Source organism: Vigna unguiculata, chromosome 4 (assembly GCF_004118075.2).
Source record: "Vigna unguiculata cultivar IT97K-499-35 chromosome 4, ASM411807v1, whole genome shotgun sequence".
Taxonomy (NCBI): Eukaryota; Viridiplantae; Streptophyta; class Magnoliopsida; order Fabales; family Fabaceae; genus Vigna; species Vigna unguiculata.
Genome location: NC_040282.1, coordinates 2,463,070 through 2,535,158, shown reverse-complemented (window position 1 = coordinate 2,535,158; position 72,089 = coordinate 2,463,070). Strand labels below are relative to the sequence as shown.

At 30.0% G+C, this 72,089-nt stretch overlaps 7 protein-coding genes and 2 long non-coding RNA genes across 9 annotated transcripts; 3 read left to right on the top strand and 6 right to left on the bottom strand.

Moving 5' to 3' along the window:
* Positions 1–4,387: 4,387 nt before the first annotated feature.
* LOC114181915 (probable auxin efflux carrier component 1c) lies at positions 4,388–8,201 on the bottom strand. Its single transcript, XM_028068588.1, has 6 exons — positions 6,634–8,201; positions 6,185–6,431; positions 5,993–6,078; positions 5,428–5,585; positions 4,912–4,988; positions 4,388–4,801 (listed from the first exon to the last, which is right to left on the bottom strand). Exons 1-6 carry the CDS (start codon positions 7,826–7,828, stop codon positions 4,735–4,737), a joined length of 1,830 nt encoding a protein of 609 aa, XP_027924389.1. The 5' UTR covers positions 7,829–8,201; the 3' UTR covers positions 4,388–4,734.
* An 11,905-nt stretch (positions 8,202–20,106) lies between these two features.
* Positions 20,107–22,503, bottom strand: LOC114181992 (protein C2-DOMAIN ABA-RELATED 4). Its single transcript, XM_028068729.1, has 3 exons — positions 22,293–22,503; positions 21,859–21,954; positions 20,107–20,556 (listed from the first exon to the last, which is right to left on the bottom strand). The coding sequence occupies exons 1-3, from the start codon at positions 22,434–22,436 to the stop codon at positions 20,266–20,268; spliced, it is 531 nt and encodes a 176-aa protein (XP_027924530.1). The 5' UTR covers positions 22,437–22,503; the 3' UTR covers positions 20,107–20,265.
* A 1,563-nt stretch (positions 22,504–24,066) lies between these two features.
* Positions 24,067–29,866, bottom strand: LOC114181991 (prostaglandin E synthase 2-like). Its single transcript, XM_028068728.1, has 6 exons — positions 29,449–29,866; positions 28,555–28,689; positions 28,381–28,465; positions 27,337–27,431; positions 24,656–24,823; positions 24,067–24,561 (listed from the first exon to the last, which is right to left on the bottom strand). Exons 1-6 carry the CDS (start codon positions 29,738–29,740, stop codon positions 24,401–24,403), a joined length of 936 nt encoding a protein of 311 aa, XP_027924529.1. The 5' UTR covers positions 29,741–29,866; the 3' UTR covers positions 24,067–24,400.
* A 1,021-nt stretch (positions 29,867–30,887) lies between these two features.
* LOC114181206 (zinc finger protein VAR3, chloroplastic) lies at positions 30,888–36,021 on the top strand. The gene is made up of 8 exons (XM_028067591.1): positions 30,888–31,301; positions 32,094–32,211; positions 32,565–32,926; positions 33,652–33,768; positions 34,128–34,253; positions 35,242–35,334; positions 35,495–35,593; positions 35,680–36,021. Exons 1-8 carry the CDS (start codon positions 30,955–30,957, stop codon positions 35,786–35,788), a joined length of 1,371 nt encoding a protein of 456 aa, XP_027923392.1. The 5' UTR covers positions 30,888–30,954; the 3' UTR covers positions 35,789–36,021.
* A 10,186-nt stretch (positions 36,022–46,207) lies between these two features.
* On the top strand, positions 46,208–46,651 carry LOC114182719. The gene is made up of 2 exons (XR_003604175.1): positions 46,208–46,273; positions 46,397–46,651. It is a non-coding gene; the product is annotated as an uncharacterized LOC114182719 (long non-coding RNA).
* A 1,667-nt stretch (positions 46,652–48,318) lies between these two features.
* LOC114182023 (pentatricopeptide repeat-containing protein At1g12620-like) lies at positions 48,319–49,881 on the bottom strand. The gene has a single exon (XM_028068764.1). The coding sequence runs from the start codon at positions 49,879–49,881 to the stop codon at positions 48,319–48,321; it is 1,563 nt and encodes a 520-aa protein (XP_027924565.1).
* An 882-nt stretch (positions 49,882–50,763) lies between these two features.
* LOC114182617 (phosphoethanolamine N-methyltransferase-like) lies at positions 50,764–52,293 on the top strand. Its single transcript, XM_028069515.1, has 5 exons — positions 50,764–51,017; positions 51,136–51,297; positions 51,661–51,714; positions 51,818–51,892; positions 52,102–52,293. Exons 1-5 carry the CDS (start codon positions 50,829–50,831, stop codon positions 52,198–52,200), a joined length of 579 nt encoding a protein of 192 aa, XP_027925316.1. The 5' UTR covers positions 50,764–50,828; the 3' UTR covers positions 52,201–52,293.
* Positions 52,294–52,947: 654 nt separating this feature from the next.
* LOC114181277 lies at positions 52,948–54,366 on the bottom strand. The gene is made up of 2 exons (XR_003603785.1): positions 53,865–54,366; positions 52,948–53,391 (listed from the first exon to the last, which is right to left on the bottom strand). It is a non-coding gene; the product is annotated as an uncharacterized LOC114181277 (long non-coding RNA).
* A 3,939-nt stretch (positions 54,367–58,305) lies between these two features.
* On the bottom strand, positions 58,306–63,396 carry LOC114181364 (mitogen-activated protein kinase 9-like). Its single transcript, XM_028067789.1, has 11 exons — positions 63,076–63,396; positions 62,093–62,501; positions 61,895–62,022; positions 61,681–61,740; positions 61,147–61,296; positions 60,597–60,752; positions 60,326–60,463; positions 60,155–60,228; positions 59,437–59,538; positions 58,965–59,169; positions 58,306–58,667 (listed from the first exon to the last, which is right to left on the bottom strand). The coding sequence occupies exons 1-11, from the start codon at positions 63,091–63,093 to the stop codon at positions 58,596–58,598; spliced, it is 1,512 nt and encodes a 503-aa protein (XP_027923590.1). The 5' UTR covers positions 63,094–63,396; the 3' UTR covers positions 58,306–58,595.
* Positions 63,397–72,089: the final 8,693 nt, after the last annotated feature.

Sequence of the window (72,089 nt, the reverse complement as noted above, 5' to 3'; positions counted from 1 at the left end):
TATATACACTAGAAATTTGTTTTATTTTTAGTTGGTGTAACATTTTTAAATACACTCTTCATGTCGAAGTATAAACATCTTGAGTGTATGACTAAATATTAATAGATGATGTAATAATGACTTGATAACGAGTGATATGAATAGTCCAATAATAAATTTTATTAGAATAGACTTTGAATGACTATAATATTAAGAAGTGAACTTTAAATCTATAAGTGCTAAAAATATGACAAATTTACAAAATAGAAATCATCACAAACCTCATCTTATAAAATAATTTTGAAAGGTTGAATTTAATATAAGATTCATTTGTTAACAAAATATTAAAAAAAGAAAATTCTATCATAATGCACATATGAATTGATAATTTTTATTTTATAACTTGCGCATGAATATGTGTTTGAGAAATGTAAAGTCCATCCAAAATTTGTTAAATAATTAAAAACATTGAATGAGCTTATTTAATATTTTATTTTCATATCAAGTGTTCATTTATTTAAAATTATATATAAACACTTAAAGAAAAATAATAGATAACTTGAATTGAGTTACATAAATATACAATTAATATGCGGATCTATTTCCTCTTCTTATAGGTTTTTTATTTCTGAAATAAAATATTAAGCGATCAAAAACATTATCAATTCCATCTTCATTTTCTAAACTATTAACCAGTATCTTTAAACATTGAATATTGTAACTTTGTTAAATTGGTAAATTCTTTTAAGTTCTTAAGTCTTAAGTTTAAGCCATTTATTAAGATTTAAAATAAATAAATTATTTTTATGTTCTCTTCACATTGAATATTCTAACTTAATCAAATCAAACATTATTATCTTTTTAATATATTTGATTACCTCTGAATAGTAAATTAAAACTTTTGAAATGAAAAATATTTGAATATAAAGTTGTAGTTATTGATAATAATTAAGCATAATTTAAACTTGTGATATTTTTAACATAAATAACCTTATGATGAACGTTATCGATATCAACAATAACATTAAAATACTGTTTTATTAATTAAAAAACAAATTTAACTTGTAAATTGAGAGTTACTTTAATAGAGATGTGTCAAAATGGCTATCCATCCTGATTTGACATGATTTATTATGGTTATTTAATGAGTTAATTCAGTCAATTCAACCTGGTTCACTTATTAGTAAGCAAAAAAAAATATATTAAATCCGAACGAGTCCATCACATGTTCGTGGGTTAAGTAAGTTGGCTCAATGACTCACGTAATCAAAACAATACAATTTTTTTTCTTCCGTCCCAGAAAAAACTAAATTATAATTGTAATTAAAATTTAAATAAACTTCAACACAATTCAAAATAATGTTGAACTTCAAATACAAACCAAAATCATAAAAATATTAGGTTTGCATTTGTCAACCGAATATGTTGGCTAAAATAAAAGAACAACCCAACTCAACCCAAATACAAAAAGAAAGGTGTGATCTTTTATCTGCGGATAAGTTGGTCAGTAAATTCGATTCATCACAGATTCAACCCAAATAAATAAGGTTCTTGATAAATCAGACAAAAATTAACTCATTAAAATTTATAAAAAAAAATATTCAACTTAACTCAACTCAAATCCATCGATTCTATTTTAACAATATGATGGATAATACTTACGCAAAGTTTAAATTTCTAGTATTTTTAATTACAGTTTTTGTGTCATCATGAATGTTTTCTTTCATTAATTAACACACATATACTTTTTCTTTTTTACATTTTCAGTCACACTGTTTATTAACTACTATTGGAAATGTCATGCTTTTGTTCAATGATTAAAAGAATAGCTTTTAGAGTAAATGTGAAATGCGAAACATTCCTCCAAAATTATATTATTAATGTTTCTCTTTACATTATCATTTAGATGAGTGGTGGTGATACATTATTAAAAGAAAAAGGTAAACTTGCAAAAGTAGTTATCAAAGTAAAACTTTTTCAATGATTAGACAATATAATATGATATTTTTGAAAAATTTACAAAATTAAATCTTAAAATCAAGATTTAAAAAATGGCATTACTTTAGTGAAAAAACCGAACTCTGCACTCCATTGGCAAGGGTGTATATATATATATATATATATACCTTGTATAATTAAAGGACAAATTTTACATTCTAATAAGTGTTATCTGGATTACTAACATATATAACATTATAATGCAAGCTATATTTTTTAAATTATTAAGAAAAACTTAATTCTAATAGTATTGGCTAATTCTGTTTTTGTTTATCTTTTTCCTACCACAAAAAAAAAACCATAAAAATGTTTATGAAATTGTAAATAAATACATCTTTAATTAATTCTCTTGTCTAAACTCATTAGTACTTATTTATTTATGACATAAATTGATTTGTTTCTTCTTCCTGTTTTCTTGATTTTCTTTTGAAGTAAATAATCAAATTGTTTTATTTTATATTCATATCAATCCTTAAAATTTAGATAAAATTAAATCAATATCTAAAAAAATTTCTTTTTTTGTGCATTTTAGTACCTAAATATATACTACTATGTTTCGAATATCCATTACAAGAAAATTCTTAAATAATGACCAATTTTAATAACAAAGATATGTTTAGAGATCGATTTTTTAGACCAACTCATAATAGAAACTATTTTAATTATCAATAATTTTTAATTTATAAATTAGTATATAATTGATCACCATTATAGTGATTAATTATTTTTTGTCTTTAAAATTTGTTGTTATTCAAAGATTTTCTTGATCTAATATATACAAAAGAATCAAAATAAAAGTGATCAATTCTAATAACTTGAATAAAATGTTTTTTTTTTTCAAATGTTGTATACTAAGAACACCCAAGTGACTAAGAAAAATAACAAGTCTTTGAAAATCCCATTTTAATGAAAGCTTCACTCTATTAACATAACATTGCCTTGTAGATGTATAACACGAACTAGAATTAGTAGAAAATAGTTGAAATATATAACAAGTGAATTATATATGGTGGGTAGGGTTTGGTAGGGAACACCCTCAGCTAGGGTTCCATTGTGGTTGAGAGAGTTGAAAAAGATGTGATGCAAAGGCATGAAGCAGAAAAGATGAGTGAAAAGGAAAGGGGTGACAAAAAGGTAATGTGTGTAGAGCTAAAAGAATATAGATGAAGAAAGGAGCAAGAAGAAGAAGAAGAAGAGAAGAGTGTGTGTGTGTGTGTGTGAGAGAGAGAGAGAGAGAAAAAAAAGGAAGAGAAAGTTTGGATTGTGAATGTTGTCCCCCAATATTCCAAAGCTGTCCATATCACATCAAACCCCCTATCTTATAACTATCTAGGGGTCCCTTCTTGCACTACATAAATGTTTTTTTTTTTTTTTTTATAAAAACTAGACATAACATATCTTCCTTAACTTTCATCAAATTTATGTTAATCAAACATTTACTTTACTAGAGAATCAATTTACTTCTCAAAATACCCATTTTGCTAGTTGAGCCTTCAAAAGATGTAACTTTGAGAGAAAACTTTCATTTGGGTTCAATAAAGTTTCAATTTTTCTACAATGTATTCTTAATTAGTTTGAATTTTCTTAAAAAGAAAATTTTTAAGCTAACCCAATTCTATAAAATTAATGGTAAGTTTTCAATTTCTTCAAAGTATTCTTAACTAGTTTGGATTTTTTTAAGAAGAAAACTTTGAAGTTAATCCAATTCTATAGAATCAATGATAAGGTAAATCATTAATTGACGTGAAATCTTCAACAAATTTAATTCCAAAATACGTAAATTTCAAAATGTGTAAATTGAGAGAAAATTCTCTACTGGGTTTCAAGAAAGTTTTAATTTTTCTATAAAATAATCTTAATTAGTTTCAATTTTTTTAATAAGAGAACTTTAAATTTAATTTATAAAATTAACTTATAAAATAATATTTATATTATGTACCGTAAATATATCTAATCTCTATTCAATTATCGATGTGAAATTGTCAATAAGATTAGTTTATAGAATAAGGTTTACACCTTCCAAATATATATGATAAATCTATATTATCTTTGTAAAATTTTCAACAAGTTCCAAAAATGTTAACGGCCTAAATTGATTCCTAAAAGCATTTAGATGAATGAAAAACTAAGTATCTAGTGGGATAATCTAATAATTTACTTATTAAGTAGTGTTGATTGTTTTGGTTTAACTTTACTCTTATCAAAGTGTTTTTTCTTTCTTTTTTAAGAATGAAGAAAACGCTTTTGTTTTCACCGTGATTTTGAAGTTTAATTGGTGGTGAACAGTGAAAGATAAGAGCAATAGGAAGTTTAATACTATATTGGAAAAAATGATGATGGCACTACCATTTTCATGAACCAAGTTTTGCCATGCTTGCTACTTTTTCTTCATTCGATGAGAGACATGGAATCCGAGGTCATCATAATATAAAATTTAATTAACGAGACAATCATTTTGTGAATTAGCTACATCGTGATTTTACATTAATTTTCACTAAGGAAGGACAATTCATTCAAAAAGAAAACAAATACAAAATCAAGAGAAAGAAAGAAAGTAAAGAAAAAACTGATCCTGGGGTTCTTCCTATCCGATTCTCGTGATGCTTTTCTAATGCTTTTCTGTGACCCTTTTGTTTTCTGATGCTGAATAAGCCTCAAGAAACTGATCTTGCATTGCATGGATGATGTTGATGATGATGATGATGATGTTGATGATGGCACACGTGAATCTTCTGTATCATCCATCATTTCTTCCATTCACAACCCCATCAAAATGTAGTACACCAGAGTTATGGGCAACGCAATCAACATCCCAAAAATAACACTGCATTGGGTTAAAGAAGTTGCATTGGTTAGGATTAAAAGAGAAAGAAAATTGAATGGAGAAAAAGCAATGGTGGGGAGAGAAAGTTCTTCTGAGATTTGAACACTCACGCTGTGCTGAGAATATCAGGATGTACATTATATTCCTTAGCAAAGACAAATGGGACAATTCCTTGGGGAAGTGCTGCCTATATTTTTTTGACATTCAAGCAAAAAAACAAACATGTCAACTGCACTTTCAAATCTTTCTTGTACAATATCAAACATCATATGAATTCTCACTGTTACTACTAACATCTTCAGTTTTTACATTATTCCTCTCAAACTCATATCAGTTTGTTAATCACACTCATCTGGGGTTTCATCAAAAACAGCTCTTTTATGAAACATTGTTAGACTTTAGTCAAAGGAGTTTTTAACTTGCATGCACATTCTTATGTTTTAAATCAGAAACAACAGTGTAAAGACTATTTACTGAATGACATTTTTTTATTTGGACAGCAATAAAATAGCATATCTTTGGACCCTTTGGCAGAACATGATGTTGTTAATTCAAAATAAAGTAAATTTTGGAACTTATCAATGAATGTTTGAGCAGAAGAGAGAGAGAGAGAGAGAGTGAGATACCTGAACAATGGCAACGTGTAAGAGAACACCTTTGAGTCCAACAGCAATGGAAGCAGCTGCCATGACAGCTGGACCTGTAAGGAATCTCACAGCCATGGCAAAAGCTGCTATGGAATTTCCACATGCTATGATCCTCGGTTGCAAAGCCATGAAGAGACCTGTCATTGAAATCAAAAAGCAAAGCATGCCCATCAGTATCACCACCACTCTCACTCAGTCAATCAAACAAACACTTTGTGATCAATGAATGACCTTTCATCATCACCACCACCACCAACCCCACATCATCACAAACTTGGCAAAAAGTGATCTCAAAACACTCATAAAGGACCCAACACATTATCATAACATTATACTGTTTGCTTTCTTCGCTTTTTCTCTACTTATCACGCCTCCTTGCTTGCTTAATAGTAATCATTAACATCAAACAAAGTAAACAACACCAACATGGAATCACAAAAGATTTTCTCTTTTTCTCTCTCTCTCAGGCAAAGATGATGTCAGAAGAAAGAACAAGTTAACTTTGCAAGGTAACAACAACAGGGAGAGAAAGAATTGTCCTGACCAAGACTGAACATGGCCATGCCAAGCCCTGCATCTGACAATATGGAGATAGACTTTGCTATTATGGCAGGCATCTCTACATTCCACCTGCAAGGAACAACACCACAACACTCAACCACAATCAATCAAAATGGAAAAGGCAAAAGAAACAAGAATGAGTGGTATCAGCAACAAAATGTGAAAATTTCCCTACCTGAATGAAACAAGAGACCAAGTGAGGCCAATTAGACTAGAGTAGGTGTTGGGGTTTCTGATGAGTTTTCTCCACACCATAATCAATATAAGTCTTGTCATCACACTTGCAGGAGGCATGGTTTTTGGCTTCCCATCTCCAACTTTCTCACCCTCATGCTGATTCATCTCCCTCTCCATTCCTCTATTCCCAAAGCTGAACTCATCTTTCTCCAGGTAGTCCTCCTGAGTGTCTCTATGGTTCTCCACTGATCACAAAACATCACAAGAAAACTCCAACATAAGAAAAGAAACAAACAAACATACAGATAAAAGACTAATACTGTGTTTGGTTCCACATCACAGTTATAACCTATAATTTCTTACTTTTTTTACTGGATTTCAAATATCTAAGCATGTATCAAGATAAGACTTATAAACCCAACTTGGAATGGAACAAAAAAATCACACCTTTTCCTGGAGATACATTCAATTTGACTTCTTTCTGATCATGACCACTATACTCATGGCCACCAAACACATCAGAGACTGGTGAAGCGCTTGAACTCCAAACAAACATGTGAAGGTCCCTATTCCCATCCTCAGGCTTCAGCTGAGCCTGCCCATTAGGCTTCTTGGCATTAGCATTAGCATTAGCATTAGCGGCAGCAGCAGCAACACTTTTGGAGGCATTAGAGGGAGAGAACATGCCAGGGTTCGGTGCAGGGTAGTGTCCGGTTCCACCGGCATGGTAATGAAACTTTGGCTTGCCACCATCTTCATCGTAGTTAGAAGGCCTTGGAGTTGGCCCTCTTGAAGCTGAAAGGCCATAAACATCAGAGGCACCAAAGTTGGAGTTTCTGCCACCGGCAGCCATCATTGAGTAGAAATCAGTGTGGTTGAAGCTAGAGCCTCTTGGCGTAGGGTTCCTAGAAGACTGCAAGGAGTATATCTCTGCATTTGTGAGGTTAGAAGGGCGTGGAGTGGTGGAAGAGAGACCCTGAGACCTTCTAGAGAAGATGTCTGATCTTGAGGCATTGGATTTCCTCACAGTGACATGGAGTTTGCCATCTTCTTTGATCTCAGCTTCAGTCTCAAGAGGTTGCCTTCCATCCAACGACATGACATCAGAGTCGACATGGATGGAGACAATGGAGCCAGCAGTGTCAGGGAACTGCTCAGAGATGAGCATTCTGGCACCCCTGAACTCAAACATGAAGAGCATCAAGGTGTACCAAATGATGCACTGAAGGACCACAATCTGCACCATGAGGCTCCCCGAGAACTCACCATACATACCTTTGAGCAGAGGGATCCCCATGACCAAGGTGTTTGGGAGGGTGGAGAGGGAGAACAAGGTTATGGTCCATTCCAAGCAACCCCTTTTGGTGAAGTTGCTCCAGACTGCAAGAAGGACTAGTATTATGATCTTCTGAAGGGTGTCAGCAGCTAGGAACCTAAGGTTCATCTTGTAAGGGTTGTTGGATGCTATGAAGTGGAAGGAGAGAAGAGGCACTGCAAAGAGTGCCACAAAACGGTTGATGCCAGAACATTGGTCAGGGGAGAAAATCTTCCACCACTTGACTGAGCCATAGGCTAGAATCATAGCCACATAGAGTGGCACCATTGCAGTCATGACATGGTAGAAGTCTAGTAGAGTGATCATTTTGTGAGTTGTTAGAAGAAAGGTAGTAGCAGCAGAAGAGAGGAAAGAGAGTTGAGGAATATATAAGAAAGTTTTTGAAGAGCTAGAGTTGGAGTTGGTGTTGGTGGTGGTGATGATGATGATGAAAATTGAAAAGATATATAGGGATGTGGAAGAGCATGTGTTTTTGGGGCAGTGGGTGGAAAATATGCAGCAGAATACAGCAAATATTTTTTCAGCTTTGAGAGCTGCAAGCAAGGTTGCACTTGCAGTCCCCAAAGCACACACACTTGTTGCAGTATTGTTGTTGCCTTTTTATTTCTTATATTTCTTTTCTTTCTTTTCTTTTGTTGTTTTGCTTTTTGTTTTGGTTTGGTTTGGATTTGGTTTTGGAGAAGAGTTGAGGGTATTTGATGGGTTTGGAAAGTTGTGTGGGGGTGTGGCTCTCCCTACCTTCTATTCTATGGGTCCTAAAATTGTCACTAAAAGCTTAGGAAAAGCATTTTGGGTTGAGGTGGGGATGTCTCCAAGTACTTGTTTTCAGGACTGCTTTAAGCTTTGTAAAGGGACTCTTTCTCTCTGGATCCACCTTTTCTTTTATCAACCCTTTCAAAATACAAAACAAAATGCACAATTTTTTTTTTCCTTTTCTCTTCTTTAATCATATTTCTACTTCTCCTCCTGCAAACCATTCTCACCACAATATCACTGTTCAATAATTATGTCTACCTCAATATCTCTGTCTGTTCAAAGAATCAAATCTCCTCTTTATTTCCTTTTCTCTGTTTTTCTTCTACCTCTCACTCAATAAATAACTGTTTTCTTTCAAAACGGCATGATTTGTACAGGTTTAATTAGTCTGATGGTACCAACTTTCGTTTAAATGTGTTAGTTTGGTATTTGTTTTTAGAAATGTGTCAATTTAGTCCAAATTTTTGAAAAAAGTGTCTTAATCAGGTCCTTTCAGACAAAAATTACTAAAGTCATTAACTTAATTCATGATTTTAACCACTAAATTTTAATATAAATATCAATACTTAATTTTGTAAGTCATTTTAAATATCAATACTGTTAACGGTGTTAATAACTTTTTGTTGAAAAAGACCTAATTTTTTTCAAAAATTGAGACTCAATTGACATCCTTTTAAAAACAAGTATCAAACTAACACATCTGAACGAAAATAAGTATCATCCGACTAATTAAATATTTTTATATTATTTTTTATCGATAGATATTAATCGTTAGTATTTTGTTATCGACTCACAAATATTTAGTGAAGAAATGTGATATTAATTAAACATAAATTTAATCACATAATAATTTTACTTTAAAGCTTGAAGACAATAAATTATTATCTTGATCTTCATTTTTATGTTCAATTTTTTCATTTTAACAAAATAGAAACTTAAACTTGTTTTTCATTTTTCTTTTCATGTTATTATTACTCGGTTCAAGAGGAAAAAAAGAAAAACTGCAAAATGGATCAAAATTCAATCACATATGAGGCAGAATAAAGTTTATAGGAGTTCCCAAAAAAGCTGGTTAACGGATGAATTGAAAGTGATTATTGTTTCTTGTTTCTTTTTACAGAAAAAGAATACAATTTCACCATTCTTATAAGCCATAAAAGTTACTTTGAGCAGACAAGTCATGAAAAGTTAAATATAAAATAGTGGAATTTTTTTAATGGGGATTTGGGTCCAATTAATGAGAATAACGTTAAGCAAATTAGGAATCTTCATGAACCCTGTTTTTTTTTTTTTCCTTTTTTTACAGAATTTAATGTTTAGTGATTGATAATTATAGTATTTTGCAATCGATGTTTTGGTTGAAGAAAAGGATGAAAATGGTGAAAGCAAAATTGCTGTCCCCTTCACGCGCATGGTAAAAGAAGTACTCATTTTTATAGAATACGGAAACGAAAGTGTTCATATGAAATTAATGTATTTGCACTGTAACCAAAAAAAGTCAGCATGTACCACAAAAAAAAAAAATGTATTCGCACTCAAAATAGAAAGTACTTGTAATTTTCGAAATAAATATTATATAAAAAGGAATTTTTAATTACATGAATTGGTTATTTATTTGTCGATAGTCTAAATTTTCTTATAAAAATTCAAATTAGAAGTCTAACCATGCACTGTAATTCACGTACTCCCTTTGTAAGATTTTTTTGGACATTTATTTTTATTTTTTGTCAAATAAATGTTTTGGAATTTTGAAATTGATTGTTTATAAACCGATATTTCCAAAACTTTTATTGCTTTTTATAATCAATATTTAATAAGCATGTTGACATGTTGATTTCATTCAAATAATTACTCTTTTTTTTTAAGTTTAATTAAATTTAAAATTATGATAAATTTAAGTATTTTTTAACTGATCAGTCTGCTTAACTCATTGAGTATTGTAAATTTTTGTATTTTTCAATTATGATACTGATATTTGATTTTTTTTTAATATACATTATCTTATTTTTATCATGTGTGATTTGAGATTGTGTTATAAATATAAAATAATATTATGGTTATTTTAAAATTAAGAATGTTTATTATTTTTGTTAACAACTTTATGAATTATAATCATCTCATTTTCTAACTTATTTTTTGATTAAATTAATAAAAAATATTCATTTTTCATATTGATGACAATATTATTTTATAGACAATATGTAAAATGTTGAAAGTCACGTCATCTTATTAATGAAAAAAAAAACATGTATACTCAATTAAAAATATAAAACATTTGAGGAGAATAAAAACTTGATAAAGAATCATGTAAATTCCTAAATTTATTATTATAGGAGCTTATAACTTATTTAAACTTCTTTTAAATTACCTTTATTCACATGCTATTCACGATGTTATGTGACAATGTACTAAAAAGGAATTTGGATTTTTTGTTTCATTTTTTGGTGTTATTTTTCTAGTGTATTCTCATAATACATTAATTATCATTAATTTTGACATTTTAAAATATATTAAAAAATATTTAAAATGTTAATATAACGTATTTTTAATACTCAACAGAGAATAACACAAAAAACTAATAAAGAATATGGACTCACTAAAAAGCTTCAAACTAGAGTGTTCCTAATCTTAATTGGAATATGCAATTATTGTTTAAAATAACTAAAGTGAGTCTTAAAAATAAAAGATGACAATTTATTTAAGTCGATACGTACATAAATAAGTATTATTTTGTATCATAATTAAGTTAAAATTATATATTTTGAGAATCAAATCAGTGGTTAGAGAAGCATTTCAGAAGAAGAGTGAGATGGGAAAGTGGTGGATGAAGGAAAGAAAGAAAGATAAGGCCATTGATGAGTTGAGAAGAGTGAAGGGAACAGAAAACAGAGGACAAATAGAAGAGATGAAGAGAGTTTAAAACATCACGTGGACACATCTTGTCCTTTTCCTAAATATATCTAATTAGGTTTCCATTTCCAAGAGCTTCGGGTTCATTTTGTTAGGTGGATAGTATCAATAAACCACTCTTCAATCCTACCTTCTTTTTCAAATTAAATAATATCAAATTAACTTGTTTAATATAAGAATCAAACTTTTATACATTTGTTCCGATTACAATCGTTAGAGAATTTAAGTGTAGGTCTAAATTTTACATTGAGTAAAAATAAGAAAGTTGAATATCATATAAGCTTTAAGACTCATAAACTTTTTGTCTTAAGGTTTTTTTTGAGTTAGAGTGGTATCAATATTTTATATGTGGGTTGAGCTTATGTCTCATTAATGTTGTATTTTTCTAGTGATTGAAAGACCCAACAGTCATATCAGAGCATACTCTTTAGAGAAATATTATTGGGAATCTAAGTCTGGGTCTAAATCCACATTGATTTTGGGTGAGAGGTGGTATTAATACCTATGGATTCAACTCATGTTTTATTGATGTATCTCTTCAAAGATCTTCTCTCGAAAGATTGAACGGATAGAACAATAAATCCAACAAACATCAGATTTGATTAGGATGAATTCTACACCATGATTCTGATACCATGTTAAGAAATAAATTTTAAGTCTAATTTGATTTTCAAAAATCGACTTATAAGAGGTGTACAATTATTATATACTTTAAATCAACTTTATCTCTCTCTAGTTGATGAAAATTTTTTAATATAAAACATAAAATATAACTATTTTTTTAACTGTGTTTCATGTTCATGGATACAAAAGAAACAATCTACTTCAATTTTAATGTATGGAAAATAAAGTGGGTGAAGACCCACATCTTCTTAATTAAGAAAATGCAAATTTTTCCAAAAAATCCTTTTTTTATTATAGAGAAGGATTAATATGTATAAAAATATGCACATGTAGCATTATTGAAAAAAGTGGTGAATGAAAAAATATTTAAAATTTAAGTATGGTACAAAGTTAAAGAAAAGGTTCACACTTCTTCCATTGGGAGTTGTTTACTTGAACCAATAAAGCTGTCAACACTTAACCGAATTGTGGTAATAAATTTATAAGAAAGGGTACAAAACATTTCTTGTAATGCTGCATTGCGTGGCTTGTGTTTGTAATCAAATGGTAAAATATGAAGAATCTGAAAATTGCAGAACCTTGAAATCAGAAAATTTTTCATTGTTACCTCTGCTATCAACTCCTTCGTGACGCAATAGTTACCACGATCTTATCCTTTGGTTAATCCCTTCAATCTCTCAAACCAATGACATGAGTTACTTTCCATGAATTAACCAATGATATTGTCGAAAGCTTTTTACAATTTTCAACTTTTTTTATTTGTAGTTTTTCAGTGTTCTGATAAAAAAACTGTCTAAACCAGTCTCTCCTCGACAGAGTTTGGTAAATACTACAGAAGAAAAAACAAGTATTCCAATGTTCATGAATAGTCGAACATATATTATTATAATGAGTTTTGGACGAATCTAGAAAGTAAAATTTAAATTTGTTAAGTTTACAGAGGAGTTTTATTGGAGAGATATAACACCAATGAAATCCGAGTTCAATCACATAAAATATTGACATTATTTTTAATTTAAAACTTAAAAATAACGAATTTATAGTTTTTTATTCTTATATCATCCATATCCAACTGTGGGACTTAGAATCATACTTGTATTCCTAACAAAATTTAATTCAATTTTAAAACAATTAAAATTTTATTTTAGTTATTAACTTTTATAAAACATTTAACTAAATCTCTAAGTTTTATTTAATTTAATCTAATCCTCTAATCTTTAAAATTATCAAAGTTAAATCATTTATATTATATTGGCACATTTCCGTTAATATTTATATATTAAATTATTTAATTTAAAAAATTTAAATATTCAAATTAATTTTATTTTTAGATAAAATAATTTAATGTATAAATAATATGATAAAAAATACTTAATCAGATTATTTTTAAAAATTAAAAAATTAAATTAAACAATAAAAATTAAGGATTTAATTAAATTTTTTATTAAAGTTAAAGAACCAAAATAAAATTAGTCTTTACAAATCTTGTAAAAATATTTACATCTATTATAAATTTGCTAGTTTCTAATTGATATAAAATCTTTAACAAATTTGACCGAAAAAATTTAGACCTTTTAAAAAAAGATAAACTTACAAATTATAAATGTCTAGCCAGTGTGCTGAAAAAATTGGAGCTTGTAGTTTGAAGACAGTGACAAAGGTTTTATTTTTTGAAGATACTAATGTAATGAAAGAAGTGAGGCATTTGTGAAATGATAATGTTTTTTTAAGTACGGAAAGTGTTTGGGAGAGAATATTGGTCTCAAGCAGCATTTGCAGAGTTACCATCATTGTGTTTCATGCCCTTTCCCCAAACAATCATCACAGTAAATAATTAAATAAATAATAAATAATAACTTCAATTCACCTCAATTTTACACACAAAAAAAAAATTGAATCTATAAAATTTGAATAAAATTTTTTATCAAAGTGTCTTAGGTTACACATGATGGTTCTAGTCAAATGAAACTGTGATTAATGAATAGTCATGGAAGCAAGTTAAAAGTTTTATATTGATGAAGGTTATTGCCAGAATAGTAAGGAATTAAAAATAAAGGAAAAATGGAAAGTGAAGTTAAGAAGAATCATGTAAAATGATATAAATCATAAAAAATATATGTTTAATATGCTACAAGTTAGCATGCAATAAATCTTGAGGATGTGTTTTTCAACTTTCGAAACTTTTTTATTTTTTGGAATTTTAATATATTGTTGTACACTTTTTTTAAATTAATGTTGACTATTAACTATGATAATAAATATTTTTCTAGATATAAATATTATCCGAATTTATATACTGACAAAGAATATTTGGGTTGTCTATAAATAAGTATGATAAGTGTAAACATTTGTAAAACAACAAATATGGAAATTTATTCTAACTTTGTATGAATTAAATATCTTAATTCCGTGTGCAAAATTTTTGAAATGGAGAAAGTGTCAAATTAGGGTTATTTGAAGTATTGGATTACAAGTGTGTTTATTTGGCATAACTAATATTAGTTAAAATAATAATTATTTAGGTCCATTCTATAGACTAATGAGGAGTGTATAACTTGAAATTGTAGGAAAGTAGATTTGAAAGTGTGTGAGGCCGAAAATGGCAATAAACGATAACAGAAATTATCATAAATTCATAATAAAATGCATAATTGGTTGTAAAAGGAAAATATTACCAAAAAATCAGGTATATGTTACACTGTTTCTCACAATTGTTGAAACAAAAAGAGGTAGCATTAACTAAAAGAAACTAATTATATTACTATTAAAAAAATAATAATTAGCTTTCGTAATTTTCATTGTTTGGTGCATATTAGGGTCTAAGTCTCCTTAGACTTTTGACCCATTTATTATTATGCTGAACAATAACTCTTATATGATATACAAAATTAAAAGAGAACAGAATAATAAAAATATAAACTTTTTCTATTTTCGTCTTCTAAACACACATGAAATTGGGACTAACTTGTGTGGTAAATAAATTTATGTTTAGATGAAAAAACTTGTTTAATTAAAATAATAATAATAATTTAAAAAGCATTATACTTTCTTTAATTTTTTTTCCTTTTTATCCTAACGATCTTAATATATATTGCCTACTAGTAACGAAAGGAGATGAAAATTAAATAAGAGTATTCTACTAATAGTAAATAAAAATAACTTCATCTTATTTACAATTATTTTCAAGAAGTGTACCAAATAATAAATTAATTTTATAAAATTGATTTGTAACATGAGGTTTACACATACTTTATATAACTTAAATTCATATATTTTGAAGTATGTATGAGATCTCTACCCATCATGTCAAGAGATATATACATGTCGAGCTAAAGATTAAATATTAATAAATAATTCGATAGCGGTCTAATAGTGAGTGATACAATAAACTTGATAAAAAATAAATTTCATTAAGGTAAACTTTGGAATGGTTCTAATATCATATTAAGAAGTAGATTATAAACCTAATTTAACATCACAAAATCAACATATAAACTATGTAAGACCCTAAAAATAATGTTTTTAAAGTGATAGTGATTTAAAAATAATGAAAATCGTTTATAACAATTCTATTTATACTAAAACATTCTAATATTAAAATAAATTAAACTATTATCACTCTTAAAACGTCATTTTGTAAAATATGCAAGACCTTAGAAAATATGGCGGTGATAATGATTTAAAAATAATGAAAATCATTTATAACAATTATATTTTTACTAAAATATTTTAATATTAAAATAAATTAAACCATTATCATTTTTAAAACACCATTTTCTAGAATCTTATAGAATAAAACTTACATCCATTTATATATTATAAATGATTTTATCTTTGATCGAGAGTAGATATTCAACAAACTACATATAAACTGTCTAATTCTATTTAATTAAACTCTCTTTAGTATAACAAAATTTCAGTGTAATAAAAGATCACTTAATATATATGACACACTGTGTAAATAATAAAATTTTTATTCCTATATTTTTTCACTGAATTCAAACAATTTATTTTATCTTTTTGTTATTTTTTTCACTGTCCAATATCTCATCGTTTAATCCAAACAAATGATAAAATAAATGTTTGTATTTATTGGGACAATCTTTGTTTATAATAAGTCAAACGTACTTCTTAACTAGTGGAGTTAACTTATTTATTTATTTATTTCGAATAACAGAGTTGTTAATAGTAACAACATTAAAAATACTAATCTTAACTCTAAAAGAGGTTAGGGAAGTGTTTTTAATAATAATAGAATTCAGTGGTTCAGAGCATGTGGCTTTATTATGTATCTGCTCACACATTGGAATCTCAAAATTCTTGTTGTATTCCATGTTTCAAATTTATAATCATTTTTTATTTATTATCTCATTAAATTATATTATATAGGTATAAGTAAGTTTTATTTATTAATTTGGTTTTGCGAGGTTAAATTTAATGTACATTCATATCCTGAATTTTGAACCTTGTATCATTTGTTATGAGATTCTTTATAGTCTTAAGTTCAAAATGTTTAATTTTTAGTGTGAAAAAGGTGTTTCATTGATCCAAAATAACACAAAATTATAATATATAAACGAGTATACCTTTATAAATTAATTTTGTAAAATTAAGTTAAATTTAAATTTATTTAATTTTAAATGATATTAAAATTTAGGGTTAAATATGTTTTTGGTTTCTCAAGTTTCACTGAATTTTGGAATTAGTCTCATTTCAAAATTTAATACCAATTTAGTTCTTCATCTTTAAAAATGCACAAATTTAGTTATTCTTACCAAATTTTGTTAAGTTTATTTGACATTTTAAACGCATTTTATGATAATATTTGATTTAACATTAAGCGAAAATGTGTCAAACGATGTAAACAATTCAAACATTATCATGAAATGCGCTTGAAACGTCAAATAAACTTAATAAAATTTAGTTAAAATGACTAAATTCATATATTTTTAAAGATGAATGACTAAATTAGTCAAAAATTTTAAAAAAGAACTAATTCTAAATTTCACATAAACTTAAAGAATAAAAAACATATTTAATTCTAAAATTTATTAAGACTTATCTATCATATTCTACCATATTCTTCCACTATTTTTACATTCAATGTTCTTGAACGTCATAAATAATTTAAAAGTATTACAAATTATAATATAAATAAATACCTTGTCTTACTAAACTCAAAACTCATTTTTTCTCACAATTTTAACTTATTTTTTTCACATGAATCACAAGTTCCAAAAGGATATGCGAATGTCGTTAATCTAAACATTTTGTATTAGTCAATTACATTTTTTTTGAAATTGTAATTTGATTTAAACAATGATCTTTGGGAACAAATATTTTATTAATTAATTAGTGTGTATTTAATTTTGAAGGTCTTAGGAAACAGAAAAGGGTGTTGCAGTGTTGTTTGTTGGTTTGTTTGTTTTGAATATGAAAGAATTGTTACTGACTCACATGTCAATCAGTGTTTCTCTTTTCACTTTCATTCTCTGTTCTCTCTTCTTCTTCCATCATTCACTTCAACACATCATGTTTCTCTTATCATTTCTAAATAAATAAAAAATTATTTAATTTAAAAAATAAAAATGAATGAAACAGTATAAATATATTATAAATGTGAGAAATATTTTGAAGTGAATTAAAATGAATGTGTTGTGAAGAAGGAAACAAAGTTTTTGGTAAAAGAAGCAAAGATGAAATTGTGCACGTAATTGCTTCTTTCATATTACCAAAGCTTTAAAATCACATTAAGCATATCTATGTGGATTCACAAAGGATTTTCAAACACATTGTTCAATGTTGATTTTACTTTATATATTCTGTAAACCACTTTTCACAACTCATATTTTATTTAACCTTTTACATAAAAAAAAAAATGAATATGAAGAAATCAAATACAGAGAAAATGGAAATGGTATACAAACAAGAATTTACCATAAACAGTATTTTTGTTATTGGCCAAAAACTAATGGAAAAAGTATTTCAAGACTTGTTTTGAGAAAATAAGTGTAAATTATTAAATAAATTATGAAATTTTTAGAAAACAAAAAGATTTTAATAATTTTTAGAAAAGAACAACCTAATTAAAATTAGTAATTTTTGATTGCATAGAAATTTGCAATTTAATTTTAATTATAAAGTTCATTCACTACTAAAAGTTCTTGTATATTTTATGAATTTTTTTTTTTATAAATTTATTAAAAAAATTTGCAAGAAAAGAATTTTTTCTGATATTTTTTCTAAGAATTTTAATCATCCCAGATAATTCTTTCATGAATAATTATTTTCTATAAAATTATAAAATTTACAAGTATTTATACAAAATATTTTGCAAAAAAATTGTAACAATTTTCTGTAAATTTTTTTCATAACAAAATTTATAAATATTTTCTAAAAAAAAATGTCAAAACAAAATCAAGAGAAAATATGAATTTTTTTAATAGTGACTGAAAATAATTAAAAAATTCATTAAAATATACTAAATTATCTACGAAAATTTGTTGATAAGAATTAGAGAGGACCATAAATTTTTTTTTTTTTTAACCTCAGAAAGCTTACAAAAAGTGGTTTACAAAGATAGAAAAAAACATAAGAAAGAAAGGGGAGATAGAAATGCAGAAAAGAAAAGAAAAAGACAAAACAAGAAAGTTTAAAATTACCTCATATCTTGGGTTAATCCAAAACTTTTGCTTTATCATCATAAGCATGATTACTTGATTTATTGCACTTTTACTTTAATTTTAATCCATATATTAAACATTTTATCGTTGACTAAGAAAAATGTAGAACCTCATTTATGTATCTTTTTCTTTACTTTGCACCACAAAATCTAAAACAACATCTTTCTTGTAGGAGGTTTTCTAGTATCTATCTACTTAAAAGATTCTTCGATACTTCTTTTTAATGAATTAGGTTATTTTATCTTAATAGTTATCTTACCTTTGAAATAAATCCTATGTTTCACTTTATATTTAAAAGCTTTTAATATTTTTTTTCAGTGGTAAACATTATTTTCTTTCTCTATTTGTAACAACTTATATATTAACAAGGAGACACAAGTTAGAAAATGAATTTGAGGAGTAAAAAAAAGGAAAAAAAAATTGAAAAGTGAAGAAAAAACATGTCAAAGAATGTAAGTAATTTAAATAGTACAATAAATTAAAATTATTTTTCAATTGAAAAATTGTGAAATTATCTTTTGCTCGTCTTAAAATGAATTTAGATTTGATACGTGTGAATTTTTTATGGATGCTATCAACGTATTTAGTTAACTTTATTATTCTCGTTATGATCTAAGTGGCTATTTTAAAATATTATATATTATAATGATATTTTTGGTATATATATATATATATATATATATATATATATATATATATATATATATCTTCAGCCGCTAACTGTTTGAAAGTTTCTTGAATGTTTCTGGAAAGGATACAGACATGGAAACAGAAGATTTCTCACATGGTTTTTTTGTCCTATAAATTCTTACATAATAATTGAACCTCAACTCCTTTTTAAGTAGCAGAGATTGCTGAACTTGTAAGAATCTCAAATTAGAAGATGAGTTTAACTTTTCTGCATTGTTTAGGTTAAAGATTTTGCATGGTAAATGAATAAAAAAATCATGGTGAAAATATGGCTCTTACATAGTTATTTAAAATCCCAAAAACTTACTATGAATAATTATTTATAAATGGAACACTAGTGTAATGTAAGGTTCAACTCCAGAATTTAGATAAAAGTTTCACTCAATGAAAATGAAAGCATTTGTGTATCCTCTTTGAATATATAAATGGTTTTTCCTCATGATATTGCTTTATACAGTACATTATTTTTATCTTTCTTCCTATTTACAAATAAAATACAACATGAAACAAATAATTAAAACCTGCATCAAGATCAAGATGCATACAACTGTTCTTCAAAAATTCACCATGAAAGTAAAAAGTACCTCTAATTTCTACGTAGGGAGAATACTTTAAACCACTTACAAACAATTCCAAATGAAACAAATATATAATATATAATACAATTCAATCATAACTCTTACTAAGTAGACTTTAAACCTAACTCAAACTTACAAAACTGACTTGTAAGATGAAGTTTACACTCACTTATATATTGTAAACTAGCCTTATCTCTGATTGATATGAAATTTTCAACAATAACAAAGATTATGCAATCACTGTTGATATAAAGTGAGATTATGCAGACATTAATTTTGTTAGCATCTTATGAATGCAGATTTCATGTAGCAAATGAGACCAAATGAATGAACAGGTTACACATGAAAAGTAAAATGTTAAACTGTACTAAAGCATCAGAAAAACCGGATTATAAATACAAGTTCAGTTTGTTCCTCAACAATTCTTAGAAAAACCTGACCTCAAGTTAAGTATTACAAGGCAGAAAAAGGCAATCTTATATGCATGAAGTTCATAATAAGATCATACACCCTTAGCAGCAGGAAGATCAATCCACTGCAACTGAAGTTCCACTTCACCACACTCCACATTTTGCAATCTAAGGATCATATCTTGCACAACCTTGCCATTCACATAAGTGATGCAGCTCTCATCAGCCAGGAAGTTCTCCTTGCTTGGTTGTATTCTTTTGATTACAGTACCACTTGGAATGCCACTTAAGTTGCTCTTCAAGGCTTCCATAAAGGGAAAGATCTCAAATTCTGCATCTCCCATTCTGTCATCTTTGCTGAAGGTGTCATGATCAAACACAGTCTGCAACCAGAAAGGATCATCAACTAATGAGTAGTCTAATTGATTTGTCAGACCCTGATGATTACATTTTTACTCGCGTTTAGAAAATCTAATCTTAGCTTTCTTAGAGTGTATTTGAGACAAAAATCACTCTTTTAACTTGTGTTTGCCCTATTCACATTATCAGAGCTTTAACTCAAGTCAATGATACAAATAATGATTGTCTATGTGCTGAATTTTGATGATAAGTGACTTTTATACTTGAATTTGAATTCACACACGCTCTCTGAACGTTCTAACATTTGTTTTGTGCAACTAAAGGATAATACAAGTCACAAATCGTCTAATCTATTGACTACCTTTGAGAACACCAACAATACATTTGATTTGCTGATTTGAATTGTGCAATTTTATTCAGGAAGAAAGCGTGCAAGATGATCAAATACCATTATATATTTGAGAAAAAAGGACACATGTCTGAGTATGACAAACAAGATTTTAAGTGAAAAGCTTTTGTTTTAGTTAGTTAAGGTAGAATTGAGTTTGCTACCAAAAGCATGTTTGGCAATAAGAGTTCAGCCTATGTTTGGTTTGGTTTCCATTAAAAGCCCGTTAGTACACTTACATTTAAACTGAACTTCTTCTATAACTTTTAAAATGAATTTACTTCTAGGCTTACAAAATCAAATGTATTTTTAAAATGCTTTTACAAACTCAATTTACAAAAATTAAAGTTATTCAAAGTTAATTTTGGAAACCTTAATCCAAACATAGATTTCTTACTAAGTACATTGTCGAATTAAAGTTTGAAAACTCAGGTGTCAATGAACTTTATTTGCAAAACCCTTCCTTTACTTCCATTTCAAATTGAGTTTCAAGGAAAAACTCAGTTTACAATCGAATTGAACTCAATACCAAACAACAGAGTTTTTCAGTTTACGTTTTGAACATATCTGGAGGACTCCCAACTGAAACCAAACATAGCCTAAGTTTTCAGACAAACTTGCTCTGAAATTGAAGTTCCAAGCATCACTTCAAACACACTCTTAGCCAAAACCTAAAATGAAGTTTGCAAACACTTCGAAAAAAAATTCTTAGGACAATAATTACATCAGAATAGAGCAATTCATGAAGTTCCATATACAATTCATGAAAATAACTTGTTTTTCCCCAATGAAGAGGCAAGAAAAACATGATTAACATCTAATATTAACAACATATCCCATCAACACCAGACTAAACCAGAAAAATCAGCATCACCATCTTTCAACTGAACTGAATTTTACAAACTAGAAAAAAGAATGCACAAATTCAGCCACTCACCAGTTTAACAAGGTGATTCGGATCTATAATAGAAAGCGTAAGGTCTTCATTCCACTCAGGATTCACATCCTTTTTAATGACACGAGTCTTTAGTTTCTGCAAACCAGAAAAACGATGTCTTAATTTAAACAAGATCAACCACAACACAGAAATTGCAATTAAAATGCTTCAATTTCAAACAGTAGCATTAACAACTAATGATGGCAACAACACAACACATACACATACAGACACATACACCCCCATGTTATGATCATCATCCAAGTCAAACATCAATTAAAACATGGCCCACTTAAAACCTAGAAATAAAAAGTAGATGTCAAGAAAGATTAAAAAGAAGGGAGAGAAATCTCCAAAATTAACAACATGGGGTAGCGTAGATACCAAAAAAGATTGAATTTTTAAAATGAAAATAGGAAAAATGAAGAGAAAACCTGATTGAACATCTTGATGACAACATAAGGGTCACTGCTTCGGACATCACGAACGGCTAGGTTGACACCGCGCTTCACGCGAACCCTCAAAAGGCCAAGCAGATCTTCCATCAGAGTCTTTGGTATTGAATCCAATTCCTTCATTTCTTTTATTTTATTTACAATTTATAGTCATAAGAAGATAACAGTTTCTTCTGGAAAATAACAAAAAAGTCCAAATTGATGAATAAAGGAGTTGTTTATTTTAAAATTAATTAAGGGGTTATTTTGTTGGTAATTGAAAAAATGAAATTAGAAAAGGAACGTGGAAGTGGGACCCACCAAAAATGGAATGTTGGTTTTTGAAGGAGAGAGAGAGAAAGCTTAGAAAGAGGGGAAGGAGAAGTTGTGATCTTTGAATTGTCTTTGTTGTGTTTGTGTGTTTGTTTTTTTGTGTGGGGATGAGATGTGACATGTGCTTTGCTTTGGTTTTTCTTTGACTTTCCAACAGTTGAATATGATGGATATCACATTTCATTCGACATTTATTTTATTTTATTTTGGTAATTTCATTTCTAATTGTGACTAGATTTTTATATAGTAAAAGATTAGATGTGTATTATGTAAATTTTCAAATATGTTAAATATGTTTTTTTGAAAATAATAGTTTTATATTTTCTTCTTTCAAATTTAATTACACTTTTAATATATTATTAGTAATGACAGTAAATAAAAAATTGAAGTGTATGATATTTTAATGAATAAAAATAATTTTGACTAAATATAAAATTGAAAATATGTCAAAGGCAATAATAATTTACGCACTTGTCGCTAATGTTAAAAATCTAAAATGTACTTACATTTTAGGAATCTTAAAATTTATTTAAATTTTTGAGATGAAAATGATAGAAATTTTTTTTAGAAATGTATTTAACATTTTTCCAATTTTGCAAAAATGTAATATAATTTACCCTATAATGAATAAATGTTTGTAATACACAATACTTAACATTCTCATTAAATAGATAATAGATTTGAGCTGGCAAATTATGTTTGTTTATGAAAAAGTAAATTACACTGTTACTTTTTATTATCACGATTGCTTTCTAAATTCAGTAAATTTAAACTTAGAATAAATATGAAAATGATAAATTGAGAGAGAAATAATTTTAAACAGTTGTACAAATAAAATCGAAAGGAGGGGACTTTGAAGAAGAAAATTCGGAGGTAATTGGTAAATCAAAATAAATTTGAAATTAAAAATTAAAATATTTTAAAAACTGTGTGCTCTACATAAGATTAAGATAAAATATACCACTTGAAAACAATTTTCATAATTGCTATTTATGGAAGACTCATACCATGTGTTTGATGGTTTTATTTAAAATGTTATATACTCTATTTTAAGGAAGTAATTAAAATAGTCACTACAAATCGTAAAATTTGTAAAATACTGAAATTTTATGAGGTATTTCTTTAAAATAAGAAAAGATTGAAATGTCACCTTCAAAAGATTTTTAAATTATGTCAACTTCATTTAAGACAAACAAAACCATTTGAACAATCACTTTTTTTTTTTTTAACTAAAAAATATAACATATATAATATAATCTAAAATGTTGCAATCACGCTAATAAAACTCAGAAGCAGAGATCAAAGCTTTTGATAATTACTATTATATTTTTGTCAAATTTAAAATTTGCCTTCTCTAACAATACTTCACCTCTTTAAGATATAGGCATCTATTTAAATGGTTTCAGTTTTTCTCAACTCTTTACATGATTGGTCAGTGTGATCCTATCAAACTCCATATTCAACTCTTTCAAATTAATCAAAACCAAAGTTTAAATATCACTGGCATGACAGATGTTGCCTTATTCTTTCATACAACTGAAAGATTTCTTTAATCTTTACAATAACAGCAGCCTATAACAGAAGAATAATTTTTCTAAAGAATCAATTTCAGCAAAAAACCTTGCCTATATATAACACTAATACTACAAAGTAAGTAGCATTGTTCTAAAGAGCCAAATATGTTCTCTCTCATAAACCCAAATGTTTTTCCCTTCCAACCAATGGAGGCAAAAGCCGTAATAGAAGACAAAAAAATGTCAATAAAAGTACTCAATTTAGGGTTTAATCTTGGAAGGTTCTCCAACAGCACTCTCCATTCTTGCATACCACTCACCAATACGAGTGTGCTCCACCATATCCTTGCCAGACGTCAAATAGCGTATGGGTCTCAAAACCCCAAAGACCGCCAGGTCGGCTAAGTTAGGTTTAGACCCTCCTGAAAAGATAGAAAAATAATGATGTATCATTCAATGAATGGATGTTTAAGCATTGATATTATAATATCCTTAACACAATAGAAGAGTACATACCAAGGAATTCCCGGCCATTCAGAGCTTCTACCCATGTTTCTGCTGCCTCATAAAGAGCAGCACGTTCATCAGTAATGTTGTATTTCTTCTTCAGATTCTTAGACACAAAATACATAGCTGCAGCTCCAGCAAACTTCACCGAAATTTTTTCTATGTAGCTGAAATTGCCTAAAAGCAACAATATAAACAAAATATCACAACACATTAATTTTCAAGTTTAGTAGATCAGGGCTAACGAAAAAAAGTTTAAATAAAGTAAATTAAGCGTTTGTAAACATGATATGCATGGGCTGAAGGTAGATAAAGCACGGTACGCGAGGAGAGAGCTTTGAAGAAAAAATAAGTCCTTGTATGTGTTCTTTGCACTTACATTAGGGAAAAGAAAGAGATAAAAGAAAACCATCAAGAGTTAATTTTGCCCACCAAAAGAAAATGTACACTAGTATAGATTAATTAAAGACACAACAGACTAGGAAAATGTTGTGTTTTAAAAAAAATGATGATTCTGGATGTGTGAACTGTTGTACAGGTCAAAATGGGAGAAAGCTTATGTGTTAGTGTGTGGACATGCATGCATACACATTTCAGTATCACAGCATTACATTAGTGACAAAGTAAACCTTGAAAGTTTACTTTAGTGACAATGCATATACATTTTTGTACAAGTCAAGAGTGAAGCCCAGGTGATATCCTCTTAAGTATCTTCTGCAACAAATCAAAAAGATGGTGTCCCACTACAAAAGAGTGTCATCCCGTGTTAAATATTTACATTCCTCATTTCAGTTTGTTTCCTAACGAGTCTACTTCACAAATAAAATTTCAGCACTTTTGGCTTTGGGCAAATACAATTCTTACAATTGGTTATTTAATCAAAAGTGTCATCCTCAGCTAAATATTTAGATTCCTAATATCATTTTGTTACAAGACAAGTCCACTTTACACATAAACTTCCAGCTTTTGGTTTTGTTCATTATCTTTCTCTAGGAAAGCCAAGGTCATTGTTAGAAAATGGACTTCAAGTCTAATTCAATCTAATAAAATCGATTTGTAAAACAAGGTTTGCACTCACTTATATATTATAATCTGACTTTAAATGTGAGATTTCCAACACTATCTACATAGGATATTCAATGCACAAAAAGAGGTGTTACCCTCCTTCATTAAATTGGCACCTTTTTTTCAGAACATATCTTCCTTGAAGATTCTACGTACTTCACCCCTACAAGAAGACAGTGGTTGTTTTTCTCTTCCTCTACCTACCAACCTCAGCTGTTGCTCTTCCTTGGAAAACTTATCATAGTCGTCCATATAAAGTTTCAGCATCATAACCACACCCCGAGACCAATGTTTCGGCACTTGCTCCAGCCTTTTCACCTTCTCTGTATCAGCTTTCATCTCCAAACTTCCCAATTGCAATTTACAAAAGTATTCACTGCATACATCACCATCCTATTTATAATTGTCTAAGTTACATCACCTTTCCCCCCTGTTCAATATGTTTTCATCTTTTCCTTATCCTTTGTCTCTGTTCCTAAAGTTGTCTAGGAGGCTCCTTCAATTTTCGGATGAGTCAAGCAGTGATTAAGTAAATGTAAGCTCTGGAATTAAACCATACTGAAGAGGTGGCTCTTTACCTTTAGACAAAAATACTCTGGACTGCCATTGGTTCTTCACTATAAAAGTACGACCTAATTCTATGATCAACCTTGAAATCGCATCAACACTAAACTTGAGAGAATCCTAGTGCAGCTTTCTCCTTCACGAAGTTTATTGTTACCTGTGCCAGAAACCTGAACAACACCAATGACCTGAGGGCGACCTGAACTCCAGCAAATTTTCAGATGATCCATTAATACAGTTTTTTTTTTCTTTTTTTTCTTCCTCTTTCTTTTTTATTCTTCTTCATTCCATTTCTTCTTTTTTTGCACCTTCCTTTCAGACATTCATCACAGTTTGTTCCTTTTTACAGTTCTCCATTTCAGTTTTCTCTCCTTTTCTCTTTTTGCAAATGTTCATTTTCTATTTGGTGCTATTTTTTACATTCTCTAATATTTTCTTCTCTCCTTTCCTCTTTTATTACAAATGCTCCTTCTCAATTTGGTGCTTTTAAATTTACTGTTATCAGTTTTTTTTACTCTCTTTCTTAACTTTACAAAAGTTATTTTCCTTTTTGGTTATGTATTTTGTTAAAGTTCTCTGGGTTTAATTTCTCCATTTTACAAAACATATTTCTATTTATTGCTGTTTCTTACGGTGCAAATTGAAATTATTGTTTTCAGAAAGTCCTTCAACTAAGAGAAAAGGTTCTAGTTGAAGAATTTGAAATTATTGTTTTCAGAAAGTCCTTCAACTAAGAGAAAAGGTTCTAGTTGAAGAATCTGGAGAAGACAATTGTGAGGAGGAAAAATTAGAAGAAGGATTGTTAAATGTTAATTTGGAAATGTCAGAAATATATTGGGTTAGAAGAGGGGGACGAGGATAATGATTAGTTTTATAATGTGCCATTTTGTCTTTTGGTTTCATCAATACAGATTTTGTTCAAAATCCATGCTTATATGAGAAGGGCAATCCATACAACAGAAAACTTAGTGGAAAGAAGCATAAACCATAACACATGCTAAAATAAGTGTAAAAACTAATAAGAGAAAATATTTGTGAATCAAAGGTCAGGATCAACTTACCGTTGCTAGTAATATACTCAAAGGATTCAAGTGCTTCAGTGGTATTTCGATAAATATTTGGTGACAGAACATGCACCAAATGGTTATCAACCCACCTATTTCAGAAGAGAAAGTCAAATTAGCCTTTTAGATATACATGCTAAAGCTAAAGTGGACTCCATTACTTCACCCAAATTTATTGTTTGACTTTTCTCAAACATGAAAATATTACTGACAGCAACTCAAGTTGTCATATTGGATCTTGCAATCCAACCAAACTGTACAAAATATTTGGGTGTGCAAATTTGAGAACAAACAATGGATGCTATAGTGAGCATCTCACTAAAAATCAGTGCCCCCCAAACACAAGTTGGCTGGTATTTACTGCAATCAGGTGTAGAGCTAGAGTAAAAAGAATAAGAGTGGCCAAAAAAATATTTATTGCCAAACTGTTATTTATTGCCATAGTAACACTTATTGAAATACTAAACCGACAATACAAATCAAGAGAATAAAAAACAATCAATTGAAAAATTAGATTGATTAAAACCTAACCCCGTAAGGAAACATAAGATTCCTGACATAAATGTGCAATAAAAGAGGACTGGAATCAAGTCTAGCACATAAAGAAAGCCAAAGAGTTAACTATACCAAAAACAAAGGGAGGACCAACTTAAATTATACTGGTTTTACATAGGGATAAATGATCAAGTATTGCTAGCACAATAGCACATTGCATTTATATGTGGACTCTCTTCATGTAAAAGATAAGTCAAATGTTATAATCATCAGTAAATATATTTTCTTTAAACCTAAGGGCAAAGTAAAATCAAAAGGCAGAAACTGAGGAAGAAAGAAAGGTTTCTCTTCCGGTCACACCACCAATCTCTCGTTTTAAATTGGTTCACAAATGAAAGAGTGAAACTGAAAATAGCTTCTTATAATTGGAAAAATGAAATTCAATCATACTATCAAAGAAATTTTGCTGCCGCCTCACTCTCTTACATTTATTAGACATGTGCTTGATTACAAAATAAAACAAAGCCAAAAGAAAGAAAACCCTACTGTCGCCATTTTGTCTCTTCATCCTCAGAAGTTGAATCTGGAATTTTCTTGGACAGAATCTTAAGTCCCAGCTTATCAATTATAGCTGCAAAACAAAACAAAAATTACAGTACTTCAATAGGCACAAGTCCATGATAAACTTTACAAACGAATTTCAAGGAAAAATGTAGAAACCTGATGAATCAGTTAGCTGCTCGCCATCTACCATCAATATTGGCACTTTCTGATATTCAGACCATTTGATTTCTTTCTTGCTGAGAGGGTTGACTTCCACGACTTTGTAAGGTATATCATAGTAGTCCAAAAATGCTGGTAAAACAAATAAAAATATCAGTAGCAGAAAACAGGGAACTTAAACTGCCAAATCGCAATGCAAGCAACAGAAAAATAAATAAACTAAAAATTTACAGCAAAATAAACGAACAGCATACTAGTCCATGCACCCCACGATATGCGAGATAAATCAATAGGGTGAATACAGCCTCATTTAAAAGTCTCAACTGACTGTCAATGCGTCATTTTTCCATCCTTCCATCCCCTTTCTATTTCTATGTCTCCATGGTTATGTTCAAAATTCTGACACAAATCTAGAGGAATCTATCAAATAAATCCGAGGAACAAGCTCCTACCACTCAACCCACATTCTTCCACGTGTTTGAGATGTGTTCGCTAAAACTATTAGCTTCTAAAATCACGTCTTCGACGCGAAAAAACACATCTGAAACATGGAAACAAACAAGCTAGAAGTAGCCTTTGCATTTAGACGTGGAATTTAACATAAACGACCTATTAACCAATTGTCAAAACTCCGATACATTGAATTCCATACCATTAGATTGAGACTTTACATTAAGGTTTTCAGATGTACAAAAAATATACAATCTAAAGACCAGTGTATTCTTCATCAATGAACTTCCTCTCTCGACCTATATTACACTTACCAAAAATACAACTCAAGTTACAGCCTCACAAATCAATGAATATTGAATTCATCTAAAATTCCTAAGCGTGACGATCAACCTAACATGATACAATTCAACGGTTAGATTTGTAGCGGTTAGGTTTAACCTTTGACTTTGTTGCAGAAAGGGCAAGCCTCGTATTGGTAAAGAACTACGTCGCGTGGAAGAGCCTCGGGCGGCGGACGCTCCTTGGCGAGGACTTCCTGAGAGAGGAGGGCGCCGGCGACGCCGAGAGACGCGGCGGCGAAGGGAGCGAGAAGGTAGGGGAAGCGGCGACGGTGGTCGTGGCCGAGGGCGGCGGCGGTGACACTGCCGTGGAGAAGGCGGTTGTGGACGACATAGGAGGTGGCGCGTCGGGTGGCGAGCGTTCTGAACAGAATGGAGGGTACCCTTCTCATAGCGTCGTGTCGGAGATTTGATTGATTCGCAACAGAAACAAATCAGATCTCTGACTCTCACTGTCTTACGATGGCTTCGGTTGTTCAGTTGAAAGGGTTTATCATTTATGTGGGTTTCGTAGATCCACACATACAGGGTTTTAGCTTTCGGTAATTCACTTGATCCAAAAAGTTAATTTACACATTTTTTCAGTAATTACAACTGTTAATCTTTAGGTTTATCTGTACTTTATATATATATATATATATATATATATATATATATATATATATATATATATATATATACACCATTTTTAACCAATATTTTTTTATGTAATAATATTTCAATTTAAGTTAGATATATGTGTTTAGCATGTGTCCAATATTTTATAAATATTTATTAACAAAGTATTTAATGTATAAATTGAATATGATAATATTTTATAATTTTTTAGGTTAACAATATTTGATTTTAATTTATATTTATACAATAATAATTATATATTTATTATATTTCTTAGAATTATACATATATATCGTATTTCTATATCATGTTTCATAAATGTAAATAAGACATATTTATTTAGTCTATGAATATTTTAATTTTCAAAATATGTTATAAAAAGTGTATCCAAATTATTTATTCAATTAAGAAGTAGTACAATAGATTAGTTTGAAATATTTAAAATTAATATAAGCAAATAGAAAATCAATTATGATTTGGAAAAAATTGAAATATCATTTATGCATTTATAATTCCTTGAAATAATTAATAATTTTATACATTCAATTAAAAATAATGTAATTTATTACCATTCATTTTATTTTTCAAAATATATATATATATGCTTCTTTTCAAAATTGAAATAAAGCAAAATTGATTATATACTCTGCGAGAAAGGATTTAAATTTTTTTCAAATTCTCTCATTTTCATAAACATATTTACAAGAGAAATTTGTCTTTTACTTACTTTACAATCCAGTCATATTCAGATATGTTTTTTTTTTTTCTCTTTTATTAATGGATTTGATTTTCATTTATAAGGTTTGGTATAATAAGTTTGTATATTTGCTACTTTTTTTTTTCTTTTTATAAAATTTTTAAGAAAATCAAAATCCAATTAAATAATATAACAAATTTATCATTTATTATCCCCTACCTCAAAACCCTGCTACTGTGTTCCATGAGATAAACCTCACTCCTGAAAGAAAGGAGAAAGATAAACAAAACAATGTCAGCTTCTAAGTTTGCACTGTACGGAATCGGATCCGCAATCTTCCGTACCCGTCGAACCGCACCACCAGTAGCTGTTAATTCTTCATTTATCTTCTTCAAACCCATTCCCTTCACGCCACCGCAATTCCTCCGCCGCACTTCCTCCTCTTCCGCCGCCGCCGAAACCCTACCCTCCGTCGACCACCCCTGGTCGGAATGGGTGTCCTTCGTGGACCGCTTGAACGCCAAAGGCTACCTCTCCAAGCCCTCCTCTTCCGATGACACTGTAAGCCTTTACACCGACATGAACTCTCTCAAGGACGCTTGTCTCAGCTTCGGGCGCGACCGTTACGACCTTATCAAGTCTGTTCGTCTCCTCGTACCTTTTTAAATTTTGAGACGAGAAATTTGAACTTCTTTGGGTGGAATTCTCTTTAAACACTTTTACAATGTGAAAATTAGATGAAAAAGTTATGTGTTGCTCCATGAGCTAAAATTTGCTAGCTGGCGTGTAAGTTAACATGCAGAAACCTTTTATTGTCTTTACTTTTGTCTCCTAAAAGTATTTATGAAAACTTTAGTCCAAACAAGCCTTAGTTTTTTCTTTTACTGCGGTTTGTTTGATGATAACTGGGGAAATAAGAAGCTGATGTTATTTTTGGTGTTGTTTTGGGGTTCGTATCTTTAGAGAGGAAAAATAAGAAAAAGAAGAAGAAGAAGAAGAAATGAGCTATAAGATTAGTTTATGCATGATATCAGTTTTCTAAATTTGTATTTTAAGCTAATTTTAATCTAGGAAGAAGTTCATTTTGTTTGTTCTTCTTATTTTTTCTCTTCTGGAGGTTTTTATGGTGAAGTATGTCTAAATATTCCCTATTCAAATTCACTATGAAAGAGTTCATGATAAGAATGGTATATGTATATATGAAGTAATTATATTATAAGGAGTGCTGCCTATTCTCTCTTACTGATTAAAAACATTTTTTATTTTGTTAACATTTATTGAAAACTTTGAAATCAGTATATTTTGTTACACAAAGACATGATGAGATACACTATTTTGTAATTTTCAATAAACTTCAAATAATGAGAGTTGTTTATAAGGGTATATAATGTGTTTTTACCATTTCTCTTGTTTATTGTTATGTTACGCAGGTTGCTGCGGATGAGCGACATCCAAGCAGTTGTTGAGGGAGGGTGCCCTAATCTTCTTCGTAAAGCTGTTAATTCAGCTAAGAGGCTGAGAGCACACCTGCAATTAGATGAAGGGGACGTATGTGTGTTAGTGCATTTTCTTTAATTTTTCGGAAGATATTTATGGTCCCAATTTATAAGTTGCATCTTTTGCTAGTAGTTTATTATTGTCTGAATGAAAATCTCATGCCGGTCTAATCAATAGAAGTGCGGATTTTACTCACTAATGAAATGAGAGTGTTAGTGAGTGTATTCTTAGTATTTATTCTAGCTAACGCAGCAAGATGTTAAATGTTGTCACCAGCTAGTATTGGGTAATGTATGAGATCAGATTTTATTTTCCTTTTAAATTTTTTTTTTTTTTTTCTACATGATTTGAAGGTGGCGTTTTAATTCCCTGTTGTCTGATAAGGTAAGTTTGCTTCCATCCAGGTCTGTGGTGCTTGCAACCTACGAAGCTCCTGTGATAGAGCTTATGTGATTCTAAAGAATTTTGAAACTGATGCTCGAACTGTGGATATAGTTCGAATACTTTTGTTCTATGCACTAGATCCACTTGTCCTTTCTGGAGGAGACAAACCATCTGGCCGAGAAGTTATTGAATCATCCGCCAGAAAACTTCTCTGTCAGCTGATTGAGTTGAGTGAGTCCCCTACTCCTGCCCCTGCTCCTGCAATTACTCGTTCAAAGCCTACTGCACAAGATGCTGTGGGAGAAGGCCGGTCTCTAAGTGTTAAAAGTAATCAGTTGTCTAAAGATGTTGAGATGAAGAAAGGTGACTGGATATGTCCAAAGTGAGTTATTTTCGCTCATGGAATCACATTCTTTGTGTGTGCAGTAACCTTTGCACCTGAATCCGTGAACTTTCGGTTTTTGTGTTTTCACATAAAATTAGGAAGGAATTGCTTGCAGAAGTAAATTTTCTCCATCCACTAGGCACTTTACCTCAGAAATGAAGCAAGTAATCCTACCATCTATATTTTCCCCGCATCTTTTACTGGGATAATAGATACTGGATATGATAGATATAAAGCTTTATTTAAAAATGCAGTGAAAATTTGTTTTGTTTTTTATTGTTTAAATGATAGTATTCTTCTAGAAGTATTTTTGACCGTGAGATGAGTGGATTTGTGTTACAACATATCCCTTTTTCCGTCATACTAGATTCTTTCCCCAGTGTGATAGTTTTTAGTGATAATACTTATTTAGAAGAATTGTTGACTGACCTGTGGGATGAGTGTATTTGTTTCATATCCTTTTTGTGAATGATCCTAGTTTATTTTCTGAGTGATAGTTTTCAGTGATGGTAGTCAACCGGAAGTATTTTTGGCTGCTGGATGATTGGATTCATTTTATATCCTTTTTTTTTCCAGCAATGTACTTCGTCCTTGTCATGAATATTGATGATTTAGCTTTCAACATATATCTCTTATAGTGGAAATGCTACGTTAGAATCGTAAATTAGATTTCAGCTATTTGATAATTCACTATTAAGAGTTTCACCCAAAATTTCTTGCAGATGCAATTTTATGAACTTCTCCAGAAATATCCAATGCCTGAATTGTAATGATGATAAACCTAAGGATATTAACCCGCCCATGGTTCAAATGAAGCAAGGAGATTGGACCTGTCCTGAGTAAGTCCTCTAGTTGCTTACTAGCTTTTCTCACACGCCATAGTCAATTTCTGAGTGTTTGTCAGCCTCATTTTCAAAGAGAATGTGATCACATCAGTTAATTAAAAACAATAGAATAGAACTAAATGAAGTGCCTCTGAACCTCTGCTATTAATTTTTTGTCCTACAAGTTTTCTTTGTTCTGTTCATATGCATTTATGCATGTCATACTGACCCTTATCTTAAACGACTTGTATTATAAGATTTTTATTTTATTTTTCCTATGTTTGGTATTGATGCTGGCTTCAAATACATGTGTTAAATTACCCCTTATTAGTATCTTCTGGTATGCTGATGGTTGCTCTTTGGTTCCGTTACAGATGCGATTTTTTAAATTTTGCCAGAAACACACGTTGTCTAAAATGCAAAACAGAGGGACCAACAAAGGAAGCCAATACTATTACTGATGAAGTTGAAAGGAAAAAAGGGGATTGGACTTGCCCACAGTGAGTTCCCTGTTTCACTGACAAGAAAAACCTCATTGATCGTATTTTAGTTTCTGATTGTTATGATAGAAGATGAATCAATTTTATGTCAATAATTTGAATTTTGACAACTGTCTACAAATTTAAACAATGATAACTTGCAGACATCAATATGATAATCATTTTATCAATCTCTCTATATTTTGTCATCATTCTTTCCTTTATTATCTTTCATTTTGCATTCCTCATTCTCATTAAATATTTAGCTTTGCAAAAATTCTTTTATTTGTCATAGGGTCCTTTTATTTAATATGACTTTTCTTAATTAATTTGTATATTTTTTACTTACAAATATCAGAGCATGTTCATTTATTAAAAATACCATTCAACTTATGTCATTTATCCTTTCACCGAAATATTTGCATTGTCTTGGACAGCTGCATTTGGCACTTACGAATAATCTTAGGTCCCTCAGTTTTGCATTAATGATGAAATTTCTCAAAGCCTCAGTTTTACAAGTTCTTTTCCAGCAAACTCTCATCCACATGATCGTATTGTGCACTCATTGGATTACACATCCTCGTGATTTAGTTATTGTTATTATGTATTGTAGACTTCATTGTATGTTAAGCCCCATATATCCAATCTGTCGTTGCTGCAGTCTAATCTATTTTACTCATTTTAAAGCTATGTTATGTTGTACAGATGTAGGGATTAAGTTTTGGTCATTAAGAAATAGGGTATTTTAGTGGCCATATATATCTATTATTGTTTGAATTTTAATTGATTAACTCACATCCTTAAGAATTATCTGCTTTTCTTTAATTTTATCGTAATTCATTAACTTTAGTTACTTGTTATGTTACAATCTACATTATGTAATGTAAAACACCTTACCTTAATGCTGTTGATAGTATATAGGTTCTTTAAGACTCTTTTATCCATCTCAAGCTAAAATTGTAAATCACAGTAAAGTTCAATTTCAACATGAATGTTTTTGTACATGCAGATGTGGTTTCATGAATTATGCTAGGAACACGAAATGTTTGCGTTGTCCCGAGACAAGGCCTAAGAAACATCCTGGGGATTGGAATTGTACCAAGTAAGTCATCGTTCTCTTCCCCCCACCATGAAAACACCTTGTTTCCCATCCCTCTAAGTGTATATAAGATTCCTTCCATTATGCAAAGAGTATATAATCAATATGTTGACACATGTGGTGAACAGTTCGTTCTATTTCATGGATGTTCCTATGTATGTAGGTGTGGGTTCATGAATTTTGCTAGTAAAATGAAGTGTTTGCATTGTCAAGAGCCAAACCCTAGTCCCAAGAAATATCCTGGGGATTGGGGTTGTCCCAAGTAAGTCCGTTGTTTTGCTTCCTTCTATCCCAACCTTATTTTCTTGCACATTTAAAGTTTTTCATTTATTGTATTACCGTCTCTAGGTGTGATTTCTACAATTATGCAAGAAATTTGTCTTGCCTGAAGTGCAACACTGAACGCCCCAAAGAACAACCAACTACGGACTATTTTTCGGATCATGAATGGAGGTGACTGATAGGAGAAAAAAAGTCATAAGGATTTTTCATATAAGGAGGGAGGTCACAATTTTGGTCTTGACTGTAATTGCTATAGAACACTCATTCTGTGCCCATTTTTCTTTCTCAATCTCCGAATTAATGTGATGCTTATGTGCTTCTTCACTTTTGAAAACGCCATAAACAGCCATTGGTTGAACATGAATGTTTTCACGTAGTCATTTATAGATCTCAAAGCAAATTTAAAAATATTGAATCACAATCCTGATTGTAGCATTATTTTGTTTCAGATGGAATTCCCATGGAGATAAATGTTTGCAAACACATTCAGAATAAATTCCAAGCAAAAATTATGGACAACATAATTTTAATTAACATGACAATGCTTTTACACATTCTTATGTCCCATCAGAAGTTAGAAACAGTAGTTTGTTATTTCTCTTTCTTGACGTGATCTTGTCTGCATGGTATTTGGTGCAGAACCAAGTATCCGAAGAGTATAAGGCGACATCTTCCTACACCTCCATAAATGTCTTCGTCTATTCTCATGATTATTTTTTTCTGGTACTTTCATAAAAACCTATCTATTTTATCTTTTTGAAATTGTATAATCTGAAAGTAAAAAATAATTTTCAAATTTTTAGATTATTAAATTTGAAAGTTAACTTTTTAAGAAAAACATAATTTCGGATTATATAATTTAAAAGTTAAAAGTGCAACTGGAAAACTAACAGATTGAATAAATAAAAATGACAAAATGGAAAGGTTTTTTATACAGGAGATTGAGAAGAAATTTATGGAGGTGCAGAAGGAAACTGTCAGATTATAATTAAGGGCACTCGTAAAGGCAATATATATATATATATATATATATATATATAAAGGGAATGAAAAAGCAGAAAAGAAATTAAAAAAAGATTAACTTTTACTTCCAATATGAACAAATGAAGAGATGGAAGACCAAGCAGATGGGGGGTGCAGATGGTGAACAAATATGGGGTTTGTTCATTGCCAAGAAAAAATGATGCTTAATTCTCATCATATTTTTTATTATGCCTATATATTTAGTTCAGTACTATGAACAGTTTTCCAGATAGCAATTTGTATAACTATTTTGTTGTTATTTATATCTTTTGAGAAAAGAATGTTTGTGCAGCCTAGCACAACATAAACGAAACTTCTATGCATCCTCTTCCATTTCAATGTGATGTTTATTACTAGTTGTGGTTTCCATGCTCCAAATGGTTCTTGTAACTATCTCTCTACTTTTGAAACTGTGCTTTGAAAGGTGGTAAAAACATAAACAACTTTGTTTAGCTTCTGAAGCACTTGAAGTCATCAATAACATCCCAAACATGAGATTCTCTCATAGTTGCATAAACCATAGATAAGAGAAAATGAAGTCACTATATGAGGAACTATATTCTTGCTATGCATTTTGTGAAAGAGATTCATGCTCTTATCCACTTTTTCATTCCTACCTAATCCACTAATGGTGATATTGTAGCTGTATACATTAAATACAATTCAAGAGACTATTTTCTTGAGTGAAATATGTACATTATGATAAATCAAGAACTTCACACCATTAAATCAAGGTGAACTTATGCATTTGAATAGGATAAGATACCTTTGAAGAAGATTGGTGGGAGGGGGTTGAAACAAGGATTGCATCACTCGAACAAGTGTGGCACTCATAGTCAGCGAGGTAAGAAGGGGGAATATGCAGGCGATGGGAGCGACAAAGTGGATGGTTAGGGGGTGAGGAATGGGAACTGTCTTGAGCAAAGGAAGGAGATGGTTAAGTATGGGAAAGTTGTGAAGGAGATGATGGTAGACCAGCTAGAGGAGATGTGTGAGAAGAGGGAAGGGGTTGATTATTAGTGGGCTGAAAGTTGGATCTGATATAATCAAAATGTGAATTGCCAAGAGGAGTGGGTTGAGAAAAAGTGATGGGATGTGTATTAATGGGTTGAGGAGGAGAATTAATTTTTGTAAAGGGGAAAACTTTTTCATTGAACAAAACGTTTCTGGAGACAAAAATCTTTTTGTTATTTAAATCAAGGATGAAATATCCTTTTGTTCCTGTTTGATATCCCAAGAACACACCACGTTTAGCACGAACATCAAATTTTTGACGGGGAAGATTTGTTGAAGCATAGCTCAAACAACCAAAAACTTTTAAAATGGAAAAATCTGGATTGTGTTTATGCAATATTTCAAAAGGAGTTTTATTGTCAATAATTGGGAATGGAGAGTGCGATTTATCAAATAAACAGTGTGTTTAATAGCATATGACCAATAAGGTTTTGGAAGGTGAGATTGAAACATAAGAGCCCTAACAACATTAAGAATGTGCTGATATTTTCTCTCAACTCTACCATTTTGCTGAGGAGTGTAAACACAACTTGTTTGATGAAAAATTCCTTTAGATGCAAAAAACTCCTTTTGAAGAAATTCAGGACCATTATCCGAGCGTATGCACTTAATGGAAAGATTGAATTGGTTTTCAATCAAAAAGACAAAATTTTGAACGTGTGTGCAAACATCCCCTTTAGTTTGAAGAAGAACTATCCATATATATCGACTAAAATCATCTACAATGGTTAAAAAATACTTGTGACCATGAACAAAAGATTGGGAGAATGGACCCCAAATATCCATATGAACCAAATCAAAAGGTTTTGAACCTTTATTGACACTCGGAGAATATGATAATTTCTTTTGTTTGGCTAAGTGACAAATATCACAATTCTCATCGACATGTTTAGAAATAAAAGGAAAATGAGCATGAAGAGTGTTAAGGCGATTTCCAGAGAGATGCCCTAGTCTAAAGTGCCAAAGATTGGCGTTGGTGACAGGTGGAGTAGAGAAATTATTGATGAAGGTGGCTTGGAGAGAACTATGTCTGGAGTTGGTGTGTGTCTCCAAGTGATATAACCCGTGTTTCAACTTAGCCAAACCAATCATCCTCAATGACTTCTTTTCTTGTATTTGACATTGAAAATTAGAGAAAAGAAGTGTGTAATCAGAAGAAGTCAAGAGTTTAGAAATTGAAAGCAAATTAAATTTGAAGTTAGGCACATAAAGAACATCATGAATGGTGAGGTGAGAAGACAACTGAAAAATGCCTGAAATATGAGCAATAACTATAGAGCCATTAGGGAGGTTAATATGGATAGGTTTAATTTTAGAAAAATTTTGGAAGTTGTCAAAAGAATAAGTGATATGATCTGTTGCCCCGAATCAATGACCCAGGAGGTATTGTGTGATGGGTGTGAGGTGTGTGCATTGATTAAGTGATCCGTGATGGTAAAAAAAAAACCAAAATCCATATTACTGGGCTCGGAAATGCCAATGCTGGGAACGTGGGTAAGATTTGCGTGTTTGGACTGAGAAGAGGCTGCTGATCCGTTGCTCTGTTGTTGAAGAAGACCTAGAAGACTTTGATATTGGGCCTTAGTGAAACCATAACCTAGCCCATTAGAGGGAGAACTCAAGGTCATTGAGGAGTGTGGTGAGTCTGCCTCCTGCGTAACATTGTTGACATTAGCGGAAGAAGAAGAACCATCTTTAGTGTGGAAGCGCGGCCGTCCAGGATATCGGGGATGACTAATAGGATACCCATGCTTGGCATAACAGATGTCAACAGTGTGTCCATTACGCCCACAATAAACACATTTTTTGGTGGAGAAATTGCGATTATTGTTACTGGATTGTCCTGTAGGGTGGCCTCCTCCACGTCCTTTCCCGGAAGCACTATTGACAAAAATGTTGGGTTCATCAGCGGGAGACGACAAAGAATTGTGATGCTCTTGTTGAATAATCATGGAGAACACACGGTCAACGGAAGGATGAGGATCCAGAAGTAGGATCTGGGAACGAACAACAGAGAAATGCTCCTCTAAGCCTTTTAGGAAACGAATGATAAAATTTTGTTGGTGATATGATTGTGCAGAACAGGTGCAGTTCGTATAAGGGCGTAAATGATCAAGTTGCTCCCACATGGATTTGAGTGTTGTAAAGTAATCTGTAACAGAACAAGAGCCTTGCTTGAGCGAATATATTTCTTCTTGGAGCTCTGCGATGCAGCGGAGATCACTTTGGGAGAAACCTTCACGAAGATTTGTCCAAATGTTGGATGCACGGTCGAGGAAGATAACACTTTGGGCAATGGGTGGTGATAAGGAATTGAGTAGCCAGGACATAACAAAGGTATTACATCGTTCCCAAGAGGGATAAAAGGAGTTATGGACATCAGGTGGAGGTATGGTACCTGTTAGAAAACCTATCTTGTTCTTGGATATCAAGGCCATTCTAAAGGACTTGGACCAGGAATGGTAATTAGTACCATCCAGAGCTAGAGAAATAAAGACGGAGGATGGATTCTCACTAGGGTGGATATGATAAGGACTGGAGGGATCAAAACAAGGATCAGACCATAGTGGGATAGCTTGATCAGAAACATCTAACATTTTGACAGGCAATGAGCATAGCTCCAGGTGAGAGCTTTGATACCATAAAAGAGAACCAGAAAAGAAGGTTTGCAGGAAGGCTCAATCACAAAAAAGTGATGAGAATGACTTGCTTTATTTACAAAAGATAAAAGATATATATATACAAGTTATACGTTATGGTATGGGGAAAGAAAAAGACAATAGGAAAATAGAAAGTGACACCTCAGCATATTCTAGAATGCTGATAACAAAATGCAGTTACAACAGAAAAGAAGAGAAAATTTTTAATTGAGGTATTGCATTTCGTTTAGATGCTGAGAGTAAAAAGGTCATGGTGAATTCCCTTGATCTTCATTTGCTTAGAAAGGAAAACAACAGTAGGGTAGCGCTTCATATTTGTAAGGGATCCCAAAATCTTACTAAATTCATAAATGGGAGGAACAGGGCGCGTACGAATCATGCTTTCGAATTGGAAAACAGCGTGAGGAACATAATGATCGTGAAGTAATGGGGTCGGTGTGAGAGTGAATTGAAGAGAGGGAAGAAGGGTTTGAAAGAAAAGTGTCCACCCAATTTCGTTTGTTTGGTTAAAATAAATAAATAATAATAATAAATAATAAAATAAATAAAAGAATATATGTTTTGATTGATGGTAGGTTTTTAAACTTTAATTCTACCATGGGAAGAAAGAAAAAAAAAAAGAAGAAATAAAAACCAAGAGAAGGAGATTCTAATTTATTGTTAATAATCACACTCTTTGCATGAACCCAAATGTTTTACATATTTCTACTCCCACTGTTTGCTATTTACACTCTTCGCATGACATGTCAAGAAAGGACGTTTCATAATGTCTGTTTTTAGAGAAGTGTATAATATTAGGAGCAATATTTTTTTATAATAATTTGAATAAATATCGTGCATTTACACTTATGTGCGTTGTCAGTCTGGAAAGGTATTATTTTAATTAGAAGCAAATATTTCCGATAATAATACTTTTAGAGAATTGTACGATTTTAATATTTAGAAGAAAATATTTTTGGTAATAATTAGAACCAATTATATGAATAATATGTTATGATTTGATCACGATCTTTATGTGACAGAAAATATGATTTTAGTAACTACAGGCAATATTTTGTTAATAAGTATAATCAATACCGTGGATATTATGCAATGATATAACAAGACCAATTCTTTCCCCATATATTTTATTATAATTAAATATTACGATCTTAGTGGTACCCAAAAGGCCTATATAAGCACAAAATTTCTTCAATGCAAGGCAGAGAAAAAAATTGGAAAATCCCCTCTCCTTTTTTGTTACAAGAGCACACACAAGGGGGTCACCTTAAGGTAAATTTTCTTTTGCTGCTAGTCTGTTGTTCATGATTCTCTTATAACATCACATATATGATCGTTTAAATTGTTGTATGATCAAATGTGTTTGGGTTCTCATGTTAGATGATTTTGGGTTTGTCATCTATGTGCTCAACCTTTCTCTTTCCTTCTATTTTTATCTTGGTAATTAAAAATGTGTTTTTTTTGTAGGCTTTAATTTTAAAAAAAAATAATAATAAATAAATAAAATAAAAATTACTTCTGTTATATAAGTTTTGAATGTCATGTCAAGTCTCGGACGTGCTTGATAATCAAAACGCTCTTTCATAGCCTTTTAATATATATTTTTTATTTAATAATAATAAAAAACAAAAAAAAATTATAAAATCTTTTTTTCTAAATGTCATGTCAAATCTCAGATTTGCTTGATAACTTTTTTTTATCATGTAGAATCTCGGGTTCTCTTGATATTTATATAAAAATATATATATATATATAAAAAATCTAAAATTTAGAACAAAACAAAATAATAATATGAAACAACAAAATTTTTTACAAAGAACTACGTTATCCCTGATTTTCCAAATAGAAATACGTAGGAACGAGGTACCATCCTCGTCGGGCCAAAAATATAAAAAAATAATTTTGTTTTAATCTTTAATATTTTTGTAGGTGTTTTTATTTTGTTTGATTTTTTGGGAATAACAAACACTTAATTAAAGAAGGAACTGTCTTAAGACGGACGTTGTGGGGTGCTAATACCTTCCCCACACGTAACCGACTCCCGAATCCAAAATTGGTTTTGCAGACCATTCTTTTTTAAGGTTTTTCTATAGTTTTCTATAATAAACTATGGTGGTCACTCCTCTGCTTTTCTTAACTTATTTTTGCCGTTCCATCGCGATCTCGGTTGCGACAAAAAGGATGAAACTTGGGAATGGAAGAAGAAATCTGGCGTGGCATCAAACTTTTTTGACCATATATATATATATATATATATATATATTGAAAATGATATTTTAACAAAATTTTTTGACCATATTTTGACAAATCTGATGTGGCACTAAACTTTTAAAATTTTTATTACAAAAAGTTTTACTAAGTGTACGGTTACACGTGCGGCATTGGTTTGTTTGGAAAGTGAAAGAGAGAAGTGAATTGGAGAGAGAAAGGGAGAATCGGCGAAAGAGAGAAGTGAAAGAGAGAGAGAGAGAGAGAAAAGTAAGGGGTTTGAAGAGGGCATTGTCGAGAGGAACCATGCCCTTGTTCTCAGCGTAAACTCGCCTTTGGACACGAACACTATTCCGTTCTCCCCCATTGCTAGTAGGTTGATGGGTCGCACGCCCGACACCCATGTTTTGGCCTTGTCTTGTGTGTCCATAACTAGAAATAGGTGACCTAATGGTCGCCGCCCGACTAAACATACCAATAGTCACCAGATTCATACGGGCTACTGAGGAGTAAGCAATGATCTTCTTAAGATCGATCTGTCTTGAAGTGGTCAAGGAAGTATATATTATAGCAATCGCGCTTGGAGTATAAATCAAAGGAGTGGAACAAAGTGTTGCTTCGGGAAACATGGGTATTGAAAATCTTAAAAACCCGTGGGTTCCCAATTTTGAAGGAATTCCTGCCAAGATGACGGATCCTGCCGTAGGTGCCTCTACATGAGCTTCGGGTAACCAAATATGAACAGGTACCATAGGCACTTTGACGGCGAAAGAACCAAAAAGCAGAAGAAGTCCAAAAAATCCTAGAAGAAAGAGCAGGTTTCGAAGAAGCAACAGCGCCCGACCAGTCCGAGTTGACACATATGATGGAGTTAGAACAGCTCAAAATTATAATTAAGTACACTTGTAAAGGAAATATATATATATATATATATATATATATATATATATATATATATATATATATATATATATATATATTGTAGCTTTATACACTAAATACCATTTGTTCAAGAGACTATTCTCTTGTGAAATATGTACATTATGATAAATCAAGAACTTCACACCATTAAATCATAGTGCACTCTTTATTCATTAAAATATTGAAGTAATTTTAAGAATTCAATTTAAAAAGTTTAATTATTTATTTGACTATTATAGTTTTTATTTTTTTTCTCGATCTAGGTATTTAAAAGTATTTTATTGCTATTTAAGACGTCGTAAACAAACTTTAAGAATTCAATTAAAATTTTAATTATTTATTTCACTCGATCTAGGTATTTAAGAGAATCTATTTTAAACTTTTGTGCATATCATTTCAATGTTTTCGTCTTATTTCGTAAAAGTTATGTAGAAATAAAATAATATAAGAAACATAAGATATTTAAAATAATATATGCAAGAATGTTTTTTTTAATACATGTACTAAAATAATAAAAATTAAAATATTTTTCAACTATACATATAACTCTTATAAAAGATTTACAAAATCAAAAATCTAACCTAATAACATTTTTTTAGTTTTAAAAAACTGTAAAAAGTTTTCAAAAGATTAAGGAATCTACTCCACTAAAGTTAATTTTAACTAAATTTTGGAATACCTAAAATTAGGGTCCAACGGCCCACCTGGCCCGTTTGGATCATCAGGCACACCTGACCTATCAGGTCTTCGGGCCAACTTGGTCCGTTCAGGTCATCAGGTTCATCCGACTTGTTTGGTTTGTCGGGTCCGCATAGCCCATTCATGTCTTTAGGTCCACCCATCCCGTTCTGGTCATTGGGTCCGCTTGGCCCTTCAGGGTCATTGGGCCTGCCCAGTCTGTACAGGTCATCGAGTAAAGTCCGTCCGAGTCTGAATTTAGCCTGGTTCATCTCAACCCCTAGTCTAACCCAACTAAAAATTTAAATTGAAAATTTGGATTGGATTTTATGAATTATCCATATTTGAAAATATTGATTATAGAATGGATATTCAATCCATAAAATATATAAAATGTAGATTAGATTGAAATCCAGATCCATTAAAATGGATTTTAAATGGATTGGATTGGAGCAAAAGTGGATTGGATTAAGAAAATTAGATTTTAACACAGTTCACTGTTGTTATTGTTTTTCTTTCGTTTCAAAATTTGTCCTATTGGTGTATGTTAGAATATGTGGTTCTCATTCAATTCCTAATACCACACGTTACTTAATCACTAATTCTTAATTATTACTCTGCTCAAGTTTTAAAGACTCTTCATATAGCCTATTTATTGGTTCAGTTTTGAAGACTCTTCAGATGGTCTATTTACTAGTTTAGATTTGAAGACTCTTCATATGGCCTATTTGCTGGTTCAGTTTTGAAGCCTATAAATAACATCTCCATGACTTGAAGAAGGATATATAGAAAAACATTTAAAGAGACACGCTTTGTAATATACACCTGAGTGTATTTTGGTAAGGATTCTTGTTCTCATTAAAAAGCTTTGTACTCTTCTTTTCATAGTGGAACTTTGTTCATTATCGTTCCGTGGCTTTTCCTCTTACATTCAAAGAGGTTTTCCACGTAAATCCTTGTGTGTTATTTTCTCTTGCTCTTTTACTTACTTCTCTTTAATTTCCAATTATCACGATCATGTGCTTCCGCATGCTACGATACCATAACAAGTGGTATCAGAGCTCTTAGTTGGAAATTCCAAAATGTCTGCAAAATTTGACATTGAGAAGTTTGATGGCAAAATTAGTTTTTCTATTTGGCGAGTCCAAATGAGGGTCGTTCTAACCCATAGTGGATTAAAGAAGGCTTTAGATGAAATAGAAAATAAGTCAGCTTCCATGATTGATGAGCACTGAGAGGAGTTGGATAAAAAAGCGCTTTCATCAATCCAACTCTCTTTATCATAAGAGGTTCTCCGTGAAGTAGCAAATGAATCAACCATTGCTGAATTATGGCTAAAGTTAGAGTCTTTATACATGACCAAGAGCCTTGCGAACAAGCTTCGTCTCAAAGAACGCTTCTATACCATTCGAATGGTTCAAGGTACTCCTATTCAATCTAATCTTAATGAGTTTAATTCTATCCTCTTGGATCCGAAAAATATTGATATTAAAATTAATGATGAAGATAAAGTTGTTTTGTTGGTTGTCTCTACCTTCTACCTACAAACATTTCAAAGAAATTATGTTGTATGGAAATAATGATACCTTATCCTTTGAAGATATGTTGTATGGAAATAATGATACCTTATCCTTTGAAGATGTTAAATCTAATTTATTGTCCAAAGAAAAATTTGATCTTGAAGTTCATTCTGTGGACAGGGGTGAGGGTTTAAATGTTAGAGGTAGAACTCAAGAAAAAAGGAGTACAAGTGACAAAAAGTTCAGATCCATGTCTAGGGGACGCAAATCCAATAAATTTTGTCGTTATTGTAAGAAACCTGGATACGAGATTTCTGATTGTTTTATCTTGAAGAAAAAACAAGAAAAACAAGAAAAAGGAAAAACCACACAATCCCCTGAAGTGGCCAATATTGAAGCTGACTCTGACGGTGACATTACTTTGTTTGTTGTCTCTTCTAATAAGAGGAGTAAAACAGAATAGATCTTTGATTCTGGATGTATTTTTCATATGTCCAGAGTTCAAAGTGAATGTCTATGCTATCACTTTGGTGCAGTCCCTTCTCAATAGAGTTCAAAGTTGCAATTGTTATAAGCTTTCATTCAGAGCTAAGTAAATTGCATAAGAAATCTGACCCCAAAATTCCAAGACTATGGGTAGGTGCAGGTGCTTTGTTAGATTTGTGATCATTTATCATTCTTCACTTTGAAGTATCATTTCTATGTTATGCTAGCAAAGACATGTTTCTGACTAACATTTTTCATTTTGTGAACTTTCAGATGGCGATGGAAACATTACCACTTGAATTGGTTAGGGCAAAGTAAGAAGATTTTATTGTATAGTTTCTGAAAATATGAATTGATTTCAATTTGTGAATAGATATCGAACATGGCTTTACTCCAGCAACATTTTGGATATTTGGTTATTTCAAGTTTGATGTGATGTATTTCAAAATTTACGCTTGCAAGATTTCATTGTGTTACAGAAGCATTGCATTGAAATAAATTTTCATCTCTCAACAGAAAGAAACTAAATGATAGAGGGATTTCTACTTTTCATCAAATAAAACTCTCGTTCCTTTCTCTTTGGCTCAAAGTTCATTAAGGTTAGCATTCACCAAATTGAGTACAAAGCTCAATTGTTATATTTATTAAAAAACTATTTTAAACCTACAAAAGAACATATTTTTATTAAAAGAAAGACAAGATTAAATACATTGAATATTGAATACGTAAATATATTCTTTCACTACCAAATTGAGTTTAATATTTAGTAAATCAACCATTTTCATCCCATATTTTATAATATTAGTTATAAACTTTAAGAAAATATTAAATTTATAGATTCGATATTATTTTTATTACAACTTGTTATATAACTGAAATTATTTATTTTTCATAAAACTATATATGAAATAAAACACATGAATGAATAACATATATAAAATTAACCAATTCTATAAATTTAATTTTTATGATTAAATGTTAAATATAATTAAAAATATACCCGTCCATGTACAAATACTAGTTGTATACACAATTCATTTGATCAATGGTAGATAATAAGGTCAAGACCAATGAGCTACAGATTTCTACATTTTAAGGAGACAGGAAAATAACATGTAAAGATGATTTGAGAACTACAAATTAAGGAGATATTGTCTTTCAACCTGCTACACAAGTTCTATGGTAATACAGGAAGCATAAAGAAACATAACTAGAATATATATGGAACAGTCAAATAACAGACAATCTCACACTTCACATGAAGTCCTAGAGCCTATAAGGGGAGTTTTATAGTTTCACTACAGATCAGATAAAACTTTCAGAAATTATAAAACAAGAATGAAAAGAAGTAGGAATTAAGGAAGAAAAGAGGGAACAGTTATCACATACAAATGCAAAATAAATTTGTATGATAATATCATTTTGACTTAGTTGCCAATGAATTCCATTTTTGTTCAGAATGTTCAAATGAAGGTTGTAATCCCATAAACAACTGGATTTTTAAGTGCTTGTTATGATACAATGTTAATTTAATTGCAGTTTTCTTATCAAACTAGAAATTTGAGGCACCTCATAACTTAATAATAGTGATACTAACTCAGCCTTTTTATAATTATATATGCTTGAAGGAAGTGTGACAACGTAGGATCTGTTAAAGAAATTCAGGCTAAAGAGACATGGCATATGCTATACCCGTACTGTCTTCTGCAACCTGATAAAAAATATCTGAAACTTATACTTCATTAATTTATCAGTGGCCATCTTCTCATTGCATAATGAGTTAAATCATTATCAATAAGGTAACATAGTACGATAGTACACTTCCTCAATGATGTTATTATGTTATAGAGAATCTCTAGAAGTACACTTCCTCAATGATGTTATTATGTTATAGAGAATCTCTAGAAGTACAATGAACTTGGAAAAACGAAGACATCAAGATTTAGACATAGCCATCCTTGATTTCAACCCCTCTACTAATCATTTAAACAAATTCTACCATCAAAATTCAATTTCAAGAAACACCGAAGTTCGATGCCAATCAAAATGCAGGGGCAATATTTTAAAAAAAAAATATCAACTCTTCACATCCTATATGCAACAAGGAAACATCAAAGAGGCCACTGCATGAACCAATTCCTTTCTTCCAACATATAGTAAAAGTACAACTTGATATAGAAATGAGGTTTCACCTTTTATGATTTTAACAAGCCTCTAGAGATCATTTCACGAAGAAATATCTTTGCCTTATCAGTCTCATCCTTTGAAAAGAGAGCCCTAATCATTATGCCAAAAGTTACTGCATTGGGCATGCAACTATTGTCTTCCATCTTGGACCATAAAGTCAATGCCTCATCAAGCAAACCCTTTTTACAAAGACCGTTTATCATAATACTATAACTATATACATCTAAAGGGTAGCCTTTAATTAAAAGATCGTGAAAGATCTCTTGTGCCTTCTCAACTCTTCCTCCTCTGCACATTCCATCAATAAGTATGTTCCAGGTGTACATATCCAGCTGAATTCCCTTTTCCATCATTGTCTTCAATAATTCAAATGCCTCGTCTAAATGATAGCTTTTGCATAAAGCATCTATCAAGCAATTGTAAATGATTACATTCGGTTGTTGATTTCTATCATGCATCTCATCAATAAGATCCCAAACATAAGCTATTCTTCCAGATTTGCATAAACCATCTATAAGAGAATTGTAGGTAACTGTATCAGGAACCATGTTTCTCTTATGCATATCCCGAAAGAGATTCATTGCCTCGTCCACTTTTTTACTCTTACCTGATCCATTAATCATGATATTGTAGGTGTAAACGGTAGGTGTCACTCCTACCTTGGTAATAAGGTTGAATACATGTTTTGCATTCTTCACCTCGTTAACTAAGTAATACCCATCCATTAAAGTGTTGAGGGTAACAATATCAGGTTTCACATAAGCTTTCACCATCATAGCTAACACATTCTTGGCTTGTTTTATCCTTCCTTTTTTACACAAGGCATCAATGAGTATATTACAGGTATAAAGATCAGGAGAAATTCCCTTGGCAACCATTTCAGAATACAAATCAAAAGCCTCATTTGCAAGTTCATCTATGAATAGATGATGAATAATTGTAGTGTACATGACCACATTAGGTTTAATCGATCGAACTTCGATTATTCTGAGTAACTGTATGGCAGCTTTGGTTTCTCCAATATCGCACAATCCCTGGATCAAAGTCCCGTAACCGACTTCGTTGAACCGAAATCCTTGTGCTACCACCTTGTCATGAAAGTTGAGTGCTTTTTTCACCTCACCATTTGTACAGAGACCTCGCATGAGTGTAGTTAAGGTTACGACATTTGGGTGATAGCCCAGTTTGAAAATTTTGCCTAATATTGAGAAAGCAAATGTCATCTGAGACAAGTGACAGAAACAATTGATGAGGATGCTGAGAGTAAAAAGGTTATGGTGAATTCCCTTCATCTCCATTTGCTTAGAAAGGGAAATAACAGTAGGGTAGCGCTTCATCTTTGTGAGGGATCCCAAAATCTTACCAAATTCATAGATGGGAGGAACAGGGTGCGTACGAATAATGCTATCGAATTGGAAAACAGCGTGAGTAACATAGTGATCGTGAAGTAATGGGGTCTGAGTGTGAGAGCGAAAGGAAGAGAGGGAAGAAGGGTTTGAAAGGAAAGGATGAAACTTGGGAATGGAAGAAGAAAGACCAAACCTTAACGTAGTTCTTGAGATCCAAATCATTCTTACCTTAGGGAATTAGTAACCTGATCTGACTCTATTAATACTCATCTATAACCACATTTTTACACTTATAACGTATATAATATCTAATACTTTGTTTTTATCTCTCTATATCTATATATATATACATATATATATATATATATATAATTAGTTAAAATTAACTTACGTATTTTTTAATTTTCTTTATGAGTTGATTTGGATTACATTTTTTATTTTTGTGTAAGTCTTAAAGAGTGCCATAAGAGTGATGATAGAGGGAATTCTTTTGAACTTTCGCTTATTGGCTGTAAATGCATTGGAGCTTATGTACGAAACAAGAAGAATCAAAACCAGGTAACAAAACAGAGTTTCCATTTCTCTTAATTATTATATCTTATTTTAGCTTATAAAATTGGTTGAAAGTATCTGATTAAAACAGTGAACTTGTCATGCAGATTTGTTGGATATGGCAAAAAGTGAGATCACAAGATGATAGGAGGTTCCAACGGTTCGAGTATAATCACAAGGATATTTTACTCTATGAGAGTATTTTTGGCCGAGGCTTTGTGAGCACAGGAGGACTTGGTATGCTTTGCCACTTTTATATGTTTTGTTTTTTTATTAGTAAATGTTAGTTGTTAGTATTTTATTAGTGGGGAGTTGAATCCACAACCTCGCAAATTCATCAAACCAATCTTATAACTCTCAAATGTTAGTGGAGAAGTTGAATTCATAACCTCTCAAATCCTTCCTTTTAACTTTATCACTAAGCCACCTTATAACTCCTTCGTATGTTTTGTCATGCAATACAAAATTCTCCTTTCATAGTAGATTTCAAATGTTACTGAATTGAAAATGCTTTTACTTTTGCAGAAACAACAAAGGAATTTGTGGCAAAGTTGGGACTAAAACCAGGTCAAAAAGTTTTGGATGTAGGTTGTGGGACTGGGGGAGGTGACATTTACATGGCTGAAAATTTTGATGTTGAGGTAGTTGGCATTGACCTCTCCATAAACATGATTTCTCTTGCCATTAAACGTGTAATTGGACTCAAATGTTCAGTAGAATTTGAATGTGCCGATTGCACTAAAAAATCATACCCTGAGAATACATTCGATGTAATCTATTCCCGTGACACATTGCTACACATCAAAGTAAGGAACCTTCTTTGGTTTTTTAATTTTTCTTTCGTAAAGGCCACACCCTTTGTGTCTTCAGTTCATTTCATGTTTTTAACTTCTATTTTCTGCAAATTTTTGTTGATTTATTCAGGATAAACCATCACTATTTAGATCCTTTTACAAATGGTTGAAGCCTGGAGGTACACTTCTAATAACTGATTACTGCAAAAGTGTAGGAAGTCTATCAGTAGGATATGCTAACTACATACAAAAAGGAGGATACTATATCCATGAGATGAAAACATATTCTCAGGTATGATGATAACATCATTTGGCTTCTTTATGCCACCTGAAATTATGAACAAATTTTAGTACTGGTTTCATAAATGCTTTTAGCACTGTTCTCTTAGAAATTCTGTATTAAACTTGAATGTAAACTTTCATTATACAAATTATCAAGATAAAACACCAATTCTGGTGAGGAATAACAAAAAGAAAACATCATGTAATTGCATATAATTTATTATTAATGCTAAGATGTCAAAGGTCCGCATATAATTTATTATTTATGCTGAGATGTCAAAGGTCATAATAATGTCTAACATGATCTCATTTGATTATTCATGCCGATATTTCTTGTACATGACATGTTTCTTCTGTTCTAAATCATGCACAGATGCTCGAAAATGCTGGATTTAATGATGTCATTGTCGAGGATCAATCTAATTTGGTATGTCAGAACAAAATGATAATGATTTACTTGATAGACAGTTAGTATATTTTACCTATGATAATGCAAGCAAATTTTTTACTTGAATACTTGTGTGTTTCAGTTCATGAAAACACTACAACAGGAGTTAAATGCCCTCGAGAGCAAGAAGGATGATTTCATTGATGAATTCTCGAAGGTGGAATTTATTTTTTTTTTTTTGCATGTTTTAAAAGCTTTACATGTTGCTCCCACTAAATGAGTCCGATTCCATGAGATTCACATAAATTTCAATCCATAGAAGAGATATTACTGAAAAGAGAATGTCAAAATTGGTGACATTACTTTTATTCAAGTGTAAGCTTTATTTTCAGAGCATTGATTCATTGTGGAAATCATTGGTTTCAGGAAGACTACAATATAATTAGTGAAAGATGGAAGACCAACCAGATGAGGGGTGTAGATGGTGAACAAATATGGGGTTTGTTCATTGCCAAGAAAAAATGATGCTTAATTCTGATCATATCTCTTATTATGCCTATATATTTAGTTCAGTATTATGAACAGTTTTCCAGATAGCAGTTTGTATAACTATTTTGTTGTCAATTATATCTTTTGAGAAAAGAATGTTTGTGCAGTCTAGCACAACATAAATGAAACTTTTATGCATCATCTTCCATTTCAATGTGATGTTTATTACTAGTTATGGTTTCCATGCTCCAAATGATTCTTGTAACTATGTCTATACTTTTGAAACCGTGCTTTGAAAAGTGGTAAAAACATAAACAAGTTTGTTTAGCTTCCGAAGGACTTGAAGTAACAGAAACGATTATGCAGAGACAGGAACAAATTAATGTCATGTTGTCTTTCATCCTACTACAAATTCTATTGCAATACATGTAAAACACACAGATACAGCAAACATTAAAAACATTAGTATAGTATATATGAGACAGTCACATAGCAGACAATCTCACACTTCACATGGAGTTCCAGAGCCTATCAGATGTGTTTTATAGTTTCACTGCAGAACAGCTAAAACTTTCACAAATTGAAAAGCAAGAATGAAAAGTGGTAGGAAGTAAGGAAGAAAAGTGAGCGAAGTTATCACATACAAATCCAAAACAAATTTCTGTGATAATACCATTCTGATTTGGATTTGGTTGCAAATGAATATCATTTGTGTTTAGAATGTTCTCTTCAAAGTTGTGATCCCATAAAAAACTGTATTTTTAAAAGCCAGCGTCTAGTATATCAATATCAACAAGGTAATATAGTATGATAATAAACTTCCTCAACGAGTTATTAGTTCTTGATTTCTGTCATGCATATCATCAATAAAATCTCAATCACAAGAGATTCTCTCATATTTTGCATGGCCTCATCCACTCTTCCATTTGAATCATAACTTTGAATACATGTTTCGCATTTTTTCACCTCATTAACTAAGTAATACCCATACACTAATGTGTTAAGGATAACAATATCAGGTTTTATACCAGCTTTCACCATATCAGCTAACACATTCTTGGCTTCTTTGACCCTTCCTTCTCTTTGGATAATGCAACTATCACGGTATTATAGGTATAAACATCTGTTATGAATTCTATGGTGCACGCCAAAATGCTCTTACACCTATCACGTTCTCGTGTTCCCCATTTTTGCACAAGTTGTTAAGTTCTTGGTCTCGGGAGGTACCTGCCAAAAAACTACAACGATCAAGTTAAGGATTAACGCACAAGTTCTATCATAAAGGTTAACCTTTTTTTCCTTCCCTCCTCTTCTGTCTATGCAGGGATAATTGGTGTAATTTCACATTTGATGGTTCAGCGAAGGCAATCCCAACTTTAGATCAACCTTTATTAAATTCTACTCGGACAAGATCCGATCAAGATCGCGTACGATCCGAATCAGCGATCGGATTCGATTAGGATCGCGCGGCATGATCCAGATCCAGATCGGATCGCGTGATCGGAGATCGAACGCAATCGGAACTACAATCATTTCATTTACAAAACCAAGATTATCCGTAATGCAAATGTCATAAAGTATTATATAGGTTGAAAGATTATAAACAATTTCTTTGACAATCATTTCAGAATACAAAACATAAGTCTCATTTATTTGCAAGTCTACATTTGAATAGTGTGAATAATTGTGTTATACATTACCGCAACAACAGGCTCAGTTGACAATCCGATTGATGAAAGTGGCGGAAGTAATTTGGTTGATCTCATATCCTGTGTAATCACTTATCATGAAAGTTGAGTGCTTTCTTAATCTAATGAAAACAACTAATGTAATCTATTGTTATCAGGTCAAGATCTATTTGTATGAGATGAAGAAAGCACTCAACTTTCATGACAAGTGACGATTTCAGAATAACCAATTGAAGGCGAATTTCCTTGAACTCTGCTTAGGAAGAAAAAATAGGAGTAGGGTATTGCTTCATTCTGACAAAGAATCCCAAAATCTTTCCAAATTTGATTATGTAAGAAACATGGCGTATAATGGATAGGAGACTCACAGAGTGAGAGTGTAAGAACAGAGAGAAGAACGGTTTGACACAAAAGAAGAAAAAATTGGGAATGCAACAACAAAGACAAACCCTAGCCGCTATTTGTTTCCAGCAATGGATAGCGGGAGCACCAAAGTAGACAAAACTAGGTTAAATCTGATGTCATATTTTTACTTTTTCAAATTTTCCTTCCTCATATATAAGATAAAAGTAGAAAAAGTCTTTACATAATATATATAATATAATAATAATAATAAAAGAATATTAATAATATTAAATATTAGAATTAATAATAATATCAATAATTTTACATTTTAATAACGAAATAATAATAATAATAATAATAAATAATCATAATAATTATATTAATAAAAAACAATAATATAAATAATAATATTCATTTTTTACTTATTATTATTTTTCATAAATATTTTTCTTATTTCTTGTATTCTTTATAATCTTTTTCTTCACTCAAACGATCTCACCTCCACATTTCTTTTTCCTTAGATTTATTCATTTTCAATTCTCTAAATTCATCTTTAATCCAAACAAAAAAAAAAAAACCTTTTTGACAAACATTAACAATGAGAACTGCGTATGTATTAAAAGAGCTCTTTATTTATCTATTTATTTATTTAAACTTTCTTTAATTAAATTTAAAATTATTGTTACTTTTACCTTTTTTACACCATATTAATCCCTACCTAAGGTAACGGATTATAAAAACCTAAAAAAATAATATAATAAGACAGAATGATTACATATTACAATTATTTATAATTTTCAAAAAATACAAAGAATAACATTATAAAAAATGATACTCCAATATTTAATTTGAAAAATTGTAAAATAAACACAATACTATATAATTTATCTTTTCAATAAAAACTTGAAAAGAATGTAATATTTTAATAAAAAAATTTATTATATTATATTACATACATATTTAAATTTCTAAGTATATTGATCATGTTATTCTATTTTACTGAAAAGTGAACAAAACTATCCAACTATTTGATGATAGTATGAATTTAAAGTTTTATTTCTTATTATACATCCCTGATTAAACTTTAGTTAGTAAAATAAAATCAATAATAGTATATTAAGATGTTTTCAAATTTGAAAATACAAGAAAATAATATGATACTTAACATAATAAAAAAAAAAACACCAAATACTTTAATTTCAAATATGTTTAGATAATAATTTTAATGTTGTTGTATTTGAGATATTATTTATTTATGTACTTCAAGTTTAGTTTTAACATGATTTTGCTTTTTTTTTTTAAAAATACTTCAGTGAATGTTTTTAAAGAGAAGAGTATATAAAAATTATCTTTGATTTAGCAATTTAAGTTGATATGAAATTTTGGACATACTAGAATAATATCCTAATTAAGTATAGTAAGAAATATGATTAAGGATGACAAAATGGATCAATCTTTGGTCTATTTTGGCTTGTTCCATTTTTGATTGATAAAAAAAGAGTTAGATTGGATTGATCCACTATTGAAAAATGGATCAGAAATTATTATCCGCATGTCGTAAGGCGGACCGACCTGCCATTATTTTTTAATTTGTTTTTTTTTAATTTAAATTTTTATTTATAAAATATGTTTGTATATATACTTATAATGAATATTTAAAGTATATTAACCATATAAATATTTTTTAATTATTTAGTTGCTCAATTGATAATTTTAATTGGATAATTAACATAATTATTACATTTAAATATTAACTTATTTTATTATAACTAATAATCAGAGCCTAATTTGTAACTGTTACTGATTTAAATTAATATAATATTGCATATTTATATTTTTGCAAAAATACAATACAAAAAATTTAATCATTTTAATTATTTTTAATTTAAAAAAAATGATTAGGTTGTGAGTTGGCCCACCTTTGACATGCTAATTTGGCGGGCTAAGCAAGTCAAGCCAAGATGGACTGGCTGTTGAAAATTTTAACCATACCCACTCCATTTTGGCGGGCTGGTGAGCTTGCTCGACCAATTCGACGAACCTAACCCACTTTGTCACCCATAGATATGGGTGACCATTATTTATTCATTTTTATCCTAAAGATAGAGTTTATGTTTCAATTTCAAGTTTGTTAAGATAATAATGTTATAATTAATTATTACATTGAATATTGAGTCTATTGTGAAACTTCATACTTTTTATTTTTACCTTTTTCTTTTAAAGACATCTTTGTAGGTTAAGATAAATTGGTATGTGAAAATCAATGAAAGTTCTCAAATTGTAGTGACGTTGAACTTTTTGAATACACCAAACAAAATCCTCCAATCGAACAAATATATCTCTTCCTTTCTCACACTACTACCATGTCTATTAGGGGTGAGTATCGGTCAAGTTGGACTGGATTCAAATCCAACCTGACCAATCAATATAACTCGAATTTAATATCTTAAAATTCATATCCGACCATTTAATTTATCGAGTTGCTAGGTATTAAAGAAATATCTTATTAGTTCATATGTATTTGAGTACAACTATATATTTTCTCTTTTGTTATGTTTAGTTTACTCAAACTCTCATAAATACTCTCAATGTACATGATTTGAATGAGTTTCAATATCAATAAAATACTTTTATTCATTGTTCATCTTCTCTCTTTGTTCGCTTCATCTAAGACTAGGATTCAAGTTGTTCAGGTATAGGGTTAATTTGGGTTGAGCTTTTCGAATTGTAAATTTATATTAAATTAAATTTTTGTAATAGAAAAATTATTTTTGTTTTGAATAAATAACATAAATAAATTGAATTTTTAACTAAAAGGAATAACATGTATAAACTTTATAATAAATTTTATAATGATTATTATAATGGACTATGATTTTATATAACTTAATACTAAATTTTAATAAAATAATATCATATTAAAATTAAAATTTATAATATAAAATATAAATATTAAATTTTAGTTGAGTCGAATATCCATAAAGTGATATAATAAATCTATATATTAATAATAATAAATTATTATTAGTAATAAACAATAATAATAATATTAGTTAAAATAAAGTTATAAAATAATAATAAAACAATGTAACAATGATATAAATAATAATAACAATAATAATCTAATTTTATAATTAAGAATAAAATAATAATTTTATTAATTCAAACACTTTTTTTTAATTTATCAAACTCCTCACATTATTCATTTTTTATGAACTTTATCTCATTTTTTATTTGCTCTCATAATTTTTATTCGTTATTCAAACAACTTTTCTTTTATCATTCTTTCATCTCAAATTCATTTTAAAAAGAGTGATACCCAATTCGTCTCAATTTATTTAATGTTTAAGGGTTTTGTACATGAACTAAGAAATTATTTAATATTTTTAATATAAATAGTTATCTGTATAAAAAAAAAATGTTCTGTGTTTCATTGGCATAATGATAAAATAACCACAAAATTTTGCTACTTAATAGGAGATCTACATTATACTTTGTTATCAATCTATTACATTGAATCTAAATTTAATTAAATACTATACGTATTAATATATCAATAAAGATGAGAATGACACCGATATAGAAAACGGAAATAACTTAAACATATTTTAATTTCTAACCTTAAACGCTAAATTATAATTTATCTATCATATTTTAATATATTTCAATCTCAAACTTTTGAAAATGAAAAGATTTATTAAATGATATTTTAAACTCACATTTGAGTTAAAATATACCAAACAATATAAACAACTCAAACATTAGCCTCAAAAATCTTTGACATGTCAAAAAAATTTAACACATTTTAGTTTTAAAAAGACTATGTATTCACTTTTAAATTTTAAAAACTAAACTGTATCAAAATTTAAAAGATAAATAAATTCTAATTTTGTATTAAAATTTAGAGATTAAAAACACATTTAACACAAATGAAAATATAATATCATATTTAAACCCTATGTATGGCGATTCCTAATTACACGTGACCTAAAAGCTTTTGAAATTTCATGTTCAAAAGCATGCATGACATTAGTTTCAAGCATACTGTGCATCTGCAATGAAGATGAGAACATAGATAATGTGTATCGATTTGAAACCTTCAAAGACATGCAAAAGCAAGACCAAATTCTGCTATAAAAGAAGAATTAAGGTGATTGGTACAATCCCTACTTGCTCCAATAAGTACTATAATACATTTTGCTGCAATAATAAGTACTATTACACAAATATATACTTACATGACTTCTTGCAGATGTAAAAAAATGATAGTTAAATACAACAGAGTCCTAGAGTTAACTTCTACGCCAAAAACAAAAATGTGAAGGGTTTCTATGCAACAATTCATTCTCTCTTTTGTGAAGGGGAGGAGCATTGGAAAGTTAGATCAAAATCGTTGAATCAAGTATGGAGTGAAGCAACCTTTGTCAACTCATCCAGAGTCTCATCACTGACCTCTGTAAGTGGCTCCTCCTATTCAAGAAACAGGCTCAACATAACTAAAGGAGAATTGTACTCAAAGAGTAAAACATTGAAAATCAACATAGATCAATTCAAGGCAAGTTGGTATTCTATATCTTTGGTAGAACAAGAAATCATAATCAATTATTGGCCATGATGCACACATACTTCTATGTTTCTATATGTAGTTGTATTGGATTTTTTGAAACTGCAAAGATACGTATCAGTGAAGAGTAGAAGAATATTGGTATTATTGGATTTCAGTTCACACAATGCAATGACAGCAACTGAAAGGAGAGTGTTAAGTACCTCTTGATCATGACTTTTTTTCACATCTATACACTTTGAACCACTAATGCTGGCACTCTTCAACAGGCTACGTGCACTGCAGTTTGGCTTAGAGGGTCCGTTTTGTGCATCTGGATTTCCAGAATCTGACTCATCAACAGCTGCATTTGGATTTTCAGCATTATCATTTTGATCATTTTCATCCTTGGGAGCAGGAACTCGCTCTCTGGGAAAAAGTAAATTGAAACAGTCATTTTACAAACAGTGTAAAGATAATGTGAGAGACAGTTTTGTAGGCATAACTACCAGTTTCATCTACAAACATTGTAAAGATGAATACTACTCTAGGTTATGATTTCGAACCCATGATGGTAATAAAAAATATAGATAAAATGAATCTCCAAAAGAACAAGACTTTAAAGCTGTGTTAGTTAGTGTGCAATGTGCAAATCAAGTACTTGAAACAGGTTTACCAAGTTTAACAAAAACTTACCTAGGCAAGGAGGCATGGTGCCTCAACAATGGAGTGCCTCGTTCACCTTTGCCAGGATTCTCCTCAAGATGTGCAAACTGACGCTTGAATCGATCAACCCCACTGCAACAAGATAACACACAATTACGGATTAAAATCTCAAGAAACAATTGATTTTAGAGATCCAACATTACACCGTTCTTAGATGACATGTAGAAAATAAAGGACAATAAACCATCAGTTTCTTTTCAAGAATCATCAACAAAAAACTATACGTGCATGCCAAATCAGGTGCATGAATCATCAACAAAAACTAAACATGCTAGTTAAGTGATTTTGCTAGTGGAGGCTGTAGCTCTTTATAAGAAATTTGCAGAAAAAATCTAACAGAACTTTGGTGCAGTGCAGCAACAATACATGTAAGGATTGGATTCATTCTAACTAGTACATTATGTTTTTCAGACCATCAAGTACAATCCATGAAATGTGAAAACTTGACTAATAATCATTAAGGTAGAAGTTCTGCTAAGTACCAGTTTGGCTTAAAGTTGAGAAAATTGAGTTTGATAGAACTAAGGAGATGAAGCATGAGCATATTACAAAGCAGGTAAAAACTATTTCAATTATGAACAATATTAGAAAAGTTCCAAATCAAGACAATAACAACTTGATATTTAGGGGATAGTTTGTTCAAAAACTATAATATGATAGCACTATCAGAAATCTCAATAACCCCTACCTTGGATACATGAAGCTTGTTTGTTCTCCACCGCGAAGATATTCTTGGAGCATCTGGGGATGATACTCTAAAATCTGTTCAGTACAAATGTAAGACTCACTATTACCAAGGCACAAAAGAGAACACAATAAATTATAAAATGAATCAAGCCATTGAAATGTGTGGCCATACCTCTCGATAAATCAACTCTCTAACATCATCTTTGGTCAATTTTCTCCTCTCAAACTCAAACTCCAGCTTCGAAATCGGTTGAGTGGATGGTTCACGGTCCACATTTGCCAAACCATTGAAATAAGGGTCACTTAGTGCCTGCAATCACAGGCATCACAAAGAAGAAGTAAGGAATTTGGGAAATTATCTGCATAATTATGTTAAAGAGGTTCATTTGGTACATTAAACGAAATTTCCTCTTTGGTAGCTATCTAGGTAACCGAAGATCAACCTCTTCAGCTTGTGGACGGTCTTTAGGATCAAATGCAAGTAATCGCTCCAGCAAATGAAGACCCAAAGGATCTGCATTTGGAAATTTTTTGGTGAATGGAACAGGTTGTTTTTTCCTCATGCTACCAAGGTACCTTCTAGCCTTCTCATTTCGAATCTGTGAAGTTAAGATTCAATATCACTAACATGAGAACAAGTGAGAGGAAATAAAGTAACCATTAGAACAAACATTGGTGTTTAGGATCAGGAAAAATAGAAGCTTAGAATTAATACCATGAGCCATTCTAGTAGGACCGGCTCAAGGTCTACGCAGGTAAAACCCTTGTTTTAGGCCTCCAAAAAAAAGTCAAATTTTTTTTTTCGTATTAATTGCTGTAGGCCTCTAAGAAAAAAAAAATGCCTCAAACTCTCAGAATTAAAAAAAAATGATTAAAAGACCTTATTTTTAAGTTTGTTTTAGATCTTTCAAACTCTTGATCCACCTCTGCATCATGTTACAAGTTTGCCTATTGGTGTTAAAAGATGCAGAATAGATTTTTGAATAAACTGACCTTAGAAATGGTTTCAGCAGGAGGAGTACCAAGCAGGTCAGTTATGAGATCCAACTGGTGCACTACATTTTTTCCCGGAAACAATGGCTTCCCAGTGAGCATTTCTGCAAATATGCATCCAATGCTCCAAATATCAATTGCGGGAGTATACTGCAAAAGGAAAGGATATAAAATTACACACGTATATCAATACTTTTTAAGTATTCTTCAACTTCATATTTCGTACACCAAATTCAAATCTTTGCAAAAGGATAATGAAGAAGCAACTAAAACAGAATGACATGTACATATCACATATATAATAATTGATATTTGATATAAACAAATCAACTCTAAATTCAAGAAGTATTTTCATGTGGGGGAGTACTATTCTATATGCAGATCAAGCTAATTTTCAAAATTGAAAGGTATAACAAGAGAATTGGACTCTATCATATAATTAAGCACAACCAGATTTGGAGTCATAACATAACATACATATCCCAAACTACAGAAAAAGGGGATGCAAGGTACAAAGAATACTAAGAAGCTTACTTTTGAGAAAAAAGAACCACATAGTTCAGGTGCACGGTACCACCGGGTTGCAACATAGTCCTTAACAAGAGTAGGTAAAATTAGTCAGCAAAACGTATAGAAGGATGATTCTGGAACAGAAACAATAAATTTGATTGCACTTTTCAGCTGAAAAATCTTAGAAGGAAGAAGCAGAACAGAAACAACAAGTGAATCAATTTCCTACAATACTTACTGTCCAGAATATAGCTGATGGAGCCTCATTAAATGAAACTCGAGCAAGTCCGAAATCACATATTTTTAGTTTGCAATCAGCATTAGCTAGAATATTTTTTGGCTTCAAATCACGATGAAACACATTTGCTGTAAGAAAACAATTGTTTTGGTTCAATATCACTATCTGAAAAAGTCAAGGACTCAATTACAAGTATACCTGTGTGTATGAATTTGAGGCCTCTAAGAAGTTGGTACAAGAAAAATTGATAGTGCTCAGGGCTAAGATCATCATTTGCCTTAATCACCTGATGAAGATCAGACTCCATCAACTCAAACACAACATAGACATCCCTGAACTCTCGTCGTGAGGGAGGAAGCATTATATGCTTGATCTCGACTATATCAGGATGTCGAAGCAAACGAAGGAGTTTGATTTCTCTTAGGATCCGTGTGGCATCCGACACATGCTCGAAAACATCATTGATTTTCTTTATTGCAACTTTTTCCCCCGCATGAGTGTCCACAGCAGAACACACAACACCGTAACTCCCTTTTCCAATCACTTCTAGAATGTCATACCTACTAGCCTCTCCATACTCTGTAAAAAACTCTGCCTCCCCTGTTCCCTGTTTGATGAATCAGAAAGCAGTATTTAGAGACAGACAAATAACATGAAAAGATGATTTGATTTGATTTGAGTACTATAAACTAATGTGTGATCGATCTTGTCTTTCAACCTACTATAATCTATATGGTAAAGTAATAGATATATATCACAGATACATCATAAAAAAACAGGATTCCGGATAAGTTAACCATGATCAGGCTAACTTAATGAGGGTCAAATGCTACCTATTTCGTGTCTAACTGTTTGATCCATAACCAGAAAGAAGCATCAAATGAAATCAATTTCAACCTATAAAATCAAACCTCTCTCTGGTTCTCCTATCCTTCTGCATATTCTCAGACAAAACTTAAACCAGATTTGTGTGACACCAAAAACAACTCTTTGCCATGATTTATAGATACAAATTGAAAAAATAAAAATGGACATACAAAACAAGTCAAAAAGAAAAAAATGGAAATACGGGTCGGAATAACATTGAAACTTGAACGACACCCATTGCTCAGAAAAGCTAAAAAAAAGGCGTGATCTTTCGCAACCCACAGAAGAAAAAAGTAATTTTGTTGAAAAGGGACCTTTTTGTTACGATCCATGGAGGAAGATTTGATGTGGGAGCGTTTGGGGTCTTGGAGAGAAGGTTGAAGGAAGAGGTTTGAACGTAAATGTCTCTCTCTCAGGAGGAGAATGTTGTTAACGTTGTTGTTGGCATTTTTGTTGTAGTTGTTTTTGTTGTTGTGAAGGTGAATGTGAGAGTTAATAGAATTGCATCGATGGAAGAAGAAACGAAGAATGTCATCCACGAAAGAGTGTTGCTCCCACACCACCCATATGCACTCACTATTCCTCAATCTGCGCCAAGCCCATTTCTCTCTCTTTTTTTTCTTGTTCTCTATTTTGGTTTTCTCTGTGTCGTGTTTCTACTGTTTTGGAATTTTCTGAGCCCCAACAATGCGGAAAACATGGCAAGAAAATCTTGATCTTTTCGACATTGACATCTAATTATTATTATTATTATTATTAAAAAAAACTCAAATTTTTATCCAAACCTGCCATTCAATTTAATCTAAATTTAATATTTTAAAATTTATATTACTCAAATTTAGAATTTTTTAGTTACGAATTAATTTGGTTGAATTTTTCAGATTATAAATTTGTATTAAATAAATTATTTTAATAAAAAGTATTTTAATTTTAAATAAATAACATAAAAATAAAAAATCTTTAACTGAAAAAAATAACATACATAATAATTTCAATAACTATTATTATAATAGACTATAATTTTATATATCTTACTACTAATTAATAAAATAATATCATATTAAGATTTAAAATTAAAAAATATAAATATTAAATTAAAATATGTCACATATTTATAAAATTTAAATCCGTCATTCAAACCCAACCATATTTACTTATTTTATTCATTTTATTTATTCAATATTATCTCTTTATCCCATTCAACCACCAATAAATTTAAATTTAGTTCCAATTCTGTTAGCTTTTTCTCAGCCCAAAAAGAAACTAATGCAATGATTTGTGTTCTCTGTCATGTTTATCTTTTTCAAGTCAATCTCAAATCTCAATAAAAAAACAAAAACTCTATAATTAAAAGAAGGATTTTGACAATTAAGATTTCCATTTTGAGACAATTTATTCGTCACAATAATATCACCTTTTACCGTAAGAGACACTTCTACCAGAACAAAAAGAATAAGAGAATAATAAAAAGAAAAACTATATTCTCTTTTTTCTAAGTTTATTACATGGATGAATTTTAATATATACATATATATATATATATATATATATATATATATATAATTTTATTTTTTAATATAATGATTCTTGAACTCCTTTTAATTTTTAAGTAAATGTTTTAGTTCACTTATATTTTGAATAAATCACATTAATTTTAATTAAAGTATGTATAAAATAATAATAAATTTGATCACATACTTTGTAATTATATTTTATCGTAAAACAACATCTTATTAAAAGTATAGGGACATTCTAGAAATAATATAAAGATTTGTAAAAATTGTAAAAATTCACATACTTTGTAATTATATTTTATCGTAAAACAGCATCTTATTAGAAGTATAGGGACATTCTAGAAATAATATAAAGATTTGTAAAAATTGTAAAAATTCACATAAATGACTAATTTCATTAATGTGTCTAAAGTTATTTGTTATTTTACATTATTATAAGTTAAATTTATTAATTATTAATTTGAAAACTTCTAACTAATAAAAATATATACAATAACCTGAGAATATTATAAATTTAAAGTTTGTTTTCACGTTATATTTAATATTTAAAGTTGACAAACGGGAGAAGGGAGTCAAAGTGAAAAAATTGAGTCACAGTGCATTAACTTAGTCTGGTAAACCAAATTGAGTCAGAGATGAAACAAATTCGATTGTGCTTTTGAGGACTCAGTAAATAAATAATACCAAAAAAAGAATCATCAGAAAATTTGAACTCTTGAATTTATCCTTATATCCCATCAAATTATAATAAATTCATATTACAGTTCTTCTAACATTATTGAGTTTGAATTATTAGAATAGAAGTTGATTAATTTATAGAAGGAAAAGAGTTGTTTGATAGTATTTGATAATTTGTATAAGGGTAAAATAATTTTAATAAAAATTAATTTTTATATTTTTAGAAGAAAGAGAAAGTAAATTATTATAAAAGATAGTTTCAAATGATAATAAAAAATGATTAAATATGTTTTGATTTCTTAACTTTTAATGAATTTTAGAATTAGTCTATTTTAAAATTTTGAACAAATTTAATCATTCATTTTTTAAAATACGTGAATTTAGTCATTTTAATCAAGTTTTGTTAAGTTTATTTGACATTTCAAGTGCATTTCATAATAGTATTTGACTTAACATTCAAGCAAAAATGTGTCAAATAGCGTAAAGAACTCAAATACAATCCTAACATGTGTAAAAAATATCAAATAAACCTAACAAAATTTTATTAAAAAAATTAAATTCACGTCGTTCGAAAGATGAATGATTAAATTAATTCAAAATTGAGGAAAAAAACTATATTTAACCCATAAAAAAAATGGTGTCAAAATATTTTTATCTTTAAAAAATTACTTTTAACCGAAAAAAACATAAAAAGAAAATTAGCATGAAGATTGTGAAGTGAAAAGGAGGTACATGGCGTGTGCCACTCTCCAAAGTTTGGCAGCAACGCCATCCATACTTTGTCTTTTGCACTGTCTTCATCATTATCTACACTTCTTATTATTGAGTTTTGCTTTCTCAAGTTTTCTCACAATTTTAATTTCTTTATTTTAATGGCTTAATCTAGATTTATCTTTAAAAAAGTTGATGTGACTTTATTATAATGTTACTTGTTACTGTTGATGATATTTTTACTAATAATAATATTCTTTTTGATAATATTTATTGGGTTAGGTTATCTGATTATTTAATTTGATCGAATCTAACTCGATTAAATTGTATTGTATTTTATTTATGATCGAGTTAAATTTGATTTAACTCACTTACATACATATGGTTTAATTATAATTATGTTATATTTTTATTTTCATGTCTTGAATTTACTAATTTGGATAAGTTTATTATGATTTTACTCGTTGTTTTACCAAAAGTCTTAAATTATTTTCTTATAGAAAAAACATTATTTTTAACTAGCTTTATACTGAAAATTACATTATTATGACTTTACTCATTGTTTTACTTAAAGTCTTATATTTGCTTTATAGAAACAAATATTATTTTTAACTAGTTTTATACTTGAGGATTACAATTTTTTAACAAAATAATTTTTTATCTTTTTTTTAGACAAATATTGTATTGCATTTAATATAAAAAATTTTAAAATTCATCTCAATTCGATATTTTTATCATGAGTTAGATAATAAATTTATCTAAATCGTATACAATATATCATAATTATGTAAACAAAATTATGAAAATAAGAATGATATATCTCTTTTTAACCATCACATATAATATGAATGTTTGGATAGTGTATAATTTTTTTTCTATTCTAGCTTGCTTTTCAAGTTAAATGTCACACTATACTATTTTCCTGTTCATGAGGTGAATTTGACCCTAGATTAAATAAAATCATACCATGTTTTCTATAACTCGATCTAAATCAGATTTTTTTAAATTATTATATTGGTACGTATTACTCATAGAAGATAATGAGTAATAATAAGCTATAATTATAAATTTTGATATAATCATTCTCGTTCCTATCAAATATAATTATTTTATCATTTTAAACTATAAAATTAAAAATGTAGTCCTTTTAAACAATAATGAATCAACTAATTACTATACAAATTAAGAGTAATCTTACATTACTCGTTAATATAAAATAACATAAAAAACTTTGGACAAAAGTTAAAAAAACAGATATTAAAAAGAATTAATACAAACTCAATTAAAAATAATAAAATTTATGAGAAATTTACATTTATTTAAACTTTTATTAAAGGCTTCAATGTACTCAAAGTTAGTATTATTTTATCAACATAATTTATTATATATAATTTTTGAATGACTTTGTTGGTGATTTTGAGATAATTAACTCAGTTTATAAGAAACACAATTCAAGTGTTTAGATAAGAAAAAAATGTATATGAAGTTAACAGGCAAAAAGAAGCTTTTGAAAATAATCGTCACAAATTTTCAGATTTATTAAATTAGCTTACTTTTTCAAATATTATATATATATATATATATATATATATATATATATATATATATATATATATATATATATATATATATATATATATATATATATATATATATATATATATATAATTCTTTAAAATCAATCTTCCTTAAACATGCACTTTTATCCATCAAGTTAGCAATTATATTTTATCCATTTTGTTTAAACCTTTGTATGAAAAAAACCACTTAATGTTAACTTAATATTTTCAAAACCCATACTCTTTCTCTCTTTCTCTTTTCTAAAAATGTAGGTTATAAAATGTTAGTTATGGTTACCTTTTTAATGTTATGGAAGTAAACTCTGGTAACCTTAATTGTTCTTGCTTTTCTTCCTTTTCAATGTATTTGTTTAGTTCCTTTCCAAATTCAACACTAATGAACAATCGTTTTTTGGAAAGTTCTCCCTGGCAATTCATTGGTGAATTGTTGGTGGAAAAGCAAGAAAATTACAATTGTGCATCAGGTGTATGATAAAATGTCTGAAACAGATTATGACACTGTGTGGCTTTGAATAATGATAGCACTTCTATAGCTGTGAAGGACCAATCCACATAGCAGAGGTTAGCTGAAGTGATTGAACATAAACGTGAAAGTGTGTAAGTTTAATAGATAAAACTATTCATGTTTGATAGAAGCATTATTCTGATAGCCAAACTGGTTGAAGCATTGAGATGGATATGATTGAAGCTGGTTGTGAGCCAAACATTACAACTCACATGATTACAGATAGACAATACTAAATAAATGCAGATGTGTAAAAATTTGCCTCTGTAATTTGTTATTCTAATTGCTAGGATTATGTACTTTCAAATGCAGATGTCATTATTCTATCAATATGGCAGAACTCAGGTGTATTCCCAGATTGAAGTCAACTGCAACAAGTGAAAGAACACTCTGCAGATGATATAATGCTTGTAAGAACATCTGTCATACTGAAATTTAACAGAAGTAAACAGTATCACTTGAGATAATTTGCGATCTGTGATATTTGCGGTATTAAACTAGATTATTATCAGAATTAAAATTCTCTTTTTCACACCGAATCCTAACATGAGTTAAAATCTGTTATACCGAAATTTATTGTTTATTGAATTTATTATGTCATTCATTATCATGAAATTTATTGTTTGTTAAGTTATTATGAAATTCGTTGATGTATAATTTTACACTCAAAATATGTATATTTCAACATAAGACAATATTGAAAATCTTATATCAAGTGAATATAAGACAAGTTTACAAAAGTGGGTGTAAATTTTATTTTTACAATTACAAATTTTACTTCTTAACATCATTATTCATAAAATCATGTCATTAATGCACAATCAATTGAACTTTATTATATTAATGCACAATCAATTGAACTTTATTATTTTTAAATTATTAAGAATATAAGTGTTAGTCTAAGATTTATATTGAAAATGAGAAAAAGTATAATAATATATAAAAATAAAAATTTATAAACTCATTATCTTAAAATTTTGGATTGAGAATGATGTTAATTTTTTATATAGTTAGACTCGAAAAAGAATATGTATTTCAATACCCTGATGAGAACTAAAAGGTGATATTAACTTCTTTTTTAGTATTATGATTAAAATTTTTAAAATTCAATATTATTTTATGGTTTAGTACTTCTATACAAATAAAGGTTATGCATATAAAGATATTTCTGTGTCCACCAATAGCAAGTTTGGAAGAATCTCATTATCTACAACATAAATACATCATAAGTTTCTCTGTCTTTTCATTGTCAAACCATTCTCAGGTCTTTTCATGTCACAGGTGTTGATTTCACCACCACTGGTTTGATTAAACCATGTTGGTTTTGGTTAAACAAATGTGCAATCCATAAAGTTCAATTTTCCACTTGTTGTAAAATGGTATGGACTTTTTGCATGCAACCCCTTTTCCTCATCATTGAAGCTCCCTTAACATATACTTTCAATTAAAAAATTTATAATTGATTCCCATCAAAATAATTATTAAGATGTTGGCCCCACAAACTCACACTGAATACACTGTTTTAAGCTTCAAACTTACTTTTATGTGTATACCAGTACTATGAAAAAAATAATTATCATCAAATTTGGTGGTGATTGATTGATGGTATGTGGCAATACAACAAAAACACCATTTTGCATTCTAAATAAGAGGAAAATATATACAGTTTTGGACACTAAAAAATTGAAATCAACCACATTAGTTTATGAGAATGAGAATTACAGTTATAGATTAGTCTTTCATAATTGACTATTTTCTTCTTTAAGAAATGGTAATTATGACCATAGTTTATTCCAAATTTTTCCTCTTTTTCCTAAGCCACATTCTTAATTTTTCTTTGCAGGTTTTGGTTCCTTCTCAAGTTCACAATTTTTTTCTTCCATCTCTTCAATTTTTCAGTTATTTTTTTCCTTGCAATCAAGTTTTATGTGTCTGTCTCCACATCATCTCTCACTACCATGGTTAAAAGAATTGTCATCTGGGTCAGTCACATCTACACCAAGACAAGGATGTTCCAAAAGTAAATGTGGGGTTTTCGTGTTTTTAAGGAAGGAATAAGAACCATTAGAATTTGTCAGAATATATGTCTCCACTTCTCTCTAGTTTTTCAAGAATTCCTTCATGTGCCATGGCAGGTCTTCATAATGAGACACAATGTACGATGATACATAGTCAACCATCTTTATCCAATGCTTCCATGGTTTCATGTATCGTTAAAAGACAAAAAAAAGTTAGTTTTTTACATAACCTAAAACTCCACAACCATTCAAATTCATTCGTAAAATTGTTTTAAGGTCGAATACGAATACGGATACAGATACAACACAGATACAAAAATACTGTTAAATGAAAAATATAGGACACGGAGAGAGGGCATATATATATACATATTATTTTCAAACTTTTAACTAATATATTGTCAACTAACACAGAAATGAATCTAATTTATCTATCTAATATCTAAAAAAGTGAAAAGTAGTGATCATATAATACTTTTTTCTTATTTTTATAACCATAACAGGAACTTATGTGATAAATTTACAAGTTTATGAGTTTTTTAGAAAATCATTGAATTTGTAATTATTAACTTTGTGTAGGAGCCATGTCAAAATCATGTTAAAGAAAAACAAATGTCTTTTAAATTGGACACTTTACTAATATGCGTCGTATGAGTGTCTGTGTCCGATACCGGACATTGGACACGCCGTTAATAAGGCGTGTTTGGACTTCATAGTTTACTTCTAATCGATGTAAGATTCAGATGTGTTTAATAAAAAATATGGAGTATTAATCGTAAAATTGTCTTACTTCACTTCTAATCGATATAAGATTCATATTCTAAAATTCAGATTCTAAATTTTACATCGAGTAACAATGAAAAACCGAACCTCATGTAAATATGAAGATTATAAATTTATTTTTTTTAGTAAGGGTCGGAGCTTGCAAGGTCTATAATGGAGTTTCATGAATCCAAGTTGAACATGGTTCTTAACCGTAGCATGAACCAGGTTCTATACAGTTGTTGAAGTTGCTAACATGTTGAATAAAAATCCCTGTTCTGATCTTTCTTATGCTGTCATTTTTTGAACTTTTGTCTCGTACCCTTAGCATTTGTTTCTGTAGTTTGTTCTCCTACTTGTTCCTTCTAAGTTTTTCACAATCACAATCACAGTGTTTGTGTTGTGGTGGTGGTCCCTAGGACAAGAACATGTTCAACTCACATGAATCAAGACAACTTTTGTTTCTCTCTTTGTTTATATGTTCCATATGAATGTAAGACAAAGTAACATATTACTTACTACATCAGATAATATACTGTTCTTTTTCTCCCATGATGGAAAGACATTTTCTATTGGATTTTGAGTGCTATTTCTTTTTGTTGTCTGAATTTCTTTAAATGTATGAGCAGGACAATTATCAAAATTATATGTTTCCCATAATCACTAATCAAACTTTCAGTAGTTCAAATTTAGCAAAAAGATACATAAATAGGTTTTAATTATTCTTTTCAACATGTTGCCACTTTTATATGAGTAATCGATATATATATATATATATATATATATATATATATATATATATATATATATATATATATATATATATATATATATATATATATATTGTTTTTATGAATTAAATAATGAATAAATTACACTTCTCCTTTTACGCATATGCAAATATTACACCATCTTCGAATCTTGTATTAAAATTGTCTCATAACATGACCAAAAGTTATAAATTAGCTAGATTTAATTATTGATCTCAAATTCAAATTGAAAAATGATAAAATTGTTTTATTTTTAAAAGAAGAAAACTAAATTGAATCAAAATTATAAACATGGACATTAAAGTGAAAACATTGTTATGAGATCGTAACATAACACGTGACACGACCATGACCTGATCACTGTTTTTTTAATTTAAAAAAATGAAAATAAACTAAAGTATATTGAAAACAAAAAATTACACCAATTGACACATGACATGTACGAACATAACGTTAATGTCAGTTTAACAGAAATGATCAAATTGAATAGTTTTAAAAAATTAGAGGATTAAGTTGGTCAGATTAAAAATTAGAGATATTTTTAGAAGTTCAAATAAAATTAGAAGAACAAATTAGGTATTAAGCCTTAAATTGTTGTTGCTCATTCCCTTTTCATGGCTTAGCTAAACTCACTTTGACCCAACCAAACTGGTTTTTCAGCAAACATTATTTTTTTCATTTTTTTCATGCAATGTTTGGTTTGATTTTTTGTAATTTAGTTCATTCATGAGCTTAAACTTAATTTTAGTTACATAAAAACACCTCAAAAAATCCAAATAACATTTATGTA

Coding starts and splice junctions, on each gene's coding strand:
- LOC114181992 (XM_028068729.1), bottom strand. CDS start 22,436: ATGAAGGAATTGGATTCAATACCAAAGACTCTGATGGAAGATCTGCTT. Junction 21,955..22,292: donor TCATCAAGATGTTCAATCAG/GTTTTCTCTTCA, acceptor TCTGGTTTGCAG/AAACTAAAGACTCGTGTCAT. Junction 20,557..21,858: donor CGAATCACCTTGTTAAACTG/GTGAGTGGCTGA, acceptor TTCTGGTTGCAG/ACTGTGTTTGATCATGACAC.
- LOC114181364 (XM_028067789.1), bottom strand. Junction 60,464..60,596: donor ACCGTCCACAAGCTGAAGAG/GTTGATCTTCGG, acceptor CTGTGATTGCAG/GCACTAAGTGACCCTTATTT. Junction 60,229..60,325: donor GAGAGTTGATTTATCGAGAG/GTATGGCCACAC, acceptor TGTACTGAACAG/ATTTTAGAGTATCATCCCCA.
- LOC114182617 (XM_028069515.1), top strand. CDS start 50,829: ATGGCTGAAAATTTTGATGTTGAGGTAGTTGGCATTGACCTCTCCATA. Junction 51,018..51,135: donor ACACATTGCTACACATCAAA/GTAAGGAACCTT, acceptor TGATTTATTCAG/GATAAACCATCACTATTTAG. Junction 51,298..51,660: donor AGATGAAAACATATTCTCAG/GTATGATGATAA, acceptor AATCATGCACAG/ATGCTCGAAAATGCTGGATT.
- LOC114181915 (XM_028068588.1), bottom strand. CDS start 7,828: ATGATCACTCTACTAGACTTCTACCATGTCATGACTGCAATGGTGCCA. Junction 5,586..5,992: donor CATGGCCATGTTCAGTCTTG/GTCAGGACAATT, acceptor TTTCAATGACAG/GTCTCTTCATGGCTTTGCAA. Junction 4,802..4,911: donor CCTGATATTCTCAGCACAGC/GTGAGTGTTCAA, acceptor AACCCAATGCAG/TGTTATTTTTGGGATGTTGA.
- LOC114181991 (XM_028068728.1), bottom strand. CDS start 29,740: ATGAGAAGGGTACCCTCCATTCTGTTCAGAACGCTCGCCACCCGACGC. Junction 28,690..29,448: donor TTTCTGCAACAAAGTCAAAG/GTTAAACCTAAC, acceptor TTGTTTTACCAG/CATTTTTGGACTACTATGAT. Junction 24,562..24,655: donor GAATGGCCGGGAATTCCTTG/GTATGTACTCTT, acceptor CTATCTTTTCAG/GAGGGTCTAAACCTAACTTA.
- LOC114182023 (XM_028068764.1), bottom strand. CDS start 49,881: ATGATTTGGATCTCAAGAACTACGTTAAGGTTTGGTCTTTCTTCTTCC.
- LOC114181206 (XM_028067591.1), top strand. CDS start 30,955: ATGTCAGCTTCTAAGTTTGCACTGTACGGAATCGGATCCGCAATCTTC. Junction 32,927..33,651: donor GGTGACTGGATATGTCCAAA/GTGAGTTATTTT, acceptor AATTTCTTGCAG/ATGCAATTTTATGAACTTCT. Junction 35,335..35,494: donor GGGGATTGGAATTGTACCAA/GTAAGTCATCGT, acceptor CTATGTATGTAG/GTGTGGGTTCATGAATTTTG.